The 63,534-nt window shown below is 42.5% G+C and overlaps 1 protein-coding gene across 1 annotated transcript; it reads left to right on the forward strand.

Annotated features, from left to right (window-relative positions):
* The first annotated feature begins 13,257 nt into the window (after positions 1–13,257).
* On the forward strand, positions 13,258–36,193 carry LOC143484587 (uncharacterized). Its single transcript, XM_076983396.1, has 22 exons — positions 13,258–13,795; positions 15,077–15,141; positions 17,410–17,457; positions 18,550–18,597; positions 19,582–19,641; positions 20,917–20,995; positions 21,056–21,201; positions 22,378–22,437; positions 22,681–22,740; positions 24,235–24,303; positions 25,489–25,548; positions 25,825–26,172; positions 27,346–27,411; positions 27,655–27,714; positions 28,300–28,392; positions 28,786–28,833; positions 30,442–30,501; positions 31,576–31,635; positions 31,897–31,947; positions 33,241–33,504; positions 33,766–33,837; positions 36,176–36,193. Exons 1-22 carry the CDS (start codon positions 13,258–13,260, stop codon positions 36,191–36,193), a joined length of 2,373 nt encoding a protein of 790 aa, XP_076839511.1.
* Positions 36,194–63,534: the final 27,341 nt, after the last annotated feature.

A 63,534-nucleotide genomic window follows, 5' to 3' on the forward strand; every position in this document is an offset into this window, starting at 1 on the left:
TTAATGGTTAATAGAGACTGTAAACAGTATCACAGCATGTAGAATTTGTATTACTTGAAAGACCTCTCCGCTAAGAGCCATAGTTTTGTTAAACTTTTAGAGAGTTCGCACTTGTGGGGAGATTGATGCTACTGGGTGGATAGGTACTTGTAATGGAGGTTGGTGGGTGAAGGCTTGTGGAGAGATGGATGATCCTGGGTGGATATGTACTGCACAAGGAATTTGACTCCGGTAGTTGTTGGCTCTCTAAACAATACACAACAGACATACAGTAACAATAATATACAATAACATACAATATATACAGACACTCAGTGGTAGCAGTACTATAAATTTAACATACATTACATACAGATATACATACAGGCATATATATTGTGCATATAGGCATTATATACAACTATTATATACAATAGTGAACATATGAATCTGAGAACATAGTGTGCACTAATGGTATAACAGGATTTAATAAACAGGATAAGTGTGTAAAGAGATACAGCAGGTAGAGTGTAAATAGATAGAGAACAGTGTACAGGATGCATAGATGCACACTAATGTACACTGATGGGGTAGTAGGAGACAATGTCTCTTCCTTCATTTCCGGGATGAACATACAGGTAAGTGGTACACAGACAATGTTCTGTCTAAGTTACTATGAACCTGAACACTCAGCAGACACAGCATTGATGGGGTTGGGGAGAGGTTCATAAGGAAAATGGCAGAGGGGGAAAACTGTTCCTGTGTCTGGTTGTTTTGGTGTGTATGGATCTGTAGCGCTTGCCAGAGGAGAGGAGGTTGAAGAGTGTGTGTGCAGGGTGTGAGGGATCCTTGGTTATGTTCTCTGCCCTCTTCCTGGTCCTTCTATTGTACAGGTCCTGGAGGGAAGGCAGGGGGCACCAGTGATCTACTTGTAATGGAGGTTGGTGGGTGAACACCCGCGGGGAGAGTGTACTATCAGTGCAAAGACCCATGTACTTATAAGACAGAACTTGCGGTAAGCGGTTATTAAGAATGATCTCTCGTGTCTAAACATTCAGGTTGAGATGATTATCAATCCATCCCACAAATCCTTGTATCTCAGTACAATGATTTGTTAGACTACTAGTTTTCCATGGTAGACGTTGGACGACAGTATTCCTGGAAAATCTAAACAAGAAATTCTCAGGGTACTGGCCTTCCTAAGACTAAATTTGGAAAACGGACTGTACTGTAGGTGGATTGATCACTAATCTGCAGGTGGATTGATCACTAATCTGTAGGTGGATTGATCACTAATCTGTAGGTGGATTGATCACTAATCTGGGGCTTGACCCATCAGTATTCAGTCATGTGCACTAGTGCATGCAGGGCAAAATGAGATCGATTCCCACTGATCTTCTCACAAAACATTTTTCTTCTTCATAAAAGAGCTCTAATATTTGGGATTCATCTAAATTCCAGCAATCAAAATACATTACAATATGAAGAAAGCCGAAGAAAAATTTGCGTTTTCAAGGTGGCGATATAATTATTTAAGAAAATACTTGATTTTATCCTGCACTGGTCTGTTGATGTGCAATAAATATAAAAAAGTTAAACACCTTTCTGATCTACTCATTTCACTGTGAAAACTGTTTTTTTTTTTAATCTTTCATTGAATAAGAATTTAGTACTTTATGAATTTTATTTTTAAGAATTAAGTATTTAATGTGTATATAGTTTCTGTTTGAGTATTTTATGTGTATTGATATGTCACTTGTCTTTCTTAGAGTCAAATCCCCTGTGTTTGTTTATATGTTCAGTGTTGCTAAGCACTAAACACGCTGTTTAATAAACATCGTGTGTTTAAAAGGCAACACCTCGGTCTCGGCATCCTTCCTCACTCCCCTAGGGTTAGGGTTAACACTAACCCCTAACACTAACCCCTAACCCTAACCCCTAACCCTAACCCCTAACACTAACCCCTAACCCTAACCCCTAACACTAACCCCTAACCCTAACCCCTAACACTAACCTTCTTCCCCCCCTCGTTACACTTAGAATGTCTTCGACTACACCAGCATCTCTACAGAATGTAGGAAAACACGTCACTCAGGTTGTTGAATCTCACAGTTGATAACAATCCAAACCGATGTGTCAGAGATAATAGTAATAGATAATGGTATAGATAAAAGTAATTGATAATAGTAATTGATAATAGCATCTCACATTAATATTTAAGAGAATAAACTGAGGCAATCTGACGAATTATGATAACATATTTTAATGTATTCGACCCTCCTTGTGTGTGTCCAATGAGTTTAGGACATACTAAAAACTATTTCTTGTCAACTTTGAGGATGAAGGTGTTTAATGATTATTCTTGTTAGACTTGGTTATTACATCTTTTAAGTGTAAATCATTTTGGATTTGTGTTTGCTTGTTTTGGTAACAAGCCTGCAAACTAAAAGTAGTACAATTTTACAAAATTCAGTCTAATGGTGCTAAATATGAGAGCACTGCTGCTGTGCTGGCTAAAATACGTTCTATAAGTAGATGACAGCATATTTTTAAGTTGCCCTGGATAAACGTGAAAATAAAAATGTGATCCAACCCCACCCTGCACACGCTCCACAGTCCCTCTCCTCCCTGCATGCTGCTATTCACACACCTGCACTGTCCCATCACACAGGTGAGCACTCCTCACTCTTGCAAGGATACACACATCAGAGCGGACAACATCTCTTCATTTTTTTTATCATTATTTCTGAGGTACCTGTATTCCGAAGACCTGCCACTCCACACCTGTACACACCAGGTAATCGCTGTTTTTTTTCTTTGCTTGGTTTAAATAGTTTGATGTAGTTTAGTTGTTGAAATGATGTTGGAACCCATGGCCCACAGTGTTAAAGTAATTTTGAAGAGGTAAATATCACTGTAGTTTAATTGTCACTGTATAATCCCTTTGAACAGCATATACTTTCAAAACACAACTATGCAAATAACTTAAAAGAATTTAAAACCCTAATAACAAGCCAAAGCTGAGAGTGGCAGGGAGAACTTTGAGACAGCATGAGAAAGATGCTCATCCTCTGTGTGATGCATCCTCAGTGGGATGATCAGGTCACTTATAGGATGTGTGACCAGTCATGACTGTGCTGAATATAACCAGGATGGTTGATGTAAGAACTCCATATTTGCTTCTCACCACACAGATGAGGTTATTTATCGCAGCAGGAGTTGTATGTACAATTGTCTACAAATTGGAGAAGCAGGCTGAATCACGGTGATGTTGAAGCAGAATCAGGCAGGACCAGAAGACAGGAGGGACCCAGCTACAGCAGCTGAGCTACGGGGGAGAAGCAGAAGGCAGTGTAGGCATGAGGGCTCCCTTAGCGAAAAGTGAGATTTTATGGGCCAAACTAGTATACAAAAGAAAACTGAGATTATTAATTGTCTGTAATTATTACTTGTCTATTTAGCCCTTTCCAGAACAGTGATGTTTAAATGAAGTTTTGTGTACATGTGTATAAAAGATCAAAACTAACAAACAATGTTGAATTTATCAAAATCTTGTACAAGGCAACTGAGTTCATTTTATTATATGTCTGTAATATATCATTATATCTGCATCCCTAAGATATGGAAGCAGCTTTTGGTGATTCCAATTATCTAATGTAGTCTAAAAAGTTTGCTAAGCTCATAATGACTTAAGCCCATTAGTTGGTAGAGTATGGAGACATTGTTACATTGTTACAACCCAGCCTAGGCTACCAGCTTGTAACAGAAAAGACGGGGAAATGTGGGAATATAAAGTAGGTAGTTTATTTGTGGTGGGACAACATAGACTTCGGGAGTTGATATAGCCAAAATAAGACAACAACTTCTGAACACAAAAGAGCTAAATTCCTATTAAAAAAATACAAACAAAAGAAAATATACAATAACCTACCCTTACTCCCTAGCAGTATTCAGAGGACTTACAATGAACAAAAACTCCCTACAACTCCCTACGTCCCAACCACTAGTCTACAAATCTATAAATAATGAAGTGACTGTATATATACAAAGTGTTGTTGTCACGCCCAACTCCGCCCTCCTCCCTTGTCCCGCCTTGTTTCCCCGTTGCCATAGTTCCCTCTGTCTGTCACACCCATGTCCTTAGGATTACCACCTGTGTCTCGTTTCTCCTCCCTGTTTTCTGTGTGTTTAGTTTCTAAACCTAACCACCAGGCCATGACTGCCCGTATGTAGGCTTACAGTACTATTTTCATGTTTAACTGAATAAACCATTGAACATGAGTACATTTTATTGAGCAGTTTTTGATACATTTTTTTCTTCAAGTATCAAAATAGAACAGCTTCCTCAAGCAGTCATTGATGCATTTTGGAAACAGGAGATGAGCCCCTGGTCTAATGCATCCTCTGTATTAAGAAACCCTATCTCAAAGACTGACTTTTAGTCATTACTTAGGTAGCACGCAAATTCTGAATGAGCCATTTTAATCTAGATTAATCTAGATTAGTTTCAAGATTTCAGTGAGATTAATCTAGATAAAAAAATTAATCTATGCCCACCCTGTGATGTGGTGACCAGCGTACCCCATCACCAACTTGTAAGGTGGTCCTAAGGGACTATAGACAGACATTAATGTGCAATTTAAAATGTACAAATGAATATACGGACCGCAGATCTGGTGGGGTCGACGGGTAGTGGAAGAGTGCCGGCTGGAGCAGGGGTCCCTTTTCTCTGGGCCAGGAGGATCCACTGGTTCGAGAGGGAAGGGGGGTTCATGCTTTGTGTGTTGCAGGTCCTGTAAGAAATGGATGTATTAAAGTGTTGCTGGGGATGTACACCCCTAGGACGGTACAATGGTTTGGCCTGGGCGGGGCCTAGGGTATAAGTCATGGGAGAGTAGATTCAGGGCCCGGACGGGCGGGATATAACGACTAGCAGACTGGGTCGTAGAAGTTATAGCCTTGCGGCTGACTTCATTCTTCGGTTTTGAGTATAGTGAAAACCAACAAATGTGAATAGTGTACACATTTATACCTTCGTTTAATTTTGTGTTGTACAGTGTTTTGTTTACCTTTTTCACGTCGCACAATAAATCACCTTCTGGGAATATATACATTGGAGTCCTTCCTGAGGTTCGCCAACCCACACTCTTAGGCCAACCGCTCAGACACGCGTAAAACCGAAAACCTCAACAAAAGAGGTAGCAACAACGTCACACACCCCTAGTCAGTATATATAATAACATCATCCAAATAGGCGTCACATCCCTCAATATTCATCAATACACTGTGCATGAGGCGTTGAAATGTTGCCGGCGAGTTTTTCAACCCGAAAAGCATAACAATAAATTGTAAAAACACACCAGGAATAGCAAATGCTGATATCTCAGAAGCTCGTTTGGATAAAGGAACTTGCAAATATCCCTTGAGCTAATCGAGTTTGGTAACGAACTGTGCATGACCTATTTAATCAACACAATCATCTACACAGGTGAGTGATGAGTGCCTACCTGGGGAGGATCGAGAGCCAGCAGGGGAAACATGAGAGGGTGGATGTTGTTTCAACTCCAACTCTCGTACTCTGACATCCCGATGAGCCTCAAATTCAACGGCACGATCAATTTATGCATAACTGCATCTAATAAAATTTTATAATACCACTTATGTGGGACATATTGACCATATTATCTCTATATACTCTGAGCATCTATTGAAAAGACAATAGTATGTAAGTATGACTCTGGGCTATCATACCATAGCTACACAGATGACAGGATGGGTCAAAACTTTCTATGGTTGAATAAAGCCAAAACATAATTATATTTGGTAATAGCAATGAAACTAGCTGCCTCCTTAGACTCATAAACTCTGAAGAGCTAGCTCACAACCTAGATGTATTTATGCACTTATCTCAGTTTTAGCAGTCACATAAAATCAGTTTTTAATCATCTTACGAACATCAATATCAGAAATTTCTTGACTAAACCAGATCTTGAGAAATGCATCCATGTGTATGTCTCAAGCAGGGCTGATTACTGTAATGGAGGAGAACGAAACAGACAAACATCTTCAGGTGGCCAGTACTATACAGGAGAGAATTCAGTGTGCTATTGTAACGTTCTGCCCAACGCAGAGCAGGGAGGCAGACACAAACGCTGAGGAGAGCGAGATTTATTAACGGGAACTCCATAGGCAGAGTCGTAATCGTAAGCAGGGGTCTTAACAGGCAGGCAATACAAACATGAAATGTACACGGACCTTGTAACACAGAGAACAAAACAAGGCAGGGTAAACGAAGACTAGGCTGGACGTACTCACAACGATGACAAAACAGAAACAGTAATCACTAGATCACGAACGAGGCAAGAGAACAAAACAGACAACAGCACAAACAAACTCAGAGTACAAAATATCCGACAAGGACATGGGAGACACTGGGACTATAAATACACAGGACTGGACTAGACACAGGTGATAACAATGATGACAAGGGTGTGGCAGACAATGGGAAACCAGGGCAACAGACAAGCAAGGCGGGATTAACGGGCAAGGAACAACACAGACACGAGGGAACAGGGAAACCGGAGTGACAGCTAGGAGAGGGGACAAAGCCCTACGACAGCTATTCTTGGTTTAAAAATCATTTAGTGGTGTAGGATATCTACAGCAAGGCAGAAATCTTAGATCATTATGAATGTTAGATCATTATGAATTTGTTTTACTCACTCCATCAAACCTAATGTTGCTATTTTAATCGAATATAATAATAATAATAATAATAATACTTTATTTTTATATAGCGCTTTTTTGAGACCCAAAGACGCTTACAATACATAAGGAAGCAGAAACATATAATACAAAACATACAAAACAGTACAAAGAGAATTATGGAGCAGGGAGATCATAGGCGAGAGAGAAGAGGTGAGTTTTAAGTTTTGATTTAAATGTGGAAAGAGAGGGAGACTGTTTGATCACAGTTGGAAGGGGGTTCCACAGTCGAGGAGCGAGTCTAGAAAAGGCCCGATCACCAAAGCTACAGAGTTTAGATGATGGTACCTTTAGTAGTCCAACAGTAGAAGATCTAAGAGATTTAGAGGTCTGTAGGGAAGTAGGAGGTCAGACAGATAAGGAGGAGCCATGTTGTTTAGAGCTTTGTAGGTCAGTAAGAGTATCTTAAATTGAATCCGGTATGTAACGGGGAGCCAGTGAAGATCCTGGAGAACAGGTGTAATGTGATCGTGCATACGGGTGAAAGTGAGGAGACGAGCAGCAGAGTTTTGGACCATTTGAAGCCTATGCACAGAGGAAGAACTAATACCAGCCAATAGTGAATTACAGTAGTCTATCCTGCTTGAAATGAAAGCATGAACGAGGCGCTCAGCAGCAGACTGAGAGAGGCATCGCCGGATCTTTGCTATATTGCGCAGGTGGAAGAATGAAGTTTTTACAACAGAGTTTATGTGGGCAGTGAAACTAAGGGTAGGATCAAGGAGGACACCCAGATTCCGGACCAGGGTAACAGGTGAAATATGTACACCGTCAATGTTGAGAGAGAATGGAGGAGTTTTACTCAGGACTGACTTGGTGCCAATCAGGATAAGCTCAGTCTTCATGCCGTTTAACATAAGGAAGCTTTGCTTCAACCAGTTTTTGATTTCTAATACACAGTTTTCAATATGAGCAGTGGGTGGATTGTTGACAGAACTGGTAGTGAGATAAATCTGGGTGTCATCTGCGTAACAATGAAAATTTATGTTGAAATGATGAAATATATGACCAAGAGGAAGGATATAAATGATAAAAAGAAGAGGACCCAGGACTGATCCTTGTGGGACCCCTTGTTTAATCATGGAAGTGGAGGAGCTATAGCCGCAGAGTGTGACATACTGTTTTCTGTCTGTCAGGTAGGAGGTGAACCAGTCCAAGGCAGAGCCAGTAATGCCAAGGTCATGTAGACGAGATAAGAGAATGGAGTGGTTGACTGTGTCAAATGCAGAAGACAAGTCCAATAGCAAGAGAATGCTGAGGAAACCAGTATCAGCAGCTACCAACAGATCGTTTACAACCCTAACCAGGGCTATTTCAGTGCTGTGGAATGGTCGGAACCCAGACTGAAAAGGTTCAAAGAGATTATTGGTTTCTAGATACTCTTGCAATTGGGAGGCCACAGTTCTTTCAAGAGCCTTAGACAGGAAGGGTAGATTAGAGATAGGGCGATAATTGTTGAGGTCTGAAGGGTCAAGACCAGGTTTCTTCAGTATTGGTGTGACAGCAGCTATTTTATAGATAGAGGGGACCTCTCCAAGTAGGAGTGATTGATTAATGAGAATGGTGAGATGGGGAAGCAGTGTGGGTAGACAGGTTTTAGTTAAGTTAGTAGGAAGAGGATCCAGGGGAGAAGTTGTAGTCTTGGAGGACATGATAATATTAGAAATGAAAGAAGAGTCAACACAGTTAAAGGTAGTGAAGGATGGAAAAGGTAGGCTGGAATGAGAAACATGTGCAACAAAGGGAAGATGGGAAGGGGGTTCAGAGGAAACAGAGCTCAGAGATGTGTAGATACTTGTAATTTTGGTTTCAAATGAGCTTAAGAAAGCACTGCAAAGAGTGGGAGAGGGTACAAGGGTGTTGTCCAGGGTTTTAAAGAGCTTTGTAACTGTTGAAAAGAGATGCTGTTGATTTAGACTATGCTGATTATTGATGAGATCAGAGAGGTAGGTTGTTTTAGCAATATGAAGAGCATCTCTATACACCAACAAATGCTGCTTGTAGGCATCAGCATGTACAGTAAGCTTTGATTTTTTGTAGCGTCGTTCTAGTTGACGACCAGCCTGCTTCATGGCACGCAGATCTACAGTGAACCAGGGAGAGGAAGTAGAAAAGGTCACAGTTTTAGTTTTCAGGGGGGCTAGTGTATTAAGAGTTTCAGAAAGAGCAGCATTTAACATTAATGCATGTGTTTCAGGAGATGGGGGAGCTGTAGCAACAGGAAAGATGGAAGAAACAGATTGGTTAAGAAGAAGAGGATCAATAGACTGAGTTTTACGGAAGGAGATACGTTTTTTGATGGAGCGATGGGGAAAGGCCAGTGGAGCAGTAAACAGGATAAGTTTATGGTCCGAAAGTGGAAATAACAGTGAGTGAAGATTGAGGACAGGCAGGGAGTTGGAACAAACTAAGTCAAGGGTGTGACCTTTGTCATGAGTAGGAAAGTTAACATGTTGTTTAAACTGGAAGCCCTCAAGAACAGACAGAAAATCAGAAGCAGTTTTGCAATCTTGCGTATTAACATGGATGTTAAAGTCGCCAACCAGCAACAAGGGGTGAGAGACTGTGCAGGCCAAGGTGAGTAGTTCAGACAGTTCAAGAAGGAATGTAGGATTCAGTTTGGGTGGACGATACAGCAAGATCACAGTGACCGAGCCTGGTAATTTAACAGCAACATGTTCAAAAGAAGTAGCAGATGCAATGCTCACTTCAGTAATATTAAAATTGCTATTAAAGATCACAGCTAGACCACCTCCTCTCCCAGAGGAACGAGGTTTACAAATGTATTTAAAGTTTGGGGGGGTGGCCTGATTCAAAGCATAAAAATCACCAGCTTGTTGCCAGGTTTCGGTTATAAAAAGCATGTCAATACAATTGTCCAGTATAAACTCGTGGAGTAGCATTCCCTTGTTAGACAGTGAGCGAACATTTAGTAGTGCCAACACAGCACCGGAGTTAGTAGAAGGGAAAGAGCGCAAGTTGCATAGATTGGCAGAACGAGACACAGTTTGTTGTACTGGGCGAAGGGTTGTACTTGTTGTACTTGAGCCCCGATGGACATAGCGACGGTGAGATAGTATACCGGCTTTACTGGCAGACACAGCGGCAGCTTTAGACAAGCGGTAGAAGTTACTGAATCTGCGAAGTTCAGTAGTTGTGTAGGAGAATGACTGTGGATTATAATAAGTCTCTCCCCAATATGGAGTATTAACTGGAAAAGGGGAAACTGGGGCACTTACCAGCAGTGCCAATGTAATTAAAGCCAGCATTATCGAGTATAGTGGCTCACTCAGACAGGGTAGAGCAAAACAATCGCGCAGCAGAACCGTGATGGAGCAGCCGCGCTAGGTCACTCGCTGGGCCGAAGGGCGCAGCGGAAAAGCCGTGGTGGAGTAGCCGCGCTAGATCACTCGCTGGGCCGATGCGTGTACCGTAGCAGTCATGGTGGAGTAGCCGCGCTAGATCACTCGCTGGGTCGATGCACGTAACGTAGCAGCCGTGGTGGAGTAGCCGCGCTGGGTCACTCGCTGGGTCGATGCGCGTAGCAGCCGTGGTGGAGTAGCCGCGCTGGGTCACTCGCTGGGTCGATGCGCGTAGCAGTCGTGGTGGAGTAGCCGCGCTAGATCACTCGCTGGGTCGATGCGCGTATCGTAGCAGCCGTGGTGGAGTAGCCACGCTGGGTCACTCGCTGGGCCGATGCGCGTACCGTAGCAGCCGTGGTGGAGTAGCCGCGCTGGGTCACTCGCTGGGCCGATGCGCGCAGAGGAGAAGCCGTAGTGAAGCAGCCACGCTAAATCTCTGGGTCGGTGCAGGTACTGTAGATGCCGTGATGGAACTTGGACACTTACTGGGCCAGTGCGCACAGCTGAGAAGCCGTGGCGATGACATAGAAACATACGAAGAAACAAGACGCGGGGAGAAGCGGCAGTCCAACAGACGGACGCCAGCGTGCTCTCACCCGTCAACGCGACAGTGACAAAAATGATATGGTATATTCCCACCTCTTCTTTTTTATACTTTTGTCACGCCGGGTGCGAGGCGAAGGACGAGACACGGAATCCTTCCTTTTGCTGACGACCACGTTTAATAAACACACAGATGTTGCGCAATAGCGCACGAGAATACATAAAGACACTGACGTAAACGTGTAGACTCAGACAACGACGAGCACAGGACACTGCGCAAGCGCACATTAAATAGACAAACCACATTAGCCCCATGTGATTACGAGACGAGTCACAGGTGAGACAAATTATCACAAGACGTAACCATCACCACGTAGTTCCACAGATGCAGACGATGCACGTGGACAGGGCCGGAGTGGGACACTTTTTCAGCCCGGGAGTTTCATGCCCAAATCCGGCCCAAAATTATTTTCCCCTCCCAATCGGCCCAAACTAGAGATTGACATGAGCCGGCCCATCGGGAATCCTCCCGAATCTCCCGATTAGCCACTCCGGCTCTGCACGTGGACAACGTAAACACACGCCCAAAAGGGAGGGGCCAGGGTCCTCAACGTGACAACTTTCATTCCATGGTTAATGAATTTGGGACTTACTGCATTGTACTGCAACCTAAAAATGTAATTACTCTCACCCAGAATCACAACAGAATTTTAGATTTTTCATTACTGTTTTATTTTTCATTGTTTGCAATTTTAAAAAATCATTTTGGTTGTTTTTAGGACAAGTGAACGATGAGCTGGTGAAGCTACTAAAATTACAATGGAAATCTTGTGTGGAGTACTCGTCATTTCGGCTCTCTGCATAGGTAGGACACATATCTGCTATCATAAAACGGCATTAAACATATCAAACATACAAACATACAGTATCATGTGTCACAATAATTCTAACAAATATAAAATATTTCCTCCAAACACAGTATCATGCAGTACACAGAGGTGCGTACACTAATATTTCATACGTCATGTCAGTAGAAAATGAATATTGCTACACTGTTACATTGTTTCTTTTTACACAATGTCATATCACATATTTTCTCAGCCAAACTGCCACTGGATTAAACAACACTGTCAACAACAATGTGTACTTCACACAGACCAGCATCAATACCAGGACTTCCACTGCCAATGACAACACCACTAATGTTCCTACCACTACCAGCACTTCCACTACTGCTACTAATACTACTACAACTTCATATACTGATCTGCTGTCTACTGTTCCTACTGCTTCCCACACTCCTACAATCAATATCAACACCTCTTCATCACTTGATGCTGTATCTACCACTACTGTTACCACAGTTTTGAGTAATAGTACCTCAACATCCTCTGATATTCCAACTATTACTCCTAGCATTTCCACCACTGATATGAACTCTCCTTCAACCTTGTCTACATCTACAACTACCAACACCCCTTCCTCTTCTTCTACTGTTTCTACCACTACCAGCAATTCTCCTATTATGAGTACCCCTTCAACATCTACAGCCACTACCACCACCAGTATTTCCATTGCTGATATAAACACCCCTTCTTCATCCCCTCCTATTCCTACCACTGCAAACACTACCATTAGCAACACCCCTTCCTCATCCTATCCTATTCCTACAACTACAAACACTACCCTTACCAACACTCCTACCTCATCCCCTCTTATTCCTGCCACCACAAACACTACTATTAGCAACACCACTTCCTCATCCACTCCTGTTCCTACCACTACAAACCCCATTAGCAACACCACTATTACAAACACAACCATTATCAACACCCCTTCAACATTGACAGCCACTACCACCACCAGCACCTCCATTACTGATATCAACACCCCTTCTTCATTCCCTCCTATTCCTACCACTACAAACACCATTAGCAACACCGCTACCTCATCCCCTCTTATTCCTGCCACTACAAACACTACCATTAGCAACAGCCCTTCCTCATCCCCTCCATCTCCTTCAACATCTAGAGCCACTACCACCACCAGTACTTCCATCGCTGATAACAACACCCCGTCCTCATCCCCTCCTATTCCAACCACTACAAACACCATTAGCAACACCCCTTCCTCATCCTCACCTATTCCTACCACCACAAACACCATTAGCAACACCGCTTCTTCATCCCCTCCTATTCCTACCACTACAAACACCATTAGCAACAACACTTCCTCATCCAATCCTATTCCAACTATTACAAACACAACCATTAGCAACATCCCTTCCTCATCTCCTCCAGTTCCTTCCACTACAATCACTACCAGTAGCAACAGCCCTTCCTCATCCCCTCCTATTCCTACCACTACAATCACTACCATTAGCAACACCCCTTCCACTTCTCCTCCTATTCCTACGACTATAATCACTACCAGTAGCAACAACCCTTCCTCATCCCCTCCTATTACTACGACTACAAACACTACCATTAGCAACACCGCTTTCTCATCCCCTCCTATTCCAATCACTACAAACACTACCATTAGCAACAGCCCTTCCTCATCCCGTATTCCTTTAACTAATAACAATTATACTGACATTATCAACACGATGATAACACCCTCAGAAAGTACAACTACATCCACTACTGTTGTATTCACTACTGTCAATCTTCCTACATCTTCATCAAATCTTCTTTCCACAATCAGCATCTCCACCATAACAGTCAATACAACTTTGACATCAAGCCCTACAAAAGTAAACAGCTCAGATACTTCATCTACGTTTCCAATCAACATCAGTATACCATCTATGGTCAGCAACACCTCTACACCAAGCCTTACTAGTACAAATAACACTTCACCTCCTGTTGAATTTTCAGCCACAAGTGGAAATTCTACCAGCACACAAAGTGGTGACAGAAATCCTACTACCAACATTGTTCCTGCAACTACCAGCCTGAACATAACAACCATGTTGCCTATCCCAACAAATATTTCTACAATACCTGTCAACAAAACAATAACATTTAACAGTGCCTCTATCAACACGAATTTCAACAACTCTGATACTACTCTGATCTCTACTCTGCCAGTCAACATCACTAATTCATCTACAGTCAACAGCACCTCTACACTCAACCTCAATAGTACAAACAACACTTCATCTCCTCTTGGATTTCCAGTCACAAATGGAACTTCTACCAGCATACAAACAAGTGGCAATAACAATCCTACTACAAACACCGTTACTTCAACCACTGCCAGCCTGAACACAGCAACAATTCTCCCAATCCCAACAAGTATTTCTGCAATACCTGTCAACAATGTAACAATTAACAATGCATCGATCCCTTCGAATGTCAACAACTTGAATACATCCTCTACACTCCCAATCACCATCACTTCTCCATCTACTCCATCTACTGTCAGCAACAACTCTACACCCAGCAGTGCAAGTAGTAACAACACTTCACTTCCTCTTGGATTTCCAGTCACAAATGGAACTTCTACCAGCATACAAACAAGTGACAATAACAATCCTACTACAAACACCGTTACTTCAACCACTGCCAGCCTGAACACAGCAACAATTCTCCCAATCCCAACAAGTATTTCTGCAATACCTGTCAACAACATAGTAACAATTAACAATGCATCTATCCCTTCGAATGTCAACAACTTGAATACATTCTCTACCCTCCCAATCACCATCACTTCTCCATCTACTCCACCTACTGTCAGCAACACCTCTACACCCAGCAGTGCAAGTAGTAACAACACTTCACCTCCTCTTGGATTTCCAGTCACAAATGGAACTTCTACCAGCACACAAACAAGTGGCAATAACAATCCTACAACAAACAATGTTACTTCAACCACTGCCAGCCTGAACACTGCAACAATTCTGCCAATCCCAACAAGTGTTTCTGCAATACCTGTCAACAACAATGTAACAATTAACAATGCATCTATCCCTTCGAATGTCAACAACATGAATATATCCTCTACCCTCCCAATCACCATCACTACTCCATCTACTCCACCTACTGCAAGCAACACCTCTACACCCAGCAGTGCAAGTAGTAACAACACTTCACCTCCAATTGGATTTGGAGTCACAAATGGAACTTTTACCAGCACACAAACAAGTGGCAATAACAATCCTACTACAAACACCGTTACTTCATCCACTGCCAGCCTGAACACAGCAACAATTCTCCCAATCCCAACAAGTATTTCTGCAATACCTGTCAACAACACAGTAACAATTAACAATGCATCTATCCCTTCGAATGTCAACAACATGAATATATCCTCTACCCTCCCAATCACCATCACAACTCCATCTACTCCACCTACTGTCAGCAATACCTCTACACCCAGCAGTGCAAATAGTAACAACACTTCACCTCCAATTGGATTTGGAGTTACAAATGGAACTTCTACCAGCACACAAACAATTGGCAATAACAATCCTACTACAAACACAGTTACTTCAGCCACTGCCAGCCTGAACACAGCAACAATTCTGCCAATCCCAACAAGTATTTCTGCAATACCTGTCAACAACAACGTACCAATTAACAATGCATCTATCCCTTCGAATGTCAACAACATGAATATATCCTCTACCCTCCCAATCACCATCACTACTCCATCTACTGTCAGCATCACCTCTACACCCAGCGGTGCAAGTAGTAACAACACTTCACCTCCTCTTGGACTACCAGTCACAAATGGAACTTCTACCAGCACACAAACAAGTGGCAATAACAATCCTACTACAAACACTGTTACTTTAACCACGGCCAGCCTGAACACAGCAACAATTCTGCCAATCCCAACAGGTATTTCTGCAATACCTGTCAACAACACAGTAACAATTAACAATGCATCTATCCCTTCAAATGTCAACAACTTGAATACATCCTCTACCCTCCCAATCACCATCACTACTCCATCTACTCCATCTACTGTCAGCAACACCTCTACACCCAGCATTGCAAGTAGTAACAACACTTCACCTCCTAATGGATTTGGAGTTACAAATGGAACTTCCACCAGCACACAAACAAGTGGCAATAACAATCCTACTACAAACACCGTTACTTCAGCCACTGCCAGCCTGAACACAGCAACAATTCTGCCAATCCCAACAAGTATTTCTGCAATACCTGTCAACAACGTAACAATTAACAATGCATCTATCCCTTCGAATGTCAACAACATGAATACATCCTCTACCCTCCCAATCACCATCACAACTCCATCTACTCCATCTACTGTCAGCAACACCTCTACACCCAGCATTGCAAGTAGTAACAACACTTCACCTCCTATTGGATTTGGAGTTACAAATGGAACTTCCACCATCACACAAACAAGTGGCAAAAACAATCCTACTACAAACACTGTTACTTTAACCACGGCCAGCCTGAACACAGCAACAATTCTGCCAATCCCAACAAGTATTTCTGCAATACCTGTCAACAACACAGTAGCAATTAACAATTCATCTATCCCTTCAAATGTCAACAACTTGAATACATCCTTTACCCTCCCAATCACCATCACTACTCCATCTACTCCATCTACTGTCAGCAACACCTCTACACCCAGCATTGCAAGTAGTAACAACACTTCACCTCCTATTGGATTTGGAGTTACAAATGGAACTTCCACCAGCACACAAACAAGTGGCAATAACAATCCTACTACAAACACTGTTACTTCAACCACTGCCAGCCTGAACACAGCAACAATTCTGCCAATCCCAACAAGTATTTCTGCAATACCTGTCAACAACACAGTAACAATTAACAATGCATCTATCCCTTCGAATGTCAACAACTTGAATACATCCTCTACCCTCCCAATCACCATCACTACTCCATCTACTCCACCTACTGTCAGCAACACCTCTACACCCAGCATTGCAAGTAGTAACAACACTTCACCTTCTCTTGGATTTCCAGTCACAAATGGAACTTCTACCAGCACACAAACAAGTGGCAATAACAATCCTACTACAAACACCATTACTTCAGCCACTGCCAGCCTGAACACAGCAACAATTCTGCCAATCCCAACAAGTATTTCTGCAATACCTGTCAACAACAACGTAACAATTAACAATGCATCTATCCCTTCGAATGTCAACAACATGAATATATCCTCTACCCTCCCAATCACCATCACTACTCCATCTACTGTCAGCATCACCTCTACACCCAGCGGTGCAAGTAGTAACAACACTTCACCTCCTCTTGGACTACCAGTCACAAATGGAACTTCTACCAGCACTCAAACAAGTGGCAATAACAATCCTACTACAAACACTGTTACTTTAACCACGGCCAGCCTGAACACAGCAACAATTCTGCCAATCCCAACAAGTATTTCTGCAATACCTGTCAACAACACAGTAACAATTAACAATGCATCTATCCCTTCAAATGTCAACAACTTGAATACATCCTCTACCCTCCCAATCACCATCACTACTCCATCTACTCCATCTACTGTCAGCAACACCTCTACACCCAGCATTGCAAGTAGTAACAACACTTCACCTCCTAATGGATTTGGAGTTACAAATGGAACTTCCACCAGCACACAAACAAGTGGCAATAACAATCCTACTACAAACACTGTTACTTCAACCACTGCCAGCCTGAACACAGCAACAATTCTGCCAATCCCAACAAGTATTTCTGCAATACCTGTCAACAACACAGTAACAATTAACAATGCATCTATCCCTTCGAATGTCAACAACTTGAATACATCCTCTACCCTCCCAATCACCAACACTACTCCATCTACTCCATCTACTGTCAGCAACACCTCTACACCCAGCAGTGCAATTAGTAACAACACTTCACCTCCTCTTGGATTTGGAGTTACAAATGGAACTTCTACCAGCACACAAACAAGTGGCAATAACAATCCTACTACAAACACCGTTACTTCAGCCACTGCCAGCCTGAACACAGCAACAAATCTGCCAATCCCAACAAGTATTTCTGCAATACCTGTTAACAACGTAACAATTAACAATGCATCTATCCCTTCGAATGTCAACAACATGAATACATCCTCTACCCTCCCAATCACCATCACTACTCCATCTACTGTCAGCAACACCTCTACACCCAGCATTGCAAGTAGTAACAACACTTCACCTCCTAATGGATTTGGAGTTACAAATGGAACTTCCACCAGCACACAAACAAGTGGCAATAACAATCCTACTACAAACACTGTTACTTCAACCACTGCCAGCCTGAACACAGCAACAATTCTGCCAATCCCAACAAGTATTTCTGCAATACCTGTCAACAACACAGTAACAATTAACAATGCATCTATCCCTTCGAATGTCAACAACTTGAATACATCCTCTACCCTCCCAATCACCAACACTACTCCATCTACTCCACCTACTGTCAGCAACATCTCTTCACCCAGCAGTGCAAGTAGTAACAACACTTCACCTCCAATTGGATTTGGAGTCACAAATGGAACTTTTACCAGCACACAAACAAGTGGCAATAACAATCCTACTACAAACACCGTTACTTCAGCCACTGCCAGCCTGAACACAGCAACAATTCTGCCAATCCCAACAAGTATTTCTGCAATACCTGTCAACAACACAGTAACAATTAACAATGCATCTATCCCTTCAAATGTCAACAACTTGAATACATCCTCTACCCTCCCAATCACCATCACTACTCCATCTACTCCATCTACTGTCAGCAACACCTCTACACCCAGCATTGCAAGTAGTAACAACACTTCACCTCCTATTGGATTTGGAGTTACAAATGGAACTTCCACCAGCACACAAACAAGTGGCAATAACAATCCTACTACAAACACCGTTACTTCAGCCACTGCCAGCCTGAACACAGCAACAATTCTGCCAATCCCAACAAGTATTTCTGCAATACCTGTCAACAACACAGTAACAATTAACAATGCATCTATCCCTTCGAATGTCAACAACTTGAATACATCCTCTACCCTCCCAATCACCAACACTACTCCATCTACTCCACCTACTGTCAGCAACATCTCTTCACCCAGCAGTGCAAGTAGTAACAACACTTCACCTCCAATTGGATTTGGAGTCACAAATGGAACTTTTACCAGCACACAAACAAGTGGCAATAACAATCCTACTACAAACACCGTTACTTCAGCCACTGCCAGCCTGAACACAGCAACAATTCTGCCAATCCCAACAAGTATTTCTGCAATACCTGTCAACAACACAGTAACAATTAACAATGCATCTATCCCTTCAAATGTCAACAACTTGAATACATCCTCTACCCTCCCAATCACCATCACTACTCCATCTACTCCATCTACTGTCAGCAACACCTCTACACCCAGCATTGCAAGTAGTAACAACACTTCACCTCCTAATGGATTTGCAGTTACAAATGGAACTTCCACCAGCACACAAACAAGTGGCAATAACAATCCTACTACAAACACTGTTACTTCAACCACTGCCAGCCTGAACACAGCAACAATTCTGCCAATCCCAACAAGTATTTCTGCAATACCTGTCAACAACACAGTAACAATTAACAATGCATCTATCCCTTCGAATGTCAACAACTTGAATACATCCTCTACCCTCCCAATCACCAACACTACTCCATCTACTCCACCTACTGTCAGCAACATCTCTTCACCCAGCAGTGCAAGTAGTAACAACACTTCACCTCCAATTGGATTTGGAGTCACAAATGGAACTTTTACCAGCACACAAACAAGTGGCAATAACAATCCTACTACAAACACCGTTACTTCAGCCACTGCCAGCCTGAACACAGCAACAATTCTGCCAATCCCAACAAGTATTTCTGCAATACCTGTCAACAACACAGTAACAATTAACAATGCATCTATCCCTTCGAATGTCAACAACTTGAATACATCCTCTACCCTCCCAATCACCAACACTACTCCATCTACTCCACCTACTGTCAGCAACATCTCTTCACCCAGCAGTGCAAGTAGTAACAACACTTCACCTCCAATTGGATTTGGAGTCACAAATGGAACTTTTACCAGCACACAAACAAGTGGCAATAACAATCCTACTACAAACACCGTTACTTCAGCCAGTGCCAGCCTGAACACAGCAACAATTCTGCCAATCCCAACAAGTATTTCTGCAATACCTGTCAACAACACAGTAACAATTAACAATGCATCTATCCCTTCGAATGTCAACAACTTGAATACATCCTCTACCCTCCCAATCACCAACACTACTCCATCTACTCCACCTACTGTCAGCAACATCTCTTCACCCAGCAGTGCAAGTAGTAACAACACTTCACCTCCAATTGGATTTGGAGTCACAAATGGAACTTTTACCAGCACACAAACAAGTGGCAATAACAATCCTACTACAAACACCGTTACTTCAGCCACTGCCAGCCTGAACACAGCAACAATTCTGCCAATCCCAACAAGTATTTCTGCAATACCTGTCAACAACACAGTAACAATTAACAATGCATCTATCCCTTCGAATGTCAACAACTTGAATACATCCTCTACCCTCCCAATCACCATCACTACTCCATCTACTCCACCTACTGTCAGCAACACCTCTACACCCAGCATTGCAAGTAGTAACAACACTTCACCTTCTCTTGGATTTCCAGTCACAAATGGAACTTCTACCAGCACACAAACAAGTGGCAATAACAATCCTACTACAAACACCGTTACTTCAACCACTGCCAGCCTGAACACAGCAACAATTCTCCCAATCCCAACAAGTATTTCTGCAATACCTGTCAACAACACAGTAACAATTAACAATGCATCTATCCCTTCGAATGTCAACAACATGAATATATCCTCTACCCTCCCAATCACCATCACAACTCCATCTACTCCACCTACTGTCAGCAATACCTCTACACCCAGCAGTGCAAATAGTAACAACACTTCACCTCCAATTGGATTTGGAGTTACAAATGGAACTTCTACCAGCACACAAACAATTGGCAATAACAATCCTACTACAAACACCATTACTTCAGCCACTGCCAGCCTGAACACAGCAACAATTCTGCCAATCCCAACAAGTATTTCTGCAATACCTGTCAACAACAACGTAACAATTAACAATGCATCTATCCCTTCGAATGTCAACAACATGAATATATCCTCTACCCTCCCAATCACCATCACTACTCCATCTACTGTCAGCATCACCTCTACACCCAGCGGTGCAAGTAGTAACAACACTTCACCTCCTCTTGGACTACCAGTCACAAATGGAACTTCTACCAGCACACAAACAAGTGGCAATAACAATCCTACTACAAACACTGTTACTTTAACCACGGCCAGCCTGAACACAGCAACAATTCTGCCAATCCCAACAAGTATTTCTGCAATACCTGTCAACAACACAGTAACAATTAACAATGCATCTATCCCTTCAAATGTCAACAACTTGAATACATCCTCTACCCTCCCAATCACCATCACTACTCCATCTACTCCATCTACTGTCAGCAACACCTCTACACCCAGCATTGCAAGTAGTAACAACACTTCACCTCCTAATGGATTTGGAGTTACAAATGGAACTTCCACCAGCACACAAACAAGTGGCAATAACAATCCTACTACAAACACTGTTACTTCAACCACTGCCAGCCTGAACACAGCAACAATTCTGCCAATCCCAACAAGTATTTCTGCAATACCTGTCAACAACACAGTAACAATTAACAATGCATCTATCCCTTCGAATGTCAACAACTTGAATACATCCTCTACCCTCCCAATCACCAACACTACTCCATCTACTCCATCTACTGTCAGCAACACCTCTACACCCAGCAGTGCAATTAGTAACAACACTTCACCTCCTCTTGGATTTGGAGTTACAAATGGAACTTCTACCAGCACACAAACAAGTGGCAATAACAATCCTACTACAAACACTGTTACTTCAGCCACTGCCAGCCTGAACACAGCAACAAATCTGCCAATCCCAACAAGTATTTCTGCAATACCTGTTAACAACGTAACAATTAACAATGCATCTATCCCTTCGAATGTCAACAACATGAATACATCCTCTACCCTCCCAATCACCATCACTACTCCATCTACTGTCAGCAACACCTCTACACCCAGCATTGCAAGTAGTAACAACACTTCACCTCCTAATGGATTTGGAGTTACAAATGGAACTTCCACCAGCACACAAACAAGTGGCAATAACAATCCTACTACAAACACTGTTACTTCAACCACTGCCAGCCTGAACACAGCAACAATTCTGCCAATCCCAACAAGTATTTCTGCAATACCTGTCAACAACACAGTAACAATTAACAATGCATCTATCCCTTCGAATGTCAACAACTTGAATACATCCTCTACCCTCCCAATCACCAACACTACTCCATCTACTCCACCTACTGTCAGCAACATCTCTTCACCCAGCAGTGCAAGTAGTAACAACACTTCACCTCCAATTGGATTTGGAGTCACAAATGGAACTTTTACCAGCACACAAACAAGTGGCAATAACAATCCTACTATAAACACCGTTACTTCAGCCACTGCCAGCCTGAACACAGCAACAATTCTGCCAATCCCAACAAGTATTTCTGCAATACCTGTCAACAACACAGTAACAATTAACAATGCATCTATCCCTTCAAATGTCAACAACTTGAATACATCCTCTACCCTCCCAATCACCATCACTACTCCATCTACTCCATCTACTGTCAGCAACACCTCTACACCCAGCATTGCAAGTAGTAACAACACTTCACCTCCTATTGGATTTGGAGTTACAAATGGAACTTCTACCAGCACACAAACAAGTGGCAATAACAATCCTACTACAAACACTGTTACTTCAACCACTGCCAGCCTGAACACAGCAACAATTCTGTCAATCCCAACAAGTATTTCTGCAATACCTGTCAACCACACAGTAACAATTAACAATGCATCTATCCCTTCGAATGTCAACAACTTGAATACATCCTCTACCCTCCCAATCACCATCACTACTCCATCTACTCCACCTACTGTCAGCAACATCTCTACACCCAGCAGTGCAAGTAGTAACAAGACTTCACCTCCAATTGGATTTGGAGTCACAAATGGAACTTTTACCAGCACACAAACAAGTGGCAATAACAATCCTACTACAAACACCGTTACTTCAGCCACTGCCAGCCTGAACACAGCAACAATTCTGCCAATCCCAACAAGTATTTCTGCAATACCTGTCAACAACGTAACAATTAACAATGCATCTATCCCTTTGAATGTCAACAACATGAATACATCCTCTACCCTCCCAATCACCATCACAACTCCATCTACTCCACCTACTGTCAGCAACACCTCTACACCCAGCATTGCAAATAGTAACAACACTTCACCTTCTCTTGGATTTCCAGTCACAAATGGAACTTCTACCAGCACACAAACAAGTGGCAATAACAATCCTACTACAAACACCGTTACTTCAACCACTGCCAGCCTGAACACAGCAACAATTCTCCCAATCCCAACAAGTATTTCTGCAATACCTGTCAACAACACAGTAACAATTAACAATGCATCTATCCCTTCGAATGTCAACAACTTGAATACATCCTCTACCCTCCCAATCACCATCACTTCTCCATCTACTTCATCTACTGTCAGCAACACCTCTACACCCAGCAGTGCAAGTAGTAACAACACTTCACCTCCAATTGGATTTGGAGTCACAAATGGAACTTCAAACAGCACACAAACAAGTGGCAATAACAATCCTACTACAAACACTGTTACTTCAACCACTGCCAGCCTGAACACAGCAACAATTCTGCCAATCCCAACAAGTATTTCTGCAATACCTGTCAACAACAACGTAACAATTAACAATGCATCTATCCCTTCGAATGTCAACAACATGAATACATCCTCTACCCTCCCAATCACCATCACAACTCCATCTACTCCACCTACTGTCAGCAACACCTCTACACCCAGCATTGCAAGTAGTAACAACACTTCACCTTCTCTTGGATTTCCAGTCACAAATGGAACTTTAACCAGCACACAAACAAGTGGCAATAACAATCCTACTACAAACACCGTTACTTCAGCCACTGCCAGCCTGAACACAGCAACAATTCTGCCAATCCCAACAAGTATTTCTGCAATACCTGTCAACAACGTAACAATTAACAATGCATCTATCCCTTCGAATGTCAACAACATGAATACATCCTCTACCATCCCAATCACCATCACAACTCCATCTACTCCACCTACTGTCAGCAACACCTCTACACCCAGCATTGCAAGTAGTAACAACACTTCACCTTCTCTTGGATTTCCAGTCACAAATGGAACTTCTACCAGCACACAAACAAGTGGCAATAACAATCCTACTACAAACACCGTTACTTCAGCCACTGCCAGCCTGAACACAGCAACAATTCTCCCAATCCCAACAAGTATTTCTGCAATACCTGTCAACAACACAGTAACAATTAACAATGCATCTATCCCTTCGAATGTCAACAACTTGAATACATCCTCTACCCTCCCAATCACCATCACTTCTCCATCTACTTCATCTACTGTCAGCAACACCTCTACACCCAGCAGTGCAAGTAGTAACAACACTTCACCTCCAATTGGATTTGGAGTCACAAATGGAACTTCAACCAGCACACAAACAAGTGGCAATAACAATCCTACTACAAACACCGTTACTTCAGCCACTGCCAGCCTGAACACAGCAACAATTCTGCCAATCCCAACAAGTATTTCTGCAATACCTGTCAACAACACAGTAACAATTAACAATGCATCTATCCCTTCGAATGTCAACAACTTGAATACATCCTCTACCCTCCCAATCACCAACACTACTCCATCTACTCCACCTACTGTCAGCAACATCTCTTCACCCAGCAGTGCAAGTAGTAACAACACTTCACCTCCAATTGGATTTGGAGTCACAAATGGAACTTTTACCAGCACACAAACAAGTGGCAATAACAATCCTACTACAAACACCGTTACTTCAGCCACTGCCAGCCTGAACACAGCAACAATTCTGCCAATCCCAACAAGTATTTCTGCAATACCTGTCAACAACACAGTAACAATTAACAATGCATCTATCCCTTCAAATGTCAACAACTTGAATACATCCTCTACCCTCCCAATCACCATCACTACTCCATCTACTCCATCTACTGTCAGCAACACCTCTACACCCAGCATTGCAAGTAGTAACAACACTTCACCTCCTATTGGATTTGGAGTTACAAATGGAACTTCCACCAGCACACAAACAAGTGGCAATAACAATCCTACTACAAACACTGTTACTTCAACCACTGCCAGCCTGAACACAGCAACAATTCTGCCAATCCCAACAAGTATTTCTGCAATACCTGTCAACAACGTAACAATTAACAATGCATCTATCCCTTCAAATGTCAACAACATGAATACATCCTCTACCCTCCCAATCACCATCACAACTCCATCTACTCCACCTACTGTCAGCAACACCTCTACACCCAGCATTGCAAGTAGTAACAACACTTCACCTTCTCTTGGATTTCCAGTCACAAATGGAACTTCTACCAGCACACAAACAAGTGGCAATAACAATCCTACTACAAACACCGTTACTTCAGCCACTGCCAGCCTGAACACAGCAACAATTCTCCCAATCCCAACAAGTATTTCTGCAATACCTGTCAACAACACAGTAACAATTAACAATGCATCTATCCCTTCGAATGTCAACAACTTGAATACATCCTCTACCCTCCCAATCACCATCACTTCTCCATCTACTTCATCTACTGTCAGCAACACCTCTACACCCAGCAGTGCAAGTAGTAACAACACTTCACCTCCAATTGGATTTGGAGTCACAAATGGAACTTCAAGCAGCACACAAACAAGTGGCAATAACAATCCTACTACAAACACCGTTACTTCAGCCACTGCCAGCCTGAACACAGCAACAATTCTGCCAATCCCAACAAGTATTTCTGCAATACCTGTCAACAACACAGTAACAATTAACAATGCATCTATCCCTTCGAATGTCAACAACTTGAATACATCCTCTACCCTCCCAATCACCAACACTACTCCATCTACTCCACCTACTGTCAGCAACATCTCTTCACCCAGCAGTGCAAGTAGTAACAACACTTCACCTCCAATTGGATTTGGAGTCACAAATGGAACTTTTACCAGCACACAAACAAGTGGCAATAACAATCCTACTACAAACACCGTTACTTCAGCCACTGCCAGCCTGAACACAGCAACAATTCTGCCAATCCCAACAAGTATTTCTGCAATACCTGTCAACAACACATTAACAATTAACAATGCATCTATCCCTTCAAATGTCAACAACTTGAATACATCCTCTACCCTCCCAATCACCATCACTACTCCATCTACTCCATCTACTGTCAGCAACACCTCTACACCCAGCATTGCAAGTAGTAACAACACTTCACCTCCTATTGGATTTGGAGTTACAAATAGAACTTCTACCAGCACACAAACAAGTGGCAATAACAATCCTACTACAAACACTGTTACTTCAACCACTGCCAGCCTGAACACAGCAACAATTCTGTCAATCCCAACAAGTATTTCTGCAATACCTGTCAACCACACAGTAACAATTAACAATGCATCTATCCCTTCGAATGTCAACAACTTGAATACATCCTCTACCCTCCCAATCACCATCACTACTCCATCTACTCCACCTACTGTCAGCAACATCTCTACACCCAGCAGTGCAAGTAGTAACAAGACTTCACCTCCAATTGGATTTGGAGTCACAAATGGAACTTTTACCAGCACACAAACAAGTGGCAATAACAATCCTACTACAAACACCGTTACTTCAACCACTGCCAGCCTGAACACAGCAACAATTCTCCCAATCCCAACAAGTATTTCTGCAATACCTGTCAACAACACAGTAACAATTAACAATGCATCTATCCCTTCGAATGTCAACAACATGAATATATCCTCTACCCTCCCAATCACCATCACAACTCCATCTACTCCACCTACTGTCAGCAATACCTCTACACCCAGCAGTGCAAATAGTAACAACACTTCACCTCCAATTGGATTTGGAGTTACAAATGGAACTTCTACCAGCACACAAACAATTGGCAATAACAATCCTACTACAAACACCATTACTTCAGCCACTGCCAGCCTGAACACAGCAACAATTCTGCCAATCCCAACAAGTATTTCTGCAATACCTGTCAACAACAACGTAACAATTAACAATGCATCTATCCCTTCGAATGTCAACAACATGAATATATCCTCTACCCTCCCAATCACCATCACTACTCCATCTACTGTCAGCATCACCTCTACACCCAGCGGTGCAAGTAGTAACAACACTTCACCTCCTCTTGGACTACCAGTCACAAATGGAACTTCTACCAGCACACAAACAAGTGGCAATAACAATCCTACTACAAACACTGTTACTTTAACCACGGCCAGCCTGAACACAGCAACAATTCTGCCAATCCCAACAAGTATTTCTGCAATACCTGTCAACAACACAGTAACAATTAACAATGCATCTATCCCTTCAAATGTCAACAACTTGAATACATCCTCTACCCTCCCAATCACCATCACTACTCCATCTACTCCATCTACTGTCAGCAACACCTCTACACCCAGCATTGCAAGTAGTAACAACACTTCACCTCCTAATGGATTTGGAGTTACAAATGGAACTTCCACCAGCACACAAACAAGTGGCAATAACAATCCTACTACAAACACTGTTACTTCAACCACTGCCAGCCTGAACACAGCAACAATTCTGCCAATCCCAACAAGTATTTCTGCAATACCTGTCAACAACACAGTAACAATTAACAATGCATCTATCCCTTCGAATGTCAACAACTTGAATACATCCTCTACCCTCCCAATCACCAACACTACTCCATCTACTCCATCTACTGTCAGCAACACCTCTACACCCAGCAGTGCAATTAGTAACAACACTTCACCTCCTCTTGGATTTGGAGTTACAAATGGAACTTCTACCAGCACACAAACAAGTGGCAATAACAATCCTACTACAAACACCGTTACTTCAGCCACTGCCAGCCTGAACACAGCAACAAATCTGCCAATCCCAACAAGTATTTCTGCAATACCTGTTAACAACGTAACAATTAACAATGCATCTATCCCTTCGAATGTCAACAACATGAATACATCCTCTACCCTCCCAATCACCATCACTACTCCATCTACTGTCAGCAACACCTCTACACCCAGCATTGCAAGTAGTAACAACACTTCACCTCCTAATGGATTTGGAGTTACAAATGGAACTTCCACCAGCACACAAACAAGTGGCAATAACAATCCTACTACAAACACTGTTACTTCAACCACTGCCAGCCTGAACACAGCAACAATTCTGCCAATCCCAACAAGTATTTCTGCAATACCTGTCAACAACACAGTAACAATTAACAATGCATCTATCCCTTCGAATGTCAACAACTTGAATACATCCTCTACCCTCCCAATCACCAACACTACTCCATCTACTCCACCTACTGTCAGCAACATCTCTTCACCCAGCAGTGCAAGTAGTAACAACACTTCACCTCCAATTGAATTTGGAGTCACAAATGGAACTTTTACCAGCACACAAACAAGTGGCAATAACAATCCTACTACAAACACCGTTACTTCAGCCACTGCCAGCCTGAACACAGCAACAAATCTGCCAATCCCAACAAGTATTTCTGCAATACCTGTCAACAACACAGTAACAATTAACAATGCATCTATCCCTTCGAATGTCAACAACATGAATACATCCTCTACCCTCCCAATCACCATCACTACTCCATCTACTGTCAGCAACACCTCTACACCCAGCATTGCAAGTAGTAACAACACTTCACCTCCTAATGGATTTGGAGTTACAAATGGAACTTCCACCAGCACACAAACAAGTGGCAATAACAATCCTACTACAAACACTGTTACTTCAACCACTGCCAGCCTGAACACAGCAACAATTCTGCCAATCCCAACAAGTATTTCTGCAATACCTGTCAACAACACAGTAACAATTAACAATGCATCTATCCCTTCGAATGTCAACAACTTGAATACATCCTCTACCCTCCCAATCACCAACACTACTCCATCTACTCCACCTACTGTCAGCAACATCTCTTCACCCAGCAGTGCAAGTAGTAACAACACTTCACCTCCAATTGGATTTGGAGTCACAAATGGAACTTTTACCAGCACACAAACAAGTGGCAATAACAATCCTACTACAAACACCGTTACTTCAGCCACTGCCAGCCTGAACACAGCAACAATTCTGCCAATCCCAACAAGTATTTCTGCAATACCTGTCAACAACACAGTAACAATTAACAATGCATCTATCCCTTCAAATGTCAACAACTTGAATACATCCTCTACCCTCCCAATCACCATCACTACTCCATCTACTGTCAGCAACACCTCTACACCCAGCATTGCAAGTAGTAACAACACTTCACCTCCTAATGGATTTGGAGTTACAAATGGAACTTCCACCAGCACACAAACAAGTGGCAATAACAATCCTACTACAAACACTGTTACTTCAACCACTGCCAGCCTGAACACAGCAACAATTCTGCCAATCCCAACAAGTATTTCTGCAATACCTGTCAACAACACAGTAACAATTAACAATGCATCTATCCCTTCGAATGTCAACAACTTGAATACATCCTCTACCCTCCCAATCACCAACACTACTCCATCTACTCCACCTACTGTCAGCAACATCTCTTCACCCAGCAGTGCAAGTAGTAACAACACTTCACCTCCAATTGGATTTGGAGTCACAAATGGAACTTTTACCAGCACACAAACAAGTGGCAATAACAATCCTACTACAAACACCGTTACTTCAGGCACTGCCAGCCTGAACACAGCAACAATTCTGCCAATCCCAACAAGTATTTCTGCAATACCTGTCAACAACACAGTAACAATTAACAATGCATCTATCCCTTCAAATGTCAACAACTTGAATACATCCTCTACCCTCCCAATCACCATCACTACTCCATCTACTCCATCTACTGTCAGCAACACCTCTACACCCAGCATTGCAAGTAGTAACAACACTTCACCTCCTATTGGATTTGGAGTTACAAATGGAACTTCCACCAGCACACAAACAAGTGGCAATAACAATCCTACTACAAACACCGTTACTTCAGCCACTGCCAGCCTGAACACAGCAACAATTCTGCCAATCCCAACAAGTATTTCTGCAATACCTGTCAACAACACAGTAACAATTAACAATGCATCTATCCCTTCGAATGTCAACAACTTGAATACATCCTCTACCCTCCCAATCACCAACACTACTCCATCTACTCCACCTACTGTCAGCAACATCTCTTCACCCAGCAGTGCAAGTAGTAACAACACTTCACCTCCAATTGGATTTGGAGTCACAAATGGAACTTTTACCAGCACACAAACAAGTGGCAATAACAATCCTACTACAAACACCGTTACTTCAGCCACTGCCAGCCTGAACACAGCAACAATTCTGCCAATCCCAACAAGTATTTCTGCAATACCTGTCAACAACACAGTAACAATTAACAATGCATCTATCCCTTCAAATGTCAACAACTTGAATACATCCTCTACCCTCCCAATCACCATCACTACTCCATCTACTCCATCTACTGTCAGCAACACCTCTACACCCAGCATTGCAAGTAGTAACAACACTTCACCTCCTAATGGATTTGCAGTTACAAATGGAACTTCCACCAGCACACAAACAAGTGGCAATAACAATCCTACTACAAACACTGTTACTTCAACCACTGCCAGCCTGAACACAGCAACAATTCTGCCAATCCCAACAAGTATTTCTGCAATACCTGTCAACAACACAGTAACAATTAACAATGCATCTATCCCTTCGAATGTCAACAACTTGAATACATCCTCTACCCTCCCAATCACCAACACTACTCCATCTACTCCACCTACTGTCAGCAACATCTCTTCACCCAGCAGTGCAAGTAGTAACAACACTTCACCTCCAATTGGATTTGGAGTCACAAATGGAACTTTTACCAGCACACAAACAAGTGGCAATAACAATCCTACTACAAACACCGTTACTTCAGCCACTGCCAGCCTGAACACAGCAACAATTCTGCCAATCCCAACAAGTATTTCTGCAATACCTGTCAACAACACAGTAACAATTAACAATGCATCTATCCCTTCGAATGTCAACAACTTGAATACATCCTCTACCCTCCCAATCACCAACACTACTCCATCTACTCCACCTACTGTCAGCAACATCTCTTCACCCAGCAGTGCAAGTAGTAACAACACTTCACCTCCAATTGGATTTGGAGTCACAAATGGAACTTTTACCAGCACACAAACAAGTGGCAATAACAATCCTACTACAAACACCGTTACTTCAGCCACTGCCAGCCTGAACACAGCAACAATTCTGCCAATCCCAACAAGTATTTCTGCAATACCTGTCAACAACACAGTAACAATTAACAATGCATCTATCCCTTCAAATGTCAACAACTTGAATACATCCTCTACCCTCCCAATCACCATCACTACTCCATCTACTCAATCTACTGTCAGCAACACCTCTACACCCAGCATTGCAAGTAGTAACAACACTTCACCTCCTATTGGATTTGGAGTTACAAATGGAACTTCCACCAGCACACAAACAAGTGGCAATAACAATCCTACTACAAACACTGTTACTTCAGCCACTGCCAGCCTGAACACAGCAACAATTCTGCCAATCCCAACAAGTATTTCTGCAGTACCTGTCAACAACACAGTAACAATTAACAATGCATCTATCCCTTCAAATGTCAACAACTTGAATACATCCTCTACCCTCCCAATCACCATCACTACTCCATCTACTCCATATACTGTCAGCAACACCTCTACACCCAGCATTGCAAGTAGTAACAACACTTCACCTCCTAATGGATTTGCAGTTACAAATGGAACTTCCACCAGCACACAAACAAGTGGCAATAACAATCCTACTACAAACACTGTTACTTCAACCACTGCCAGCCTGAACACAGCAACAATTCTGCCAATCCCAACAAGTATTTCTGCAATACCTGTCAACAACACAGTAACAATTAACAATGCATCTATCCCTTCGAATGTCAACAACTTGAATACATCCTCTACCCTCCCAATCACCAACACTACTCCATCTACTCCACCTACTGTCAGCAACATCTCTTCACCCAGCAGTGCAAGTAGTAACAACACTTCACCTCCAATTGGATTTGGAGTCACAAATGGAACTTTTACCAGCACACAAACAAGTGGCAATAACAATCCTACTACAAACACCGTTACTTCAGCCACTGCCAGCCTGAACACAGCAACAATTCTGCCAATCCCAACAAGTATTTCTGCAATACCTGTCAACAACACAGTAACAATTAACAATGCATCTATCCCTTCAAATGTCAACAACTTGAATACATCCTCTACCCTCCCAATCACCATCACTACTCCATCTACTCCATCTACTGTCAGCAACACCTCTACACCCAGCATTGCAAGTAGTAACAACACTTCACCTCCTATTGGATTTGGAGTTACAAATGGAACTTCTACCAGCACACAAACAAGTGGCAATAACAATCCTACTACAAACACTGTTACTTCAACCACTGCCAGCCTGAACACAGCAACAATTCTGTCAATCCCAACAAGTATTTCTGCAATACCTGTCAACCACACAGTAACAATTAACAATGCATCTATCCCTTCGAATGTCAACAACTTGAATACATCCTCTACCCTCCCAATCACCATCACTACTCCATCTACTCCACCTACTGTCAGCAACATCTCTACACCCAGCAGTGCAAGTAGTAACAAGACTTCACCTCCAATTGGATTTGGAGTCACAAATGGAACTTTTACCAGCACACAAACAAGTGGCAATAACAATCCTACTACAAACACCGTTACTTCAGCCACTGCCAGCCTGAACACAGCAACAATTCTGCCAATCCCAACAAGTATTTCTGCAATACCTGTCAACAACGTAACAATTAACAATGCATCTATCCCTTTGAATGTCAACAACATGAATACATCCTCTACCCTCCCAATCACCATCACAACTCCATCTACTCCACCTACTGTCAGCAACACCTCTACACCCAGCATTGCAAGTAGTAACAACACTTCACCTTCTCTTGGATTTCCAGTCACAAATGGAACTTCTACCAGCACACAAACAAGTGGCAATAACAATCCTACTACAAACACCGTTACTTCAACCACTGCCAGCCTGAACACAGCAACAATTCTCCCAATCCCAACAAGTATTTCTGCAATACCTGTCAACAACACAGTAACAATTAACAATGCATCTATCCCTTCGAATGTCAACAACTTGAATACATCCTCTACCCTCCCAATCACCATCACTTCTCCATCTACTTCATCTACTGTCAGCAACACCTCTACACCCAGCAGTGCAAGTAGTAACAACACTTCACCTCCAATTGGATTTGGAGTCACAAATGGAACTTCAAACAGCACACAAACAAGTGGCAATAACAATCCTACTACAAACACCGTTACTTCAACCACTGCCAGCCTGAACACAGCAACAATTCTGCCAATCCCAACAAGTATTTCTGCAATACCTGTCAACAACAACGTAACAATTAACAATGCATCTATCCCTTCGAATGTCAACAACATGAATACATCCTCTACCCTCCCAATCACCATCACAACTCCATCTACTCCACCTACTGTCAGCAACACCTCTACACCCAGCATTGCAAGTAGTAACAACACTTCACCTTCTCTTGGATTTCCAGTCACAAATGGAACTTCTACCAGCACACAAACAAGTGGCAATAACAATCCTACTACAAACACCGTTACTTCAGCCACTGCCAGCCTGAACACAGCAACAATTCTGCCAATCCCAACAAGTATTTCTGCAATACCTGTCAACAACACAGTAACAATTAACAATGCATCTATCCCTTCGAATGTCAACAACTTGAATACATCCTCTACCCTCCCAATCACCAACACTACTCCATCTACTCCACCTACTGTCAGCAACATCTCTTCACCCAGCAGTGCAAGTAGTAACAACACTTCACCTCCAATTGGATTTGGAGTCACAAATGGAACTTTTACCAGCACACAAACAAGTGGCAATAACAATCCTACTACAAACACCGTTACTTCAGCCACTGCCAGCCTGAACACAGCAACAATTCTGCCAATCCCAACAAGTATTTCTGCAATACCTGTCAACAACACAGTAACAATTAACAATGCATCTATCCCTTCAAATGTCAACAACTTGAATACATCCTCTACCCTCCCAATCACCATCACTACTCCATCTACTCCATCTACTGTCAGCAACACCTCTACACCCAGCATTGCAAGTAGTAACAACACTTCACCTCCTATTGGATTTGGAGTTACAAATGGAACTTCCACCAGCACACAAACAAGTGGCAATAACAATCCTACTACAAACACTGTTACTTCAACCACTGCCAGCCTGAACACAGCAACAATTCTGCCAATCCCAACAAGTATTTCTGCAATACCTGTCAACAACGTAACAATTAACAATGCATCTATCCCTTCAAATGTCAACAACATGAATACATCCTCTACCCTCCCAATCACCATCACAACTCCATCTACTCCACCTACTGTCAGCAACACCTCTACACCCAGCATTGCAAGTAGTAACAACACTTCACCTTCTCTTGGATTTCCAGTCACAAATGGAACTTCTACCAGCACACAAACAAGTGGCAATAACAATCCTACTACAAACACCGTTACTTCAGCCACTGCCAGCCTGAACACAGCAACAATTCTCCCAATCCCAACAAGTATTTCTGCAATACCTGTCAACAACACAGTAACAATTAACAATGCATCTATCCCTTCGAATGTCAACAACTTGAATACATCCTCTACCCTCCCAATCACCATCACTTCTCCATCTACTTCATCTACTGTCAGCAACACCTCTACACCCAGCAGTGCAAGTAGTAACAACACTTCACCTCCAATTGGATTTGGAGTCACAAATGGAACTTCAACCAGCACACAAACAAGTGGCAATAACAATCCTACTACAAACACCGTTACTTCAGCCACTGCCAGCCTGAACACAGCAACAATTCTGCCAATCCCAACAAGTATTTCTGCAATACCTGTCAACAACACAGTAACAATTAACAATGCATCTATCCCTTCGAATGTCAACAACTTGAATACATCCTCTACCCTCCCAATCACCAACACTACTCCATCTACTCCACCTACTGTCAGCAACATCTCTTCACCCAGCAGTGCAAGTAGTAACAACACTTCACCTCCAATTGGATTTGGAGTCACAAATGGAACTTTTACCAGCACACAAACAAGTGGCAATAACAATCCTACTACAAACACCGTTACTTCAGCCACTGCCAGCCTGAACACAGCAACAATTCTGCCAATCCCAACAAGTATTTCTGCAATACCTGTCAACAACAACGTAACAATTAACAATGCATCTATCCCTTCGAATGTCAACAACATGAATATATCCTCTACCCTCCCAATCACCATCACTACTCCATCTACTGTCAGCAACACCTCTACACCCAGCGGTGCAAGTAGTAACAACACTTCACCTCCTCTTGGACTACCAGTCACAAATGGAACTTCTACCAGCACACAAACAAGTGGCAATAACAATCCTACTACAAACACTGTTACTTTAACCACGGCCAGCCTGAACACAGCAACAATTCTGCCAATCCCAACAAGTATTTCTGCAATACCTGTCAACAACACAGTAACAATTAACAATGCATCTATCCCTTCGAATGTCAACAACTTGAATACATCCTCTACCCTCTCAATTACCAACACTACTCCATCTACTCTACCTACTGTCAGCAACATCTCTACACCCAGCAGTGCAAGTAGTAACAAGACTTCACCTCCAATTGGATTTGGAGTCACAAATGGAACTTTTACCAGCACACAAACAAGTGGCAATAACAATCCTACTACAAACACCGTTACTTCAGCCACTGCCAGCCTGAACACAGCAACAATTCTGCCAATCCCAACAAGTATTTCTGCAATACCTGTCAACAACACAGTAACAATTAACAATGCATCTATCCCTTCAAATGTCAACAACTTGAATACATTCTCTACCCTCCCAATCACCATCACTACTCCATCTACTCCACCTACTGTCAGCAACACCTCTACACCCAGCATTGCAAGTAGTAACAACACTTCACCTTCTCTTGGATTTCCAGTCACAAATGGAACTTTAACCAGCACACAAACAAGTGGCAATAACAATCCTACTACAAACACCGTTACTTCAGCCACTGCCAGCCTGAACACAGCAACAATTCTGCCAATCCCAACAAGTATTTCTGCAATACCTGTCAACAACGTAACAATTAACAATGCATCTATCCCTTCGAATGTCAACAACATGAATACATCCTCTACCCTCCCAATCACCAACACAACTCCATCTACTCCACCTACTGTCAGCAACACCTCTACACCCAGCATTGCAAGTAGTAACAACACTTCACCTTCTCTTGGATTTCCAGTCACAAATGGAACTTTAACCAGCACACAAACAAGTGGCAATAACAATCCTACTACAAACACCGTTACTTCAGCCACTGCCAGCCTGAACACAGCAACAATTCTGCCAATCCCAACAAGTATTTCTGCAATACCTGTCAACAACGTAACAATTAACAATGCATCTATCCCTTCGAATGTCAACAACATGAATACATCCTCTACCATCCCAATCACCATCACAACTCCATCTACTCCACCAACTGTCAGCAACACCTCTACACCCAGCATTGCAAGTAGTAACAACACTTCACCTTCTCTTGGATTTCCAGTCACAAATGGAACTTCTACCAGCACACAAACAAGTGGCAATAACAATCCTACTACAAACACTGTTACTTTAACCACGGCCAGCCTGAACACAGCAACAATTCTCCCAATCCCAACAAGTATTTCTGCAATACCTGTCAACAACACAGTAACAATTAACAATGCATCTATCCCTTCGAATGTCAACAACTTGAATACATCCTCTACCCTCCCAATCACCATCACTACTCAATCTACTCCATCTACTGTCAGCAACACCTCTACACCCAGCAGTGCAAGTAGTAACAACACTTCACCTCCAATTGGATTTGGAGTCACAAATGGAACTTCAACCAGCACACAAACAAGTGGCAATAACAATCCTACTACAAACACCGTTACTTCAACCACTGCCAGCCTGAACACAGCAACAATTCTCCCAATCCCAACAAGTATTTCTGCAATACCTGTCAACAACACAGTAACAATTAACAATGCATCTATCCCTTCGAATGTCAACAACTTGAATACATCCTCTACCCTCCCAATCACCATCACTTCTCCATCTACTTCATCTACTGTCAGCAACACCTCTACACCCAGCAGTGCAAGTAGTAACAACACTTCACCTCCAATTGGATTTGGAGGCACAAATGGAACTTCAACCAGCACACAAACAAGTGGCAATAACAATCCTACTACAAACACCGTTACTTCAGCCACTGCCAGCCTGAACACAGCAACAATTCTGCCAATCCCAACAAGTATTTCTGCAATACCTGTCAACAACAACGTAACAATTAACAATGCATCTATCCCTTCGAATGTCAACAACATGAATATATCCTCTACCCTCCCAATCACCATCACTACTCCATCTACTGTCAGCAACACCTCTACACCCAGCGGTGCAAGTAGTAACAACACTTCACCTCCTATTGGATTTGGAGTTACAAATGGAACTTCCACCAGCACACAAACAAGTGGCAATAACAATCCTACTACAAACACTGTTACTTCAACCACTGCCAGCCTGAACACAGCAACAATTCTGCCAATCCCAACAAGTATTTCTGCAATACCTGTCAACAACACAGTAACAATTAACAATGCATCTATCCCTTCGAATGTCAACAACTTGAATACATCCTCTACCCTCCCAATCACCATCACTACTCCATCTACTCCACCTACTGTCAGCAACATCTCTACACCCAGCAGTGCAAGTAGTAACCAGACTTCACCTCCAATTGGATTTGGAGTCACAAATGGAACTTTTACCAGCACACAAACAAGTGGCAATAACAATCCTACTACAAACACCGTTACTTCAGCCACTGCCAGCCTGAACACAGCAACAATTCTGCCAATCCCAACAAGTATTTCTGCAATACATGTCAACAACGTAACAATTAACAATGCATCTATCCCTTCGAATGTCAACAACATGAATACATCCTCTACCATCCCAATCACCATCACAACTCCATCTACTCCACCTACTGTCAGCAACACCTCTACACCCAGCATTGCAAGTAGTAACAACACTTCACCTTCTCTTGGATTTCCAGTCACAAATGGAACTTCTACCAGCACACAAACAAGTGGCAATAACAATCCTACTACAAACACCGTTACTTCAACCACTGCCAGCCTGAACACAGCAACAATTCTCCCAATCCCAACAAGTATTTCTGCAATACCTGTCAACAACACAGTAACAATTAACAATGCATCTATCCCTTCGAATGTCAACAACTTGAATACATCCTCTACCCTCCCAATCACCATCACTTCTCCATCTACTTCATCTACTGTCAGCAACACCTCTACACCCAGCAGTGCAAGTAGTAACAACACTTCACCTCCAATTGGATTTGGAGTCACAAATGGAACTTCAACCAGCACACAAACAAGTGGCAATAACAATCCTACTACAAACACCGTTACTTCAACCACTGCCAGCCTGAACACAGCAACAATTCTCCCAATCCCAACAAGTATTTCTGCAATACCTGTCAACAACAACGTAACAATTAACAATGCATCTATCCCTTCGAATGTCAACAACATGAATATATCCTCTACCCTCCCAATCACCATCACTACTCCATCTACTGTCAGCAACACCTCTACACCCAGCGGTGCAAGTAGTAACAACACTTCACCTCCTCTTGGACTACCAGTCACAAATGGAACTTCTACCAGCACACAAACAAGTGGCAATAACAATCCTACTACAAACACTGTTACTTTAATCACGGCCAGCCTGAACACAGCAACAATTCTGCCAATCCCAACAAGTATTTCTGCAATACCTGTCAACAACACAGTAACAATTAACAATGCATCTATCCCTTCGAATGTCAACAACTTGAATACATCCTCTACCCTCCCAATCACCATCACTTCTCCATCTACTTCATCTACTGTCAGCAACACATCTACACCCAGCAGTGCAAGTAGTAACAAGACTTCACCTCCAATTGGATTTGGAGTCACAAATGGAACTTTTACCAGCACACAAACAAGTGGCAATAACAATCCTACTACAAACACCGTTACTTCAGCCACTGCCAGCCTGAACACAGCAACAATTCTGCCAATCCCAACAAGTATTTCTGCAATACCTGTCAACAACGTAACAATTAACAATGCATCTATCCCTTCGAATGTCAACAACATGAATACATCCTCTACCATCCCAATCACCATCACAACTCCATCTACTCCACCTACTGTCAGCAACACCTCTACACCCAGCATTGCAAGTAGTAACAACACTTCACCTTCTCTTGGATTTCCAGTCACAAATGGAACTTCTACCAGCACACAAACAAGTGGCAATACCAATCCTACTACAAACACCGTTACTTCAACCACTGCCAGCCTGAACACAGCAACAATTCTCCCAATCCCAACAAGTATTTCTGCAATACCTGTTAACAACAACGTAACAATTAACAATGCATCTATCCCTTCGAATGTCAACAACATGAATATATCCTCTACCCTCCCAATCACCATCACTACTCCATCTACTGTCAGCAACACCTCTACACCCAGCGGTGCAAGTAGTAACAACACTTCACCTCCTCTTGGACTACCAGTCACAAATGGAACTTCTACCAGCACACAAACAAGTGGCAATAACAATCCTACTACAAACACTGTTACTTTAATCACGGCCAGCCTGAACACAGCAACAATTCTGCCAATCCCAACAAGTATTTCTGCAATACCTGTCAACAACACAGTAACAATTAACAATGCATCTATCCCTTCGAATGTCAACAACTTGAATACATCCTCTACCCTCCCAATCACCATCACTTCTCCATCTACTTCATCTACTGTCAGCAACACCTCTACACCCAGCAGTGCAAGTAGTAACAAGACTTCACCTCCAATTGGATTTGGAGTCACAAATGGAACTTTTACCAGCACACAAACAAGTGGCAATAACAATCCTACTACAAACACCGTTACTTCAGCCACTGCCAGCCTGAACACAGCAACAATTCTGCCAATCCCAACAAGTATTTCTGCAATACCTGTCAACAACGTAACAATTAACAATGCATCTATCCCTTCGAATGTCAACAACATGAATACATCCTCTACCATCCCAATCACCATCACAACTCCATCTACTCCACCTACTGTCAGCAACACCTCTACACCCAGCATTGCAAGTAGTAACAACACTTCACCTTCTCTTGGATTTCCAGTCACAAATGGAACTTCTACCAGCACACAAACAAGTGGCAATAACAATCCTACTACAAACACCGTTACTTCAACCACTGCCAGCCTGAACACAGCAACAATTCTCCCAATCCCAACAAGTATTTCTGCAATACCTGTCAACAACACAGTAACAATTAACAATGCATCTATCCCTTCGAATGTCAACAACTTGAATACATCCTCTACCCTCCCAATCACCATCACTTCTCCATCTACTTCATCTACTGTCAGCAACACCTCTACACCCAGCAGTGCAAGTAGTAACAACACTTCACCTCCAATTGGATTTGGAGTCACAAATGGAACTTCAACCAGCACACAAACAAGTGGCAATAACAATCCTACTACAAACACCGTTACTTCAACCACTGCCAGCCTGAACACAGCAACAATTCTCCCAATCCCAACAAGTATTTCTGCAATACCTGTCAACAACAACGTAACAATTAACAATGCATCTATCCCTTCGAATGTCAACAACATGAATATATCCTCTACCCTCCCAATCACCATCACTACTCCATCTACTGTCAGCAACACCTCTACACCCAGCGGTGCAAGTAGTAACAACACTTCACCTCCTCTTGGACTACCAGTCACAAATGGAACTTCTACCAGCACACAAACAAGTGGCAATAACAATCCTACTACAAACACTGTTACTTTAATCACGGCCAGCCTGAACACAGCAACAATTCTGCCAATCCCAACAAGTATTTCTGCAATACCTGTCAACAACACAGTAACAATTAACAATGCATCTATCCCTTCGAATGTCAACAACTTGAATACATCCTCTACCCTCCCAATCACCATCACTTCTCCATCTACTTCATCTACTGTCAGCAACACATCTACACCCAGCAGTGCAAGTAGTAACAAGACTTCACCTCCAATTGGATTTGGAGTCACAAATGGAACTTTTACCAGCACACAAACAAGTGGCAATAACAATCCTACTACAAACACCGTTACTTCAGCCACTGCCAGCCTGAACACAGCAACAATTCTGCCAATCCCAACAAGTATTTCTGCAATACCTGTCAACAACGTAACAATTAACAATGCATCTATCCCTTCGAATGTCAACAACATGAATACATCCTCTACCATCCCAATCACCATCACAACTCCATCTACTCCACCTACTGTCAGCAACACCTCTACACCCAGCATTGCAAGTAGTAACAACACTTCACCTTCTCTTGGATTTCCAGTCACAAATGGAACTTCTACCAGCACACAAACAAGTGGCAATAACAATCCTACTACAAACACCGTTACTTCAACCACTGCCAGCCTGAACACAGCAACAATTCTCCCAATCCCAACAAGTATTTCTGCAATACCTGTTAACAACAACGTAACAATTAACAATGCATCTATCCCTTCGAATGTCAACAACATGAATATATCCTCTACCCTCCCAATCACCATCACTACTCCATCTACTGTCAGCAACACCTCTACACCCAGCGGTGCAAGTAGTAACAACACTTCACCTCCTCTTGGACTACCAGTCACAAATGGAACTTCTACCAGCACACAAACAAGTGGCAATAACAATCCTACTACAAACACTGTTACTTTAATCACGGCCAGCCTGAACACAGCAACAATTCTGCCAATCCCAACAAGTATTTCTGCAATACCTGTCAACAACACAGTAACAATTAACAATGCATCTATCCCTTCGAATGTCAACAACTTGAATACATCCTCTACCCTCCCAATCACCATCACTTCTCCATCTACTTCATCTACTGTCAGCAACACCTCTACACCCAGCAGTGCAAGTAGTAACAAGACTTCACCTCCAATTGGATTTGGAGTCACAAATGGAACTTTTACCAGCACACAAACAAGTGGCAATAACAATCCTACTACAAACACCGTTACTTCAACCACTGCCAGCCTGAACACAGCAACAATTCTCCCAATCCCAACAAGTATTTCTGCAATACCTGTCAACAACGTAACAATTAACAATGCATCTATCCCTTCGAATGTCAACAACATGAATACATCCTCTACCATCCCAATCACCATCACAACTCCATCTACTCCACCTACTGTCAGCAACACCTCTACACCCAGCATTGCAAGTAGTAACAACACTTCACCTTCTCTTGGATTTCCAGTCACAAATGGAACTTCTACCAGCACACAAACAAGTGGCAATAACAATCCTACTACAAACACCGTTACTTCAACCACTGCCAGCCTGAACACAGCAACAATTCTCCCAATCCCAACAAGTATTTCTGCAATACCTGTCAACAACACAGTAACAATTAACAATGCATCTATCCCTTCGAATGTCAACAACTTGAATACATCCTCTACCCTCCCAATCACCATCACTTCTCCATCTACTTCATCTACTGTCAGCAACACCTCTACACCCAGCAGTGCAAGTAGTAACAACACTTCACCTCCAATTGGATTTGGAGTCACAAATGGAACTTCAACCAGCACACAAACAAGTGGCAATAACAATCCTACTACAAACACCGTTACTTCAACCACTGCCAGCCTGAACACAGCAACAATTCTCCCAATCCCAACAAGTATTTCTGCAATACCTGTCAACAACAACGTAACAATTAACAATGCATCTATCCCTTCGAATGTCAACAACATGAATATATCCTCTACCCTCCCAATCACCATCACTACTCCATCTACTGTCAGCAACACCTCTACACCCAGCGGTGCAAGTAGTAACAACACTTCACCTCCTCTTGGACTACCAGTCACAAATGGAACTTCTACCAGCACACAAACAAGTGGCAATAACAATCCTACTACAAACACCGTTACTTCAACCACTGCCAGCCTGAACACAGCAACAATTCTCCCAATCCCAACAAGTATTTCTGCAATACCTGTCAACAACACAGTAACAATTAACAATGCATCTATCCCTTCGAATGTCAACAACTTGAATACATCCTCTACCCTCCCAATCACCATCACTACTCCATCTACTCCACCTACTGTCAGCAACATCTCTACACCCAGCAGTGCAAGTAGTAACAAGACTTCACCTCCAATTGGATTTGGAGTCACAAATGGAACTTTTACCAGCACACAAACAAGTGGCAATAACAATCCTACTACAAACACCGTTACTTCAGCCACTGCCAGCCTGAACACAGCAACAATTCTGCCAATCCCAACAAGTATTTCTGCAATACATGTCAACAACGTAACAATTAACAATGCATCTATCCCTTCGAATGTCAACAACATGAATACATCCTCTACCATCCCAATCACCATCACAACTCCATCTACTCCACCTACTGTCAGCAACACCTCTACACCCAGCGGTGCAAGTAGTAACAACACTTCACCTCCTCTTGGACTACCAGTCACAAATGGAACTTCTACCAGCACACAAACAAGTGGCAATAACAATCCTACTACAAACACCGTTACTTCAACCACTGCCAGCCTGAACACAGCAACAATTCTGCCAATCCCAACAAGTATTTCTGCAATACCTGTCAACAACACAGTAACAATTAACAATGCATCTATCCCTTCGAATGTCAACAACTTGAATACATCCTCTACCCTCCCAATCACCATCACTACTCCATCTACTCCACCTACTGTCAGCAACATCTCTACACCCAGCAGTGCAAGTAGTAACAAGACTTCACCTCCAATTGGATTTGGAGTCACAAATGGAACTTTTACCAGCACACAAACAAGTGGCAATAACAATCCTACTACAAACACCGTTACTTCAGCCACTGCCAGCCTGAACACAGCAACAATTCTGCCAATCCCAACAAGTATTTCTGCAATACATGTCAACAACGTAACAATTAACAATGCATCTATCCCTTCGAATGTCAACAACATGAATACATCCTCTACCATCCCAATCACCATCACAACTCCATCTACTCCACCTACTGTCAGCAACACCTCTACACCCAGCGGTGCAAGTAGTAACAACACTTCACCTCCTCTTGGACTACCAGTCACAAATGGAACTTCTACCAGCACACAAACAAGTGGCAATAACAATCCTACTACAAACACTGTTACTTTAATCACGGCCAGCCTGAACACAGCAACAATTCTGCCAATCCCAACAAGTATTTCTGCAATACCTGTCAACAACACAGTAACAATTAACAATGCATCTATCCCTTCAAATGTCAACAACTTGAATACATCCTCTACCCTCCCAATCACCATCACTACTCCATCTACTCCATCTACTGTCAGCAACACCTCTACACCCAGCATTGCAAGTAGTAACAACACTTCACCTCCTATTGGATTTGGAGTTACAAATGGAACTTCCACCAGCACACAAACAAGTGGCAATAACAATCCTACTACAAACACTGTTACTTCAACCACTGCCAGCCTGAACACAGCAACAATTCTGCCAATCCCAACAAGTATTTCTGCAATACCTGTCAACAACACAGTAACAATTAACAAGGCATCTATCCCTTCGAATGTCAACAACTTGAATACATCCTCTACCCTCCCAATCACCATCACTACTCCATCTACTCCACCTACTGTCAGCAACACATCTACACCCAGCATTGCAAGTAGTAACAACACTTCACCTTCTCTTGGATTTCCAGTCACAAATGGAACTTTAACCAGCACACAAACAAGTGGCAATAACAATCCTACTACAAACACCGTTACTTCAGCCACTGCCAGTCTGAACACAGCAACAATTCTGCCAATCCCAACAAGTATTTCTGCAATACCTGTCAACAACGTAACAATTAACAATGCATCTATCCCTTCGAATGTCAACAACATGAATACATCTTCTACCATCCCAATCACCATCACAACTCCATCTACTCCACCTACTGTCAGCAACACCTCTACACCCAGCATTGCAAGTAGTAACAACACTTCACCTTCTCTTGGATTTCCAGTCACAAATGGAACTTCTACCAGCACACAAACAAGTGGCAATAACAATCCTACTACAAACACCGTTACTTCAACCACTGCCAGCCTGAACACAGCAACAATTCTCCCAATCCCAACAAGTATTTCTGCAATACCTGTCAACAACACAGTAACAATTAACAATGCATCTATCCCTTCGAATTTCAACAACATGAATACATCCTCTACCCTCCCAATCACCATCACTTCTCCATCTACTTCATCTACTGTCAGCAACACCTCTACACCCAGCAGTGCAAGTAGTAACAACACTTCACCTCCAATTGGATTTGGAGTTACAAATGGAACTTCTACCAGCACACAAACAATTGGCAATAACAATCCTACTACAAACACCGTTACTTCAGCCACTGCCAGCCTGAACACAGCAACAATTCTGCCAATCCCAACAAGTATTTCTGCAATACCTGTCAACAACAACGTAACAATTAACAATGCATCTATCCCTTCGAATGTCAACAACATGAATATATCCTCTACCCTCCCAATCACCATCACTACTCCATCTACTGTCAGCAACACCTCTACACCCAGCGGTGCAAGTAGTAACAACACTTCACCTCCTCTTGGACTACCAGTCACAAATGGAACTTCTACCAGCACACAAACAAGTGGCAATAACAATCCTACTACAAACACTGTTACTTTAACCACGGCCAGCCTGAACACAGCAACAATTCTGCCAATCCCAACAAGTATTTCTGCAATACCTGTCAACAACACAGTAACAATTAACAATGCATCTATCCCTTCGAATGTCAACAACTTGAATACATCCTCTACCCTCCCAATCACCATCACTTCTCCATCTACTTCATCTACTGTCAGCAACACCTCTACACCCAGCAGTGCAAGTAGTAACAAGACTTCACCTCCAATTGGATTTGGAGTCACAAATGGAACTTTTACCAGCACACAAACAAGTGGCAATAATAATCCTACTACAAACACCGTTACTTCAGCCACTGCCAGCCTGAACACAGCAACAATTCTGCCAATCCCAACAAGTATTTCTGCAATACCTGTCAACAACGTAACAATTAACAATGCATCTATCCCTTCGAATGTCAACAACATGAATACATCCTCTACCATCCCAATCACCATCACAACTCCATCTACTCCACCTACTGTCAGCAACACCTCTACACCCAGCATTGCAAGTAGTAACAACACTTCACCTTCTCTTGGATTTCCAGTCACAAATGGAACTTCTACCAGCACACAAACAAGTGGCAATAACAATCCTACTACAAACACCGTTACTTCAACCACTGCCAGCCTGAACACAGCAACAATTCTCCCAATCCCAACAAGTATTTCTGCAATACCTGTCAACAACACAGTAACAATTAACAATGCATCTATCCCTTCGAATGTCAACAACTTGAATACATCCTCTACCCTCCCAATCACCATCACTACTCCATCTACTCCACCTACTGTCAGCAACATCTCTACACCCAGCAGTGCAAGTAGTAACAACACTTCACCTCCAATTGGATTTGGAGTCACAAATGGAACTTTTACCAGCACACAAACAAGTGGCAATAACAATCCTACTACAAACACCGTTACTTCAGCCACTGCCAGCCTGAACACAGCAACAATTCTGCCAATCCCAACAAGTATTTCTGCAATACATGTCAACAACGTAACAATTAACAATGCATCTATCCCTTCGAATGTCAACAACATGAATACATCCTCTACCATCCCAATCACCATCACAACTCCATCTACTCCACCTACTGTCAGCAACACCTCTACACCCAGCGGTGCAAGTAGTAACAACACTTCACCTCCTCTTGGACTACCAGTCACAAATGGAACTTCTACCAGCACACAAACAAGTGGCAATAACAATCCTACTACAAACACTGTTACTTTAATCACGGCCAGCCTGAACACAGCAACAATTCTGCCAATCCCAACAAGTATTTCTGCAATACCTGTCAACAACACAGTAACAATTAACAATGCATCTATCCCTTCAAATGTCAACAACTTGAATACATCCTCTACCCTCCCAATCACCATCACTACTCCATCTACTCCATCTACTGTCAGCAACACCTCTACACCCAGCATTGCAAGTAGTAACAACACTTCACCTCCTATTGGATTTGGAGTTACAAATGGAACTTCCACCAGCACACAAACAAGTGGCAATAACAATCCTACTACAAACACTGTTACTTCAACCACTGCCAGCCTGAACACAGCAACAATTCTGCCAATCCCAACAAGTATTTCTGCAATACCTGTCAACAACACAGTAACAATTAACAATGCATCTATCCCTTCGAATGTCAACAACTTGAATACATCCTCTACCCTCCCAATCACCATCACTACTCCATCTACTCCACCTACTGTCAGCAACACATCTACACCCAGCATTGCAAGTAGTAACAACACTTCACCTTCTCTTGGATTTCCAGTCACAAATGGAACTTTAACCAGCACACAAACAAGTGGCAATAACAATCCTACTACAAACACCGTTACTTCAGCCACTGCCAGTCTGAACACAGCAACAATTCTGCCAATCCCAACAAGTATTTCTGCAATACCTGTCAACAACGTAACAATTAACAATGCATCTATCCCTTCGAATGTCAACAACATGAATACATCCTCTACCATCCCAATCACCATCACAACTCCATCTACTCCACCTACTGTCAGCAACACCTCTACACCCAGCATTGCAAGTAGTAACAACACTTCACCTTCTCTTGGATTTCCAGTCACAAATGGAACTTCTACCAGCACACAAACAAGTGGCAATAACAATCCTACTACAAACACCGTTACTTCAACCACTGCCAGCCTGAACACAGCAACAATTCTCCCAATCCCAACAAGTATTTCTGCAATACCTGTCAACAACACAGTAACAATTAACAATGCATCTATCCCTTCGAATGTCAACAACTTGAATACATCCTCTACCCTCCCAATCACCATCACTTCTCCATCTACTTCATCTACTGTCAGCAACACCTCTACACCCAGCAGTGCAAGTAGTAACAACACTTCACCTCCAATTGGATCTGGAGTCACAAATGGAACTTCAACCAGCACACAAACAAGTGGCAATAACAATCCTACTACAAACACCGTTACTTCAACCACTGCCAGCCTGAACACAGCAACAATTCTCCCAATCCCAACAAGTATTTCTGCAATACCTGTCAACAACACAGTAACAATTAACAATGCATCTATCCCTTCGAATGTCAACAACTTGAATACATCCTCTACCCTCCCAATCACCATCACTACTCCATCTACTCCACCTACTGTCAGCAACATCTCTACACCCAGCAGTGCAAGTAGTAACAAGACTTCACCTCCAATTGGATTTGGAGTCACAAATGGAACTTTTACCAGCACACAAACAAGTGGCAATAACAATCCTACTACAAACACCGTTACTTCAGCCACTGCCAGCCTGAACACAGCAACAATTCTGCCAATCCCAACAAGTATTTCTGCAATACATGTCAACAACGTAACAATTAACAATGCATCTATCCCTTCGAATGTCAACAACATGAATACATCCTCTACCATCCCAATCACCATCACAACTCCATCTACTCCACCTACTGTCAGCAACACCTCTACACCCAGCGGTGCAAGTAGTAACAACACTTCACCTCCTCTTGGACTACCAGTCACAAATGGAACTTCTACCAGCACACAAACAAGTGGCAATAACAATCCTACTACAAACACTGTTACTTTAATCACGGCCAGCCTGAACACAGCAACAATTCTGCCAATCCCAACAAGTATTTCTGCAATACCTGTCAACAACACAGTAACAATTAACAATGCATCTATCCCTTCAAATGTCAACAACTTGAATACATCCTCTACCCTCCCAATCACCATCACTACTCCATCTACTCCATCTACTGTCAGCAACACCTCTACACCCAGCATTGCAAGTAGTAACAACACTTCACCTCCTATTGGATTTGGAGTTACAAATGGAACTTCCACCAGCACACAAACAAGTGGCAATAACAATCCTACTACAAACACTGTTACTTCAACCACTGCCAGCCTGAACACAGCAACAATTCTGCCAATCCCAACAAGTATTTCTGCAATACCTGTCAACAACACAGTAACAATTAACAAGGCATCTATCCCTTCGAATGTCAACAACTTGAATACATCCTCTACCCTCCCAATCACCATCACTACTCCATCTACTCCACCTACTGTCAGCAACACATCTACACCCAGCATTGCAAGTAGTAACAACACTTCACCTTCTCTTGGATTTCCAGTCACAAATGGAACTTTAACCAGCACACAAACAAGTGGCAATAACAATCCTACTACAAACACCGTTACTTCAGCCACTGCCAGTCTGAACACAGCAACAATTCTGCCAATCCCAACAAGTATTTCTGCAATACCTGTCAACAACGTAACAATTAACAATGCATCTATCCCTTCGAATGTCAACAACATGAATACATCTTCTACCATCCCAATCACCATCACAACTCCATCTACTCCACCTACTGTCAGCAACACCTCTACACCCAGCATTGCAAGTAGTAACAACACTTCACCTTCTCTTGGATTTCCAGTCACAAATGGAACTTCTACCAGCACACAAACAAGTGGCAATAACAATCCTACTACAAACACCGTTACTTCAACCACTGCCAGCCTGAACACAGCAACAATTCTCCCAATCCCAACAAGTATTTCTGCAATACCTGTCAACAACACAGTAACAATTAACAATGCATCTATCCCTTCGAATTTCAACAACATGAATACATCCTCTACCCTCCCAATCACCATCACTTCTCCATCTACTTCATCTACTGTCAGCAACACCTCTACACCCAGCAGTGCAAGTAGTAACAACACTTCACCTCCAATTGGATTTGGAGTTACAAATGGAACTTCTACCAGCACACAAACAATTGGCAATAACAATCCTACTACAAACACCGTTACTTCAGCCACTGCCAGCCTGAACACAGCAACAATTCTGCCAATCCCAACAAGTATTTCTGCAATACCTGTCAACAACAACGTAACAATTAACAATGCATCTATCCCTTCGAATGTCAACAACATGAATATATCCTCTACCCTCCCAATCACCATCACTACTCCATCTACTGTCAGCAACACCTCTACACCCAGCGGTGCAAGTAGTAACAACACTTCACCTCCTCTTGGACTACCAGTCACAAATGGAACTTCTACCAGCACACAAACAAGTGGCAATAACAATCCTACTACAAACACTGTTACTTTAACCACGGCCAGCCTGAACACAGCAACAATTCTGCCAATCCCAACAAGTATTTCTGCAATACCTGTCAACAACACAGTAACAATTAACAATGCATCTATCCCTTCGAATGTCAACAACTTGAATACATCCTCTACCCTCCCAATCACCATCACTTCTCCATCTACTTCATCTACTGTCAGCAACACCTCTACACCCAGCAGTGCAAGTAGTAACAAGACTTCACCTCCAATTGGATTTGGAGTCACAAATGGAACTTTTACCAGCACACAAACAAGTGGCAATAATAATCCTACTACAAACACCGTTACTTCAGCCACTGCCAGCCTGAACACAGCAACAATTCTGCCAATCCCAACAAGTATTTCTGCAATACCTGTCAACAACGTAACAATTAACAATGCATCTATCCCTTCGAATGTCAACAACATGAATACATCCTCTACCATCCCAATCACCATCACAACTCCATCTACTCCACCTACTGTCAGCAACACCTCTACACCCAGCATTGCAAGTAGTAACAACACTTCACCTTCTCTTGGATTTCCAGTCACAAATGGAACTTCTACCAGCACACAAACAAGTGGCAATAACAATCCTACTACAAACACCGTTACTTCAACCACTGCCAGCCTGAACACAGCAACAATTCTCCCAATCCCAACAAGTATTTCTGCAATACCTGTCAACAACACAGTAACAATTAACAATGCATCTATCCCTTCGAATGTCAACAACTTGAATACATCCTCTACCCTCCCAATCACCATCACTACTCCATCTACTCCACCTACTGTCAGCAACATCTCTACACCCAGCAGTGCAAGTAGTAACAACACTTCACCTCCAATTGGATTTGGAGTCACAAATGGAACTTTTACCAGCACACAAACAAGTGGCAATAACAATCCTACTACAAACACCGTTACTTCAGCCACTGCCAGCCTGAACACAGCAACAATTCTGCCAATCCCAACAAGTATTTCTGCAATACATGTCAACAACGTAACAATTAACAATGCATCTATCCCTTCGAATGTCAACAACATGAATACATCCTCTACCATCCCAATCACCATCACAACTCCATCTACTCCACCTACTGTCAGCAACACCTCTACACCCAGCGGTGCAAGTAGTAACAACACTTCACCTCCTCTTGGACTACCAGTCACAAATGGAACTTCTACCAGCACACAAACAAGTGGCAATAACAATCCTACTACAAACACTGTTACTTTAATCACGGCCAGCCTGAACACAGCAACAATTCTGCCAATCCCAACAAGTATTTCTGCAATACCTGTCAACAACACAGTAACAATTAACAATGCATCTATCCCTTCAAATGTCAACAACTTGAATACATCCTCTACCCTCCCAATCACCATCACTACTCCATCTACTCCATCTACTGTCAGCAACACCTCTACACCCAGCATTGCAAGTAGTAACAACACTTCACCTCCTATTGGATTTGGAGTTACAAATGGAACTTCCACCAGCACACAAACAAGTGGCAATAACAATCCTACTACAAACACTGTTACTTCAACCACTGCCAGCCTGAACACAGCAACAATTCTGCCAATCCCAACAAGTATTTCTGCAATACCTGTCAACAACACAGTAACAATTAACAATGCATCTATCCCTTCGAATGTCAACAACTTGAATACATCCTCTACCCTCCCAATCACCATCACTACTCCATCTACTCCACCTACTGTCAGCAACACATCTACACCCAGCATTGCAAGTAGTAACAACACTTCACCTTCTCTTGGATTTCCAGTCACAAATGGAACTTTAACCAGCACACAAACAAGTGGCAATAACAATCCTACTACAAACACCGTTACTTCAGCCACTGCCAGTCTGAACACAGCAACAATTCTGCCAATCCCAACAAGTATTTCTGCAATACCTGTCAACAACGTAACAATTAACAATGCATCTATCCCTTCGAATGTCAACAACATGAATACATCCTCTACCATCCCAATCACCATCACAACTCCATCTACTCCACCTACTGTCAGCAACACCTCTACACCCAGCATTGCAAGTAGTAACAACACTTCACCTTCTCTTGGATTTCCAGTCACAAATGGAACTTCTACCAGCACACAAACAAGTGGCAATAACAATCCTACTACAAACACCGTTACTTCAACCACTGCCAGCCTGAACACAGCAACAATTCTCCCAATCCCAACAAGTATTTCTGCAATACCTGTCAACAACACAGTAACAATTAACAATGCATCTATCCCTTCGAATGTCAACAACTTGAATACATCCTCTACCCTCCCAATCACCATCACTTCTCCATCTACTTCATCTACTGTCAGCAACACCTCTACACCCAGCAGTGCAAGTAGTAACAACACTTCACCTCCAATTGGATCTGGAGTCACAAATGGAACTTCAACCAGCACACAAACAAGTGGCAATAACAATCCTACTACAAACACCGTTACTTCAACCACTGCCAGCCTGAACACAGCAACAATTCTCCCAATCCCAACAAGTATTTCTGCAATACCTGTCAACAACACAGTAACAATTAACAATGCATCTATCCCTTCGAATGTCAACAACATGAATATATCCTCTACCCTCCCAATCACCATCACAACTCCATCTACTCCACCTACTGTCAGCAATACCTCTACACCCAGCAGTGCAAATAGTAACAACACTTCACCTCCAATTGGATTTGGAGTTACAAATGGAACTTCTACCAGCACACAAACAATTGGCAATAACAATCCTACTACAAACACCGTTACTTCAGCCACTGCCAGCCTGAACACAGCAACAATTCTGCCAATCCCAACAAGTATTTCTGCAATACCTGTCAACAACAACGTAACAATTAACAATGCATCTATCCCTTCGAATGTCAACAACATGAATATATCCTCTACCCTCCCAATCACCATCACTACTCCATCTACTGTCAGCAACACCTCTACACCCAGCGGTGCAAGTAGTAACAACACTTCACCTCCTCTTGGACTACCAGTCACAAATGGAACTTCTACCAGCACACAAACAAGTGGCAATAACAATCCTACTACAAACACTGTTACTTTAACCACGGCCAGCCTGAACACAGCAACAATTCTGCCAATCCCAACAAGTATTTCTGCAATACCTGTCAACAACACAGTAACAATTAACAATGCATCTATCCCTTCGAATGTCAACAACTTGAATACATCCTCTACCCTCCCAATCACCAACACTACTCCATCTACTCCACCTACTGTCAGCAACATCTCTACACCCAGCAGTGCAAGTAGTAACAAGACTTCACCTCCAATTGGATTTGGAGTCACAAATGGAACTTTTACCAGCACACAAACAAGTGGAAATAACAATCCTACTACAAACACCGTTACTTCAGCCACTGCCAGCCTGAACACAGCAACAATTCTGCCAATCCCAACAAGTATTTCTGCAATACCTGTCAACAACACAGTAACAATTAACAATGCATCTATCCCTTCAAGTGTCAACAACTTGAATACATCCTCTACCCTCCCAATCACCATCACTACTCCATCTACTCCATCTACTGTCAGCAACACCTCTACACCCAGCAGTGCAAGTAGTAACAAGACTTCACCTCCAATTGGATTTGGAGTCACAAATGGAACTTTTACCAGCACACAAACAAGTGGCAATAACAATCCTACTACAAACACCGTTACTTCAGCCACTGCCAGCCTGAACACAGCAACAATTCTGCCAATCCCAACAAGTATTTCTGCAATACCTGTCAACAACGTAACAATTAACAATGCATCTATCCCTTCGAATGTCAACAACATGAATACATCCTCTACCCTCCCAATCACCATCACTTCTCCATCTACTTCATCTACTGTCAGCAACATCTCTACACCCAGCAGTGCAAGTAGTAACAACACTTCACCTCCAATTGGATTTGGAGTCACAAATGGAACTTCAACCAGCACACAAACAAGTGGCAATAACAATCCTACTACAAACACCGTTACTTCAACCACTGCCAGTCTGAACACAGCAACAATTCTCCCAATCCCAACAAGTATTTCTGCAATACCTGTCAACAACACAGTAACAATTAACAATGCATCTATCCCTTCGAATGTCAACAACATGAATATATCCTCTACCCTCCCAATCACCATCACAACTCCATCTACTCCACCTACTGTCAGCAATACCTCTACACCCAGCAGTGCAAATAGTAACAACACTTCACCTCCAATTGGATTTGGAGTTACAAATGGAACTTCTACCAGCACACAAACAATTGGCAATAACAATCCTACTACAAACACCGATACTTCAGCCACTGCCAGCCTGAACACAGCAACAATTCTGCCAATGCCAACAAGTATTTCTGCAATACCTGTCAACAACAACGTAACAATTAACAATGCATCTATCCCTTCGAATGTCAACAACATGAATATATCCTCTACCCTCCCAATCACCATCACTACTCCATCTACTGTCAGCAACACCTCTACACCCAGCGGTGCAAGTAGTAACAACACTTCACCTCCTCTTGGACTACCAGTCTCATATGGAACTTCTACCAGCACACAAACAAGTGGCAATAACAATCCTACTACAAACACTGTTACTTTAACCACGGCCAGCCTGAACACAGCAACAATTCTCCCAATCCCAACAAGTATTTCTGCAATACCTGTCAACAACACAGTAACAATTAACAATGCATCTATCCCTTCGAATGTCAACAACTTGAATACATCCTCTACCCTCCCAATCACCATCACTACTCAATCTACTCCATCTACTGTCAGCAACACCTCTACACCCAGCAGTGCAAGTAGTAACAACACTTCACCTCCAATTGGATTTGGAGTCACAAATGGAACTTCAACCAGCACACAAACAAGTGGCAATAACAATCCTACTACAAACACCGTTACTTCAACCACTGCCAGCCTGAACACAGCAACAATTCTCCCAATCCCAACAAGTATTTCTGCAATACCTGTCAACAACACAGTAACAATTAACAATGCATCTATCCCTTCGAATGTCAACAACTTGAATACATCCTCTACCCTCCCAATCACCATCACTACTCCATCTACTCCATCTACTGTCAGCAACACCTCTACACCCAGCATTGCAAGTAGTAACAACACTTCACCTCCTATTGGATTTGGAGTTACAAATGGAACTTCCACCAGCACACAAACAAGTGGCAATAACAATCCTACTACAAACACTGTTACTTCAACCACTGCCAGCCTGAACACAGCAACAATTCTGCCAATCCCAACAAGTATTTCTGCAATACATGTCAACAACGTAACAATTAACAATGCATCTATCCCTTCGAATGTCAACAACATGAATACATCCTCTACCATCCCAATCACCATCACAACTCCATCTACTCCACCTACTGTCAGCAACACCTCTACACCCAGCGGTGCAAGTAGTAACAACACTTCACCTCCTCTTGGACTACCAGTCACAAATGGAACTTCTACCAGCACACAAACAAGTGGCAATAACAATCCTACTACAAACACTGTTACTTTAATCACGGCCAGCCTGAACACAGCAACAATTCTGCCAATCCCAACAAGTATTTCTGCAATACCTGTCAACAACACAGTAACAATTAACAATGCATCTATCCCTTCAAATGTCAACAACTTGAATACATCCTCTACCCTCCCAATCACCATCACTACTCCATCTACTCCATCTACTGTCAGCAACACCTCTACACCCAGCATTGCAAGTAGTAACAACACTTCACCTCCTATTGGATTTGGAGTTACAAATGGAACTTCCACCAGCACACAAACAAGTGGCAATAACAATCCTACTACAAACACTGTTACTTCAACCACTGCCAGCCTGAACACAGCAACAATTCTGCCAATCCCAACAAGTATTTCTGCAATACCTGTCAACAACACAGTAACAATTAACAATGCATCTATCCCTTCGAATGTCAACAACTTGAATACATCCTCTACCCTCCCAATCACCATCACTACTCCATCTACTCCACCTACTGTCAGCAACACATCTACACCCAGCATTGCAAGTAGTAACAACACTTCACCTTCTCTTGGATTTCCAGTCACAAATGGAACTTTAACCAGCACACAAACAAGTGGCAATAACAATCCTACTACAAACACCGTTACTTCAGCCACTGCCAGTCTGAACACAGCAACAATTCTGCCAATCCCAACAAGTATTTCTGCAATACCTGTCAACAACGTAACAATTAACAATGCATCTATCCCTTCGAATGTCAACAACATGAATACATCCTCTACCATCCCAATCACCATCACAACTCCATCTACTCCACCTACTGTCAGCAACACCTCTACACCCAGCATTGCAAGTAGTAACAACACTTCACCTTCTCTTGGATTTCCAGTCACAAATGGAACTTCTACCAGCACACAAACAAGTGGCAATAACAATCCTACTACAAACACCGTTACTTCAACCACTGCCAGCCTGAACACAGCAACAATTCTCCCAATCCCAACAAGTATTTCTGCAATACCTGTCAACAACACAGTAACAATTAACAATGCATCTATCCCTTCGAATGTCAACAACTTGAATACATCCTCTACCCTCCCAATCACCATCACTTCTCCATCTACTTCATCTACTGTCAGCAACACCTCTACACCCAGCAGTGCAAGTAGTAACAACACTTCACCTCCAATTGGATCTGGAGTCACAAATGGAACTTCAACCAGCACACAAACAAGTGGCAATAACAATCCTACTACAAACACCGTTACTTCAACCACTGCCAGCCTGAACACAGCAACAATTCTCCCAATCCCAACAAGTATTTCTGCAATACCTGTCAACAACACAGTAACAATTAACAATGCATCTATCCCTTCAAATGTCAACAACATGAATATATCCTCTACCCTCCCAATCACCATCACAACTCCATCTACTCCACCTACTGTCAGCAATACCTCTACACCCAGCAGTGCAAATAGTAACAACACTTCACCTCCAATTGGATTTGGAGTTACAAATGGAACTTCTACCAGCACACAAACAATTGGCAATAACAATCCTACTACAAACACCGTTACTTCAGCCACTGCCAGCCTGAACACAGCAACAATTCTGCCAATCCCAACAAGTATTTCTGCAATACCTGTCAACAACAACGTAACAATTAACAATGCATCTATCCCTTCGAATGTCAACAACATGAATATATCCTCTACCCTCCCAATCACCATCACTACTCCATCTACTGTCAGCAACACCTCTACACCCAGCGGTGCAAGTAGTAACAACACTTCGCCTCCTCTTGGACTACCAGTCACAAATGGAACTTCTACCAGCACACAAACAAGTGGCAATAACAATCCTACTACAAACACTGTTACTTTAACCACGGCCAGCCTGAACACAGCAACAATTCTGCCAATCCCAACAAGTATTTCTGCAATACCTGTCAACAACACAGTAACAATTAACAATGCATCTATCCCTTCGAATGTCAACAACTTGAATACATCCTCTACCCTCCCAATCACCAACACTACTCCATCTACTCCACCTACTGTCAGCAACATCTCTACACCCAGCAGTGCAAGTAGTAACAAGACTTCACCTCCAATTGGATTTGGAGTCACAAATGGAACTTTTACCAGCACACAAACAAGTGGAAATAACAATCCTACTACAAACACCGTTACTTCAGCCACTGCCAGCCTGAACACAGCAACAATTCTGCCAATCCCAACAAGTATTTCTGCAATACCTGTCAACAACACAGTAACAATTAACAATGCATCTATCCCTTCAAATGTCAACAACTTGAATACATCCTCTACCCTCCCAATCACCATCACTACTCCATCTACTCCATCTACTGTCAGCAACACCTCTACACCCAGCAGTGCAAGTAGTAACAAGACTTCACCTCCAATTGGATTTGGAGTCACAAATGGAACTTTTACCAGCACACAAACAAGTGGCAATAACAATCCTACTACAAACACCGTTACTTCAGCCACTGCCAGCCTGAACACAGCAACAATTCTGCCAATCCCAACAAGTATTTCTGCAATACCTGTCAACAACGTAACAATTAACAATGCATCTATCCCTTCGAATGTCAACAACATGAATACATCCTCTACCCTCCCAATCACCATCACTTCTCCATCTACTTCATCTACTGTCAGCAACATCTCTACACCCAGCAGTGCAAGTAGTAACAACACTTCACCTCCAATTGGATTTGGAGTCACAAATGGAACTTCAACCAGCACACAAACAAGTGGCAATAACAATCCTACTACAAACACCGTTACTTCAACCACTGCCAGTCTGAACACAGCAACAATTCTCCCAATCCCAACAAGTATTTCTGCAATACCTGTCAACAACACAGTAACAATTAACAATGCATCTATCCCTTCGAATGTCAACAACATGAATATATCCTCTACCCTCCCAATCACCATCACAACTCCATCTACTCCACCTACTGTCAGCAATACCTCTACACCCAGCAGTGCAAATAGTAACAACACTTCACCTCCAATTGGATTTGGAGTTACAAATGGAACTTCTACCAGCACACAAACAATTGGCAATAACAATCCTACTACAAACACCGATACTTCAGCCACTGCCAGCCTGAACACAGCAACAATTCTGCCAATGCCAACAAGTATTTCTGCAATACCTGTCAACAACAACGTAACAATTAACAATGCATCTATCCCTTCGAATGTCAACAACATGAATATATCCTCTACCCTCCCAATCACCATCACTACTCCATCTACTGTCAGCAACACCTCTACACCCAGCGGTGCAAGTAGTAACAACACTTCACCTCCTCTTGGACTACCAGTCTCATATGGAACTTCTACCAGCACACAAACAAGTGGCAATAACAATCCTACTACAAACACTGTTACTTTAACCACGGCCAGCCTGAACACAGCAACAATTCTCCCAATCCCAACAAGTATTTCTGCAATACCTGTCAACAACACAGTAACAATTAACAATGCATCTATCCCTTCGAATGTCAACAACTTGAATACATCCTCTACCCTCCCAATCACCATCACTACTCAATCTACTCCATCTACTGTCAGCAACACCTCTACACCCAGCAGTGCAAGTAGTAACAACACTTCACCTCCAATTGGATTTGGAGTCACAAATGGAACTTCAACCAGCACACAAACAAGTGGCAATAACAATCCTACTACAAACACCGTTACTTCAACCACTGCCAGCCTGAACACAGCAACAATTCTCCCAATCCCAACAAGTATTTCTGCAATACCTGTCAACAACACAGTAACAATTAACAATGCATCTATCCCTTCGAATGTCAACAACTTGAATACATCCTCTACCCTCCCAATCACCATCACTTCTCCATCTACTGTCAGCAACATCTCTACACCCAGCAGTGCAAGTAGTAACAACACTTCACCTCCAATTGGATTTGGAGTCACAAATGGAACTTCAACCAGCACACAAACAAGTGACAATAACAATCCTACTACAAACACCGTTACTTCAACCACTGCCAGCCTGAACACAGTAACAATTCTCTCAATCCCAACAAGTATTTCTGCAATACCTGTCAACAACACAGTAACAATTAACAATGCATCTATCCCTTCGAATGTCAACAACATGAATATATCCTCTACCCTCCCAATCACCATCACAACTCCATCTACTCCACCTACTGTCAGCAATACCTCTACACGCAGCAGTGCAAATAGTAACAACACTTCACCTCCAATTGGATTTGGAGTTACAAATGGAACTTCTACCAGCACACAAACAATTGGCAATAACAATCCTACTACAAACACCGTTACTTCAGCCACTGCCAGCCTGAACACAGCAACAATTCTGCCAATCCCAACAAGTATTTCTGCAATACCTGTCAACAACAACGTAACAATTAACAATGCATCTATCCCTTCGAATGTCAACAACATGAATATATCCTCTACCCTCCCAATCACCATCACTACTCCATCTACTGTCAGCAACACCTCTACACCCAGCGGTGCAAGTAGTAACAACACTTCACCTCCTCTTGGACTACCAGTCACAAATGGAACTTCTACCAGCACACAAACAAGTGGCAATAACAATCCTACTACAAACACCGTTACTTCAACCACTGCCAGCCTGAACACAGCAACAATTCTCCCAATCCCAACAAGTATTTCTGCAATACCTGTCAACAACACAGTAACAATTAACAATGCATCTATCCCTTCGAATGTCAACAACTTGAATACATCCTCTACCCTCCCAATCACCATCACTACTCCATCTACTCCACCTACTGTCAGCAACATCTCTACACCCAGCAGTGCAAGTAGTAACAACACTTCACCTCCAATTGGATTTGGAGTCACAAATGGAACTTTTACCAGCACACAAACAAGTGGCAATAACAATCCTACTACAAACACCGTTACTTCAGCCACTGCCAGCCTGAACATAGCTACAATTCTGCCAATCCCAACAAGTATTTCTGCAATACCTGTCAACAACACAGTAACAATTAACAATGCATCTATCCCTTCGAATGTCAACAACATGAATATATCCTCTACCCTCCCAATCACCATCACAACTCCATCTACTCCACCTACTGTCAGCAATACCTCTACACCCAGCAGTGCAAATAGTAACAACACTTCACCTCCAATTGGATTTGGAGTTACAAATGGAACTTCTACCAGCACACAAACAATTGGCAATAACAATCCTACTACAAACACCGATACTTCAGCCACTGCCAGCCTGAACACAGCAACAATTCTGCCAATGCCAACAAGTATTTCTGCAATACCTGTCAACAACAACGTAACAATTAACAATGCATCTATCCCTTCGAATGTCAACAACATGAATATATCCTCTACCCTCCCAATCACCATCACTACTCCATCTACTGTCAGCAACACCTCTACACCCAGCGGTGCAAGTAGTAACAACACTTCACCTCCTCTTGGACTACCAGTCTCATATGGAACTTCTACCAGCACACAAACAAGTGGCAATAACAATCCTACTACAAACACTGTTACTTTAACCACGGCCAGCCTGAACACAGCAACAATTCTCCCAATCCCAACAAGTATTTCTGCAATACCTGTCAACAACACAGTAACAATTAACAATGCATCTATCCCTTCGAATGTCAACAACTTGAATACATCCTCTACCCTCCCAATCACCATCACTACTCAATCTACTCCATCTACTGTCAGCAACACCTCTACACCCAGCAGTGCAAGTAGTAACAACACTTCACCTCCAATTGGATTTGGAGTCACAAATGGAACTTCAACCAGCACACAAACAAGTGGCAATAACAATCCTACTACAAACACCGTTACTTCAACCACTGCCAGCCTGAACACAGCAACAATTCTCCCAATCCCAACAAGTATTTCTGCAATACCTGTCAACAACACAGTAACAATTAACAATGCATCTATCCCTTCGAATGTCAACAACTTGAATACATCCTCTACCCTCCCAATCACCATCACTTCTCCATCTACTGTCAGCAACATCTCTACACCCAGCAGTGCAAGTAGTAACAACACTTCACCTCCAATTGGATTTGGAGTCACAAATGGAACTTCAACCAGCACACAAACAAGTGACAATAACAATCCTACTACAAACACCGTTACTTCAACCACTGCCAGCCTGAACACAGTAACAATTCTCTCAATCCCAACAAGTATTTCTGCAATACCTGTCAACAACACAGTAACAATTAACAATGCATCTATCCCTTCGAATGTCAACAACATGAATATATCCTCTACCCTCCCAATCACCATCACAACTCCATCTACTCCACCTACTGTCAGCAATACCTCTACACGCAGCAGTGCAAATAGTAACAACACTTCACCTCCAATTGGATTTGGAGTTACAAATGGAACTTCTACCAGCACACAAACAATTGGCAATAACAATCCTACTACAAACACCGTTACTTCAGCCACTGCCAGCCTGAACACAGCAACAATTCTGCCAATCCCAACAAGTATTTCTGCAATACCTGTCAACAACAACGTAACAATTAACAATGCATCTATCCCTTCGAATGTCAACAACATGAATATATCCTCTACCCTCCCAATCACCATCACTACTCCATCTACTGTCAGCAACACCTCTACACCCAGCGGTGCAAGTAGTAACAACACTTCACCTCCTCTTGGACTACCAGTCACAAATGGAACTTCTACCAGCACACAAACAAGTGGCAATAACAATCCTACTACAAACACCGTTACTTCAACCACTGCCAGCCTGAACACAGCAACAATTCTCCCAATCCCAACAAGTATTTCTGCAATACCTGTCAACAACACAGTAACAATTAACAATGCATCTATCCCTTCGAATGTCAACAACTTGAATACATCCTCTACCCTCCCAATCACCATCACTACTCCATCTACTCCACCTACTGTCAGCAACATCTCTACACCCAGCAGTGCAAGTAGTAACAACACTTCACCTCCAATTGGATTTGGAGTCACAAATGGAACTTTTACCAGCACACAAACAAGTGGCAATAACAATCCTACTACAAACACCGTTACTTCAGCCACTGCCAGCCTGAACATAGCTACAATTCTGCCAATCCCAACAAGTATT

The sequence above is a fragment of the Brachyhypopomus gauderio genome, chromosome 20 (genome assembly GCF_052324685.1).
Source record: "Brachyhypopomus gauderio isolate BG-103 chromosome 20, BGAUD_0.2, whole genome shotgun sequence".
Taxonomy (NCBI): Eukaryota; Metazoa; Chordata; class Actinopteri; order Gymnotiformes; family Hypopomidae; genus Brachyhypopomus; species Brachyhypopomus gauderio.

What these genes read in the sequence shown, in the direction of transcription:
- LOC143484587 (XM_076983396.1), top strand. Translation starts at nt 13,258, where the DNA reads ATGATAACACCCTCAGAAAGTACAACTACATCCACTACTGTTGTATTC. An exon ending in GTAGTAACAACACTTCACCT is followed by an intron (nt 28,393 to 28,785) that starts CCAATTGAATTT and finishes GTTACTTCAACC; the next exon opens with ACTGCCAGCCTGAACACAGC. An exon ending in CAATCCCAACAAGTATTTCT is followed by an intron (nt 31,948 to 33,240) that starts GCAATACCTGTC and finishes GCATCTATCCCT; the next exon opens with TCGAATGTCAACAACTTGAA.